At 43.8% G+C, this 72,089-nt stretch overlaps 1 protein-coding gene and 1 pseudogene across 3 annotated transcripts; both read right to left on the bottom strand.

The window, feature by feature from the left end:
• Positions 1 to 1,877: 1,877 nt before the first annotated feature.
• On the bottom strand, positions 1,878 to 40,539 carry Maea (macrophage erythroblast attacher, E3 ubiquitin ligase). 3 transcript variants are annotated; one of them, XM_052736244.1, is made up of 9 exons: positions 40,408 to 40,539; positions 18,554 to 18,736; positions 16,396 to 16,599; positions 13,984 to 14,106; positions 10,092 to 10,168; positions 6,953 to 7,061; positions 4,617 to 4,750; positions 3,417 to 3,612; positions 1,878 to 2,907 (listed from the first exon to the last, which is right to left on the bottom strand). In XM_052736244.1, exons 1-9 carry the CDS (start codon positions 40,474 to 40,476, stop codon positions 2,812 to 2,814), a joined length of 1,191 nt encoding a protein of 396 aa, XP_052592204.1. In that variant the 5' UTR covers positions 40,477 to 40,539; the 3' UTR covers positions 1,878 to 2,811. The 3 variants fall into 3 exon arrangements, with proteins under 3 accessions (XP_052592204.1, XP_052592203.1, XP_052592205.1); XM_052736243.1 differs by having other exon boundaries at positions 6,896 to 7,061; XM_052736245.1 differs by lacking the exon at positions 40,408 to 40,539 and adding an exon at positions 39,261 to 39,307 and having other exon boundaries at positions 6,896 to 7,061.
• A 27,696-nt stretch (positions 40,540 to 68,235) lies between these two features.
• On the bottom strand, positions 68,236 to 68,465 carry LOC128108832 (ubiquitin-like protein 5; annotated as a pseudogene).
• Between the last annotated feature and the right edge of the window lie 3,624 nt (positions 68,466 to 72,089).

Raw genomic sequence — 72,089 nt, forward strand, 5'->3', positions numbered from 1 at the left:
AAAGTACACTTGGCTCCAGTATCCACTAAAGCCCAAATTTTGCTTATTAGTAGGGACCAACAAACATGTAATTCAATGTGGGGCCTTGGACCACCCTGCAGGCAACATTGACCATCATGTTAAGGGTGCAGTTGAGATTTCCGTTTTGTGAGAGCTCCTACCTCCACAGCAGTGGGAATGCACTGGAGGAATGACACCTGAAGTTATTCTCTAGCTTCCATGCATGCACACACACACCTATACACATATAAAACTGTGGTGGTTTCAATGAGAATGGCCCTTACAGGCTCACATTTGAATGCTTAGTCTCTACTTGGAACTGTTCAGGAAGGATCAAGTGTGGCCTTTTTGGAAGAGGTGTGTCCCTGGGGGTGGGTTTTGTTCTAAAAGCCCACACCATCCTTAGTTCTCTGCCTCATGGCTATTATCTCAAGAGGTGACCATTCAGGTACTGCTCCTGCACACCTGCCTGCTGCCATCCATGCCTTCCACCATGATGGTCATGGACCCTAATGCTCTGGAGCTGTGAGCCCTCAAATTAAATGCTTTCTTCTATAGGCTGCCCCAGTCAGTGTCTTATCAAAAGACAGACAAAAACCTTGTATCAGTATCTTTATTTTGTCCTATTATCTATTCCCCCACCAAATCAGAGGCTAGCATGGAAAATGTCACCTGCATGTCCCTTCCCATGTGTCATTCCTCCCTCATGCAATCAAGTTCCCTTAAGGCAGACAGCTCAGCTTCGCCTGTATGACTTATCACCCAAGGCAGGAATCCTGCAACCGCCACTATGGCAGAGGGGCATGCCAACTTATACTACACTGAGAAAGCCAAGGCACCAAGAGACCAGAGAAAGAATTCCATTGAAGCCCTGCTTGATGAACCAATGAGTTTATTCGATTACTTACAGAACATGGGAGACTTGAAGGCAGCTACAGGACCAAGTGGTTCCCCATGTAACTGGTAAGTGGCTAGAACACCCCAACTCCCTTATCTGTTTATCCTGTATAATCCTGGTGAGGGGAGAAGCCTCTGGACCTTGCCTCTTTCCCCAAGAGAATGTTAACATGCTTAATCACATGAAGGTCATTTGCAGATGACTGCAGCTACTCTAAGGATGATAATGGCCATACCAACCCAAAGGACAACTACATTGTAGGAAAGCACAGAAAAGAAGTGCTGACGTCATTCTGCTACCACTTCTCACTGGTGCCACGGTAGAAATGGAAGGCCCCAGACAGGCTGTGGCTCCAGAATGAGGATAGAGGTGTCAACTGGTGCTAAGTCACAGAGACCCCCAAACAGGGCATAAGGTATCTCCAGAGAGTACTGGAAAGCAGTGGGTACCACAGGCAAAGTCTACCCCTGCCAGTCTGAACTGAGTGGCGTGGCCAAGGCAGCTTCCATGCACGAAGAGTCAGGACTGCAGAGTTAAACAGAGAGGAGCAGACAATGTCCTGAGTGGTATGGAGAAGCGAAGAGAACACTCAGACACCTGCTTGCTGGTATCTACAGCTTGAACCCTTGCCCCAAGAGTGGCTCCTAAGATCCCAAGAACAGAGACAACAGGAATCACTATCACGATCCACTTTGGCTCTCCAAAAACCTGCAGTGCTCCAGCTCCAGGTGGGCTCTGGCTAGGCCAGTAGGAGTCAGCTGTTAGCTTAGGCCTCTTGATATTTCTGCCCTCATTCCTCAGAAGAGCCCCTTGGAGGTTAGCAGGCTAAGTTGTGTATAGTGGACCAGGATAGATGTGCTGAGTCCTCTTTACTGTAGTGACAGGACAAACCCAGGACCCATACAGGTGCTGCATGGTCTAATGGTTGGCAGGGTAAGCAGAAGAGATCTGAGGTCTTAGAAACACCTCACACAAAAAATGAGAAATAGAAAGCTATTTTATTAACACGCTTTACATTTACAGTTCATTAGCTAATCAACATCAACATGCAAAAATAAGCGCTAGATACAAACCTCTACAATATGGTTTTGTGTGAATTACAATGGTTCATCTGTTTTGAAAACCCGTCAGTACTTATTTTAGCTCAACTATCAGTTTCTGTAATGAAAAGCATTTACACTCTAGGACTACGGAACCACCTGGCAAGGCCTGTGCAGAAACTCAGTCCAGTGGCTTTCCCGTGAATACATTCTCAAAGCAGGAGATAAGGCGGTGCTGGAAGGTGAGATACTGAACCTGTGCACAGACACAGCCCCAGACATCCTGGCCATGTGGGCGGAGCCTCCTCAAGTAGCAGCCCAGGAGTGTGTGGTGCATGGTGCTTTGGCAGCAGCTAGACAGTGAAGTCAGGAAAGGCCTCGGCACCATGTCACAAGTCACTGCAGCCAACCAGGCTGTGGCCAACACCTTGCCCAGGCTGTGGCCAACAGGAGTTGGCAAAGGACCAGCCTGCTCCTCAAGCTGCCCTGAGTCCCATCACTAGCAAAAGGAAGGAAATGGAGAAACACAGGGAAATAACCGATGAACCAATTCCTACTTCTGAGATGCTCTGGATTTCCTTGGTGTTCAGGTCACACTGTAGAGAAAGTTTCCTTTGAGAGGTGCAAGAACTTGCAGAGGCATCAGTCGACTTATGTTACAAAATCCTACCAATCAAACGCTGTTCTCAAGCACAGACTTATTAAATCTCACTTCCTCTTTTTCTAAGAGTATTTGTTGTTGCTCACTGATCTTTGGTCGCAAGAAACAAATGCCGAGGCAGGCTGGGGTCTGGGGTCAGGGGTCAGGGTAGGAGGTATGGCTCCCACCCACCACAGCCTCTGGCCGGAGGCGTGCACATGGCAACGCAGGGCCTACATGATGTACACTTTCTCAGCCTGGGAGAAGTGGAAGACTTCTTTGGTTCTTGGGCAAACAACTTTATCATCTTGACGGATAGAGAGCAGAGACTGAAAAGCAAGACCAGAGTTATGCATTAAAATGAGAAAATCCCACACAAAGCAAGACTTGAATTAAGGTTCATTCCACAAAATAAGCTACCATAGAATAAACCAGCTAATCTTTTTTTTTAAACAAAATTTTAGACTTATGTGTATGAGTATTTTGCCTGTATGGATGTACATATGCCTGATGCTTTTTGAAAGTAGCAAAGGGTGTCATATCCCATGGAACTTGAGTTACTCATGGAACTGGAGTTATGGATAGTTGTGAGTTACCATGCAGATATTCAGAACCAAACCCAGGTCCTCTACAAGAGCAACAATGCTCTTAACCACTGAGCCATCTCTTCAGCCTCAAGCCATCTAATCCTACAAAGTCACTTGAAGGCATACCTGTCAAAGAAACCTGAAGTTGTTCAAATGTGGTGCTACCCCAACCCTGGGGCCCCCTTACCCTCCACACAGCTGCTCTGCCCAGCCTAGCCTAGCCCACAGCCCTGACCGCCCAGGCCCCTCACATTGTAGCCATAGACGTAGCCGTTAGGCAGCATCATGGGTGGGTTGTTCTCATTCATCACGTCACCAGAGATCTTGCAGACCAGGCGGGAGTTGGCACAGTGAGCCATGGGCAGGGGCTGCGCCAGTTTGTTCAGAGAGCGGCTGCACACAGGGCAGTCAGGGCTCTTGGAGCTGCCATCCTCCTTGTAGCACTGCCTGTAAACACTGTTAAGGAAAGGCTGTACCAACAAGGTAAGCAGCAAGACAGGCATGTTGTGACCATTACTGTCTAGACATAGGGCAATCTTATGGCCACATAGAGACACCATGCAGAAAAAAAATAAGGCTATCTATCTATCATCCAAGGTGAAAAGAATGCTATAGCCATTCAATAACAATGGTCACCAAGACCGGACTCAAAACAAGCAACTAGCATGGCCACCAGTGGTACCTTGCACCCTTGCTGGTATTCTCATGCAAGAGTGAGACAGGGATGTTCTGGGTGACTGTCAGAAGGTGGTGGGCAAACACTTGTTTACTCTCCACTGTCCACCAGAGACAGTGAGAAGATGGGCCCTGAGCCTCAGCTTGGAACACAGCACAACAGGTATCAGCTGTGATCCCAGAACAGCCACTACTTGGTGAGACAGCTGTCACACCCAGAATGGGGCAGAATGGAGTTGGCTACATGTAACAATCAGGCCAGGCACATAAGGGATAGGGTTCAGCCAGAGTGGTAGGGTTTAGCCACACAATAGATACAGGTCATCCACATGAGAGAGAGAGAGTCACTCACATGAGGGGGTGGGGACAGACCTACAAGGGATGAGGTCAACCTGAGTTCTGACTACAGGAACCATACAAGGGATGGGAGTCAAACATATGTGGGAAGGTCAACCACACAAAGGACGAGAATCTACCATGGGGGCAGGGTGTGTGTGTGTCCATCACAGGAAGGAATAGGTCAGCCATGCAAGGGAGAGTCATACCCTTGTCAGAGCCATGACCATTATGAGTCAAGCTGAGAAGTCAAGCTAGCTGGACAGCTAGGGCTTAGGTCTTAAGGACTCCTGTATCCTCAAGTATCAGGTGCATGGCAACATTTGAGATGCAAAAGCCATGAAGAGTACACAGACTAAGGAAAGAAAGACCAAGCTACAGGTCCTGGGCCCTCCCTCTCAACCTTTACCCCAGAGGACAAGGCAGGGCATGGAGGATACGGTGTCTTTATTGCCGAGAGCCCAGCCTGCAGGGTGAGGGTGAAGACGGAGCTGTTTCCTAGCTGGTGCAGTCGGTAGTTGTCATATCGGAACTGCTGGATCAGCATCCGCCACCGGGCTGGGTCCAGAAGGTCCTGAAAGACAACATGCAAGTGCTGGGACCCTCCCCTGGCAGTTACTGGGAGGCCCAGCCAGTACAGATGCCCCAACTGTATTACAAGACCCCTGCTGGCTTAATGTTCCAGAACACTCCCTGGTGTGTATCCTGTGGTCTTGCAACTATAAAACAGAATCACAGACAATAAAAACTGAAAGGGAGGTCACTCCAGAGAAGAAATGCTAGACAGATGCTGCGGGATGTTGTGTATGGCAAATGTGTTGCTCTGATTGGTCAATAAATAAAACACTGATTGGTCAGTGGCTAGGCAGGAAGTATAGGCAGGACTAACAGAGAGGAAAAAAGAAAGAACAGGAAGGCAGAAGGAGTCACTGCCAGCTGTCACCATGACAAGCAGCATGTGAAGATGCCGGTAAGCCACGAGCCACGTGGCAAGGTATAGATTTATGGAAATGGATTAATTTAAGCTGTAAGAATTTAAGTTAGCAAGAAGCCTGCCATGGCCATACAGTTTGTAAGCAATATAAGTCTCTGTGTTTACTTGGTCGGGTCTGAGCGGCTGTGGGACTGGCGGGTGACAAAGATTTGTCCTGACTGTGGGCCAGGCAGGAAAACTCTAGCTACAGACAGACGATAAAAGATGACCGCAGCTCAGAAGAACTATGCCTGGCTAGTGTGTGTGTCTTAGACACAGATAAGGAATGCACATATACAAGAGCAAAGGAGGTAAAACTTCAGCATCATTAGGGTCACAACATACTTCCCTCCCACCCTTTTATAAAAACACTCTTTTCAGTATTACTTCTATAAAGACAGTCTACGGAGCATTATGCCCAGTCTGGGAGGCTCTCACAGAAGGGAGAGCATCAGTCCTCAGGGTCCTTCTCCTGAGGCCAGGACACCACTTTCCTCTGAAGGAAGCTTCCTCTCTGTCTTCCTCACCAGTGCCCTGGCTCTTTCCTCCTTAATTTACAAAAGCCATTCTTCCAGTTCTCTTTTTAGCTTGCTGTACCCTAAATTGCCTGACTGTCCCCAAGACAAAGGTTTCCAGCATGATCTTGGTCTTTCTCTTTCAGGTCACCAAATTTCTGTCACTGACTAATGCTATCCCTTTTACCCTGCTGACCGTGACCCCATGAGTAAGTAGGCGTCTCCCTGTGCTCACTGGTGGGACAGCAGGTATGTCCTACCTCTCTCTGTATTATGAGGCCTCACATTAGATGGTTCATCTTCTAACTCAGATGCCTCAGGCCCAAACCAAACCTTCTCCAATGTAGTGAAGAGAGATTTATGACATCAGTTTAAAAAATGTGTTTAGACATTCTGACACTCTGGCTTCACGGCATTTCAATACATGATGCCTCATACCTCAAAGCTGGGAGCGTTTGCTAGGGCTTAGAGCAAATCCAGCAACTCCAAAACTGGGTCTACTCAGGCATGCTGGCACTGTGGGTGAGGCTGCAGGGCAGACACAAGCCTCTGACAGAGACCAGTCTCAAGGCTCAGGGAACAAAGTATATAACTCTATGAGCAAAGCCTGTACCTAATGCCTTCAGAGGTTGTGGCTTGATGAGGCCATACTTGATGAACAGAGGTAAAAGCCATAGGCTGCTTACTCAGGGTCAGGCACAGATACCCCAATGTGGGGCTGAAGTTTGTACAAAGCTGTCTAAGCAATGGAGCCATGACCACATCTGCTCCCAGAACCTCTCTCACCACAGGCCAGTGATCAGGGGGCTGAAAACAACAGGACGGAACCAGGAAAAAGACCAGGAGCAGACAAGGAAGGCCAAGATCACCACCATGACCAGACTCTAAACTCTGGCCTTACAGAAAAAGCAAGGAGGCCAGGGAGTATAGAGCAGGAGACAGGCTGTGGACATGGCAGGAGGACTACAGGAAGAGAACACCAACGAAGGGTGGCAGGGTGTGGAGACCCAGAGCCTGCCAGGTTGAAGTCTTCTGACCTCTGCCCCAAATTTCACATCAGCTGGATGGGAATAAAGCAAGAAAAGCACAACTGGGTAGGACAAGCCATGAGGTGTGAAGAAGTGACACCTGATGGGCTCTCAGGAGCTGGCCAGTACCCGCTAATCCATCCCAGTGGACCCCTGACTCCAAGGACCAGCAGGAACCTAGATAACAGGGTCATGAACATTACCTTGTATGGGGAGATGTGTGTATCTGGCAGGAAGGCCAACATGCCCATGACCATTACCTTGTATGGGGAGATGTGTGTATCTGGCGGGAAGGCCAACATGCCCATGACCTGGCGGACCTCATCCAGCTGGCTTCCTTCAGCCTGGCTGAAGTGCTTTCTTGCATGTCTGAAAAACAACATTTTGGCACATTTAAGTTTGTAATCCCCGCTTTTCAATAATCACTTAATCAGTTCAGAGGTTAAAAGACAATTTGTGAGAGTTAGATAGTTCCTTCCACCATGTGGATCCCAGGGGTTACACTCAGGTTGCCAGGCTTGGAGGCAAGTACCTTTACACCTGCCCTGAATCTCCAATTTTAAGGGTCTGGACTAACAGGTCCTTCAGAGTCTGGCATAAAGGAATTCCATCCTAGATGTGCTGGGTGGGGCCCGAGGGGTCAAGAGATCAGGAAATGGGTTCAATTAGTGCTAGAATTATTGCCTCAGCTCCCAAGTGATTCCAATTGTTCTGAGTGCTTACCTTTCAGGTCCAGGGACTTCCAGTCCAGCATTTTCAATTCTAAGTTGTTCGGAGCAACTCAGGCCCACAGACAGACTCCAAGGCTTATCTAGCCCATCATGTACAAGCAAACACACACTGTGGTCTTTCACATGTGATACACATGGCTGGTCCAGACCAGGGCCTATTTTACCCAGAAGGGCTGGGCTGCCAGGAGGAGTATGGAACTCTCCTCTGCTGGCCACCAGTCCTAAAGACCTTAGGTTTCCTATCTTCCCACAAGGCCTCATTCAATGTCATATCTTCAACACCCTAAGTCCCTCCTGCAGAACCAATTCCTCTAACCAGTGGCCAATGACACAGCAAAACCCATGGAACCAAGTCTTCACGAAGGTCAGTCCTGTGCTAAGTCAGGAAAAAGAGAGCTAGAAGGTCCTGGGAACGTGAGGCAGCCTTGAGGTGAGTATGAGTATGTATGGTTAGATAGAGAATAAAGTTAGTAGACAATATCACCAAGCAGCCCCTATGGAGTAGCAAGATGGCCACAAAGCCAAAGGAAGTGGGAAGTATGTACAGGTTTAGGATACAACCAATTGGTCTACATAGCTTCCTACTCAACAGAAGCAGTGAGCCAAGACCAGTACCAGGCCTAGGACTCTGACATCCTAATCCCAGGGTAAAAGAACCAATATTGCTTTAATGAACATCACAAACAGTATAAGAAAAACAAAACATAGTTTGGTTCTTCACTGTCTCCCAAGAGCTATGGTTGAAAGCTTGGCTGTCAGTGTATGGCACGATTTGAGGTACCAGAAAGTTTAAAGGTGGAGCCCACTGGAGTAAGTTAGGTCACTTGGGTGTGTTCTTGAAGAGCTAGTGGTACACTGGCCCCTTGCTACTCTGTGCTTCACTATATACTTCTGCCATCATGTTCTTCCTCATCACAGGTGCCACACGATGGCACCCAGTGACAAAATGAGCTTGTTTGCCTTTGAAGCTGTTTGCCTCAGGTATACATACATCACAGTGATGAAACTGGCAACTGGTGTACAGTGACACCAACTTTTTCTTTAAAAACATAAATGTGAGACACCCAGAGCCTGACATACCTGAACTAACCATTAGCTCCCATAGTGTGAGGAGAGTGACAATCCCTTTAACACTGTAGATACACAAGTCAAGTCTCAGGCATCAGGCACAGTGCCCCTTCCAAAACTCTAGTTGTTCAGGAAGCTGAGGAAAGGACTGCTGAAGCTCAGGAGTTTGAACACTGGGCAGCAAAATGTGATCCTATCTTTTTTTGTGAGACAGGATCTTATTATATGTAGCCCTAGATGACCTGGAACTTGCTATGTAGACCAGGCCTTCCCCAACTTCACAGGTATCCACTTTCCTCTACCTTCTAAATACTAGGATTGGAGGAATTATGACCACTCCTGGCATGACCAGGTCTCTTACAAAAGGAAACGAGAAGAATAGAAATGAATGTACTGGTAGGGCACTTGTCTACCATGCTCAAGGCCTGGAAAGAAGGATATCAACAGAGGGTACACACACATGTGTAGGCACTGCATGCTTTCCCTTTACAATGTATGAGGCAAGGTCAAGTGACAGCAGCCAGTTAGGTCTGCAGCCAGCTCAATCATGCCTTGCCCTCGCCCTTCCATGCTCCCAGGGAATAGCAGTCCTGGATTCACTAAAAGCTAAGCCTGGGCTGGGCCTGCAGGACTCTCTGCTCCCCACTCAGGCTTCTCTGGTGGGACACGTCACTGCTGAGTCTCAGTCATCATAGACAGACACCTTCTGGAAGATATATTCCTTCAGTGCCTATGCTAGGAGATGTCACCAGCTCAGCCCATGTCTAGGGAGCAGCAGGTCATGTTTTCACTGGTGTACCACATGGCCCTGGCCACAGTGTTCCTCCCTGCTCATACTCCAGGACTAACTGGGCAGGAGCCTTGGCAAAGCTGGAATTGGAGAACCCCAGCTATAGAAAGAAGTTACTGCTCTAGCTTTGGCATACACTAACCAGACACCTGGTGGACACCAAGAAGGCTTCACAAAGCTGACTGAAAGTAAGCAGTTCAGGAGTGGAAACTGGCACAAGGTACTCTCTGTGACACTCCAGCCAAAAAAGGGTGAGTCTTATGCTTGACTGCTAAAGACCCACAGAGGCCTGCCAAGAAGAGGCCACATGGTTGGTCAGCCACTGTTCCCTGTACCCTTAGGGCAGAGATAGACCTCAGAAGCTCAGATATGCCTGCAGAAAGCCCTAAGGTATTCTTCCTGATGCAAGTATGCTCTCAGATGGCCAGGAAGAAAAAAGACCAAGGAACTTTTAACTGTCCATTGGTCAGCCCCTTGGAGCATACTTGTTACTTAAAGCTGATGATTATTTCCCAAGTGGAAAAGATGAGACCCGGAGCCCTGATCATAGGTTGACATGGGCGGCTGGGATGCCAGTCTAGCTCACTTGACAGCTATGAGGGTCTGAACTGCCACATGAAATTGTCTGTGGAGCAGAGGACTTCAATCCCTGCCTTAGAACACAGGAATGTAGTTGGCATGTAGGATTGAAGCCATCAGACTAGAAGTGCCTCAACATGTGTGTTTCCCTCTCCATCACCCGACCAAGAGGATGCGGAAAGGGGAATATCCTGTCCTAATATAAGAAACCTTGTGTATGGCATATCCTACCTCACAGCATCCAGGCGTTTGTTCTGCCGGACAAGTTCAATGAACTCCTGAATCCTGAGGCTGAATTCCAGGCAGCTCTGAGGGCAAAGACAGACAGGGTTAGAAGGTGCCACCTGTCAGCTGATGCCTGGGAACTAGGATCCATAGGTCCCACAAATTCTACCATCAAAACTCAGGGCCTCTCCATAGACACTGGGAAGCATGCTATGGCCAGAGCCTCTATTCTGATGTGCATCACTCCTCTTCTGGTAGGACCAATGCATTATGCAGATGGTGAGCCCAATATCTGAAGACAGTCATGTGGCACTTGGATGGGCAGCAAACAAAGACTGTCATTAGCTCCCAGAGTACATGGAGTAAGGTTAAGTAACTGTATGAGGAAACCCTGACAACTCCCTGGAGGGTTTTCCAAGGCCCTATAGTCAAGGTCCTATTGTCTATGAATACCATAAAGCAATCTTCCTCTGAATGTGTTTCCTTTAGCTGCGCCACCACCGCCCTGCGAGTGTAGTTAATATCTTGAATGTAATTCATTTCACTGAACTGTGAACTTAAAAATGGTTACAATTGTAAATATTATGTGTGTATGAAATTGAAAACAGAGATGGTGGCACATGCCTTTAATCCCAGCACTCGGGAGGCAGAGCCAGGCGGATCTCTGTGAGTTCGAGGCCAGCCTGGTCTCTAAAGCAAGTTCCAGGAAAGGTGCAAAGCTACACAGAGAAACCCTGTCTCAAAAAACAAACAAACAAAAAGAGGAATTAATTGTCTCAAAAAAAAGTTTTCTCCCTACCACCTCCACCAGGTTTCAACTCAGCACATTTCTTGTCTGTACTGTAAGTCATGCTGCCGGAGATGGTGAATGCTCTGGAAAAATTTCCACAAGCTGTTCATCTACGACTGATACCTGGTGGAAGGAGACAGTGTCTCAAGTGGGTGTGAGGTAGCAAGGAGGTGGCACTTCAAGGTGCTGACAGGGAACACTTGGGCAACAACAAAAGATGGGCAGCTGAAAAGATGAGGAGGGTTCCAGGCAGAAACAGGGATAGTAGAAAGGCCCTGGGACAGAAGGAACAAAATCCCTGGAGCAGTAAGTCCAAGGAAGCTAATGTTCCTGTCAGGACTCTAAGGTCCAGGCTGGTGGGGATCAGGAGATGAAAACGGATGGTCCATGAATGGCAGAAACTCTAAGACTTGCAGTTGTTAAGGGAGATCCGAGATCAGCACTGCAGTGGCTCTTGGGGATGTTGGTAGATGCTTCTACACAGAAGCCTAAAGCTGACTCTGAAACCAGCACTACAATCCAGTACAGACAGCAGTTCCTGTGACTGGCAGGAAGATTAACTGCTACACCTTACACAGAAAGCATCTTTCTATGCAAGTACTAATCTAAAGATTCCCCAGGTACCAGGCAGTAGAGCACTCACCCAGCATGTACAGAGTCACCTGTAAAACCAGCCCCTAGGAGGCTGTGGCAAAGTCTCAGTCAATTTGAGGTTAGCCTGGGCTACACTGCAAGGCAATGTCCCCCTAAAAGCTACTCAAAACTTTCAGCATAGCCTCAGGACACAAAACACTTCCTGCCAGAAACAGGAATGAGGACATGAAAAACTAGTCTAAGACTATTCATCACATGCCACTGACTCCAGATAATCCATATTACAACAGTACAGGCTTCACATGGCAAGTCAATCATTCATGAACATTTAGGACTCAAACTCAATTCTCCAGTGCTGCATCTTTTCCCACCTAGCCTCCCCTGTGTACCCAATTCCCACGGCCCATCTCAATGTAACCCCAGCAAAGCATACTCCAGAGCCAGTTGTCCTGACCCTATCCCACCAACACAATGTAACCAGACCTACATAACTCTGTGTAGGGACAGGAAGATGATAGGGATGCCCACTTCCTCTGATCCCTGCACTGTACCCTCCGTACCCAGGCTGAGGGCCAAACAGGCTGGAAACAGTACATTCCAAGCCAGAGCAGGAGCTGTCCTGACTGAGTGGTGGATCAGGAAAAGACAGGGTACCCCAAGGCTCTCCAGGAGCAGCCTGGCCCCACTGATGATGGAGAGGTGTGTGGGTGCTCTGCTCCCTTTAAAGCCGGAAAGGCAGGAACTGAAGGTGAATCTGCACACTGGAGTCCCATGAAGTTGCAGAGTAACATTGTTCCTTCTGTAGTTGGTGGCTACCAGTGGGATGTTTAAAAGCAGGATGAAGGCACTGTATAGGTACTGAAGGAAAATGAAAACCCCCAAGACGGGGTTTCTCTGTGTTAACAGCTCTAGCTGTCCTGTAGACAGCTTTGTAGACTCACTTTGTAGACCAGGCTGGCCTTGAACTCAAACTCCCAGAGATCCACCTGCCTCTGCCTCCTGAGTGCTAGGATCAAAGGTGTGCACCACCACCTCCCAGTGAAAAGTTTTGTTACATAAAACATATACCTTAAATGTGTTTTTATTATTTAGGAGCAATATTCTTTAACAGTTAACTTTCAAACACCTTACCAATACACAGAAGTGCCTGTTTGCTATGCAAATTAATCCTCCAGAACATACATCTACCAATTCATATAGTGGGATGACTGGCCACCCTGCTCACTGTGCAGCAGCTGGAGACTCTGAATTTACCACTCTGTGTGACTTCTAGACACAAGGCCTCTAGGTTGTTCTTTCAGTGTCCTGTCAAGTCTAGAGACCTAAGCTAATTTACAGAACTTATCTTGGTGCCCTGGTATATGGTATTTCCAACTTAGTGAAACTGGGTCTGAGATGCTTCTCTTCCCATCCAAATTAGTGTGTCTGATCTGTGGGACCTTAGTGCAGTGTGGCTCCTCCACTATTTCTCTGATGGCAGGGGAGAGCATGTGTTCATGTGCACAATTGAGTTATACAGATATTATAATGTGATGTGATGGGCAAGCCTGTCATTAGGCACCTTCACAGTGTTTCTGGACAAATGCTAACATTCCCCTCTACCTCTCTTCTTAGACACTAAGGCAATGCTCATCTACTCAGCATTCAATCAACACCTCAATTTCTCAGGCTCTGCCTACCCAGAGTGTCCATCCCTGGTCCACATGGAGCACTCAGTAAATTCAGCGAGCTTGTAGGCACACTGCCTAAAGAGGTCAAAGCTTGGGAGATCACCTCATGGAAGAGACAAAAGTCTAGTGTTCTTTCTCTGGGAGGTAGTGAAAGTGGGACTGAGTAGGCCAGACTGTTACTTATCAATTCTCACTTTCCTTTTAGAGGTTCCCCACCAAGATCCTCACTGGTGGCTCTATTTTTTTGTTCTATCTTTGCCTCGTGCTCACTTTGGCAGCCCTGAATGGCAGAGTGTCACTCTTGGCTGGTGACTACATGCACCTCAACAATTGCAACCAGATGGATTAAAGCAGCATCAGTTTAGAAAACAGAAAATACAGCTCCTCTGCTACAAAGCCCTAGGATAACAATTTTCAGTGAGCAGATTTAAGTTCTGTGGCCTGTGTTTTACTTTTAAAGAATGCTTTAAAAGTACAAAGTGTATAATCAGTAGAACATCACATCCCAGATTTCTGCAGTCCCTATCTGACTGAATGGGGGAACCAACAGGCTGCCTCAATTCTAAGTGCAGGAGGCGTGAACATGCTGCATGTGTGATGGGACTCCATACTTCACTCTAGAACCAAACCAACCCAATATGCTACTCTTCAGGGTTTTTACCTAGAGGTGAACCCCACCCCAAACCCAACAACTCAATCTTACAAACCAAAACCAACCCAAAAGGCTGCAAGCAAGTGAAGGCATGATGGTCCTGGGTAGGTGGAACAGCTTCCACCCAATGTTGGCCTCTCCTCCAATAGAGATCCATCCCCACCAGAAGCCCAACTGGGAAAGCCCACACACCTTCATTTTCCGGAGTCGGGACTTGTTATCATGGCACCAGGCAAGGCAGGTGGCTGTTTCACGCCTCTCCAAGGACTCCTCCACTTCTTTGGCTGTCAGGAACATCTCGATATTCACAAGGTCCTTAGAGGAAGGGGCAGCTCAGGTCACAACATGCCTGTGGCCTACAAGCAGGGGCAACTGGTTTCTACCCTCTTCACCCCAGCCTCCCACCCAGAGTTTAGGCTCGGCCATAGTGCAGCCCTGCCTCCAGTCCAACCTGTCTCGGGCACTGCTCATAGACAAGTACCCAGGGAATAAGATTCTAGGGAGCAGAAATGGTCCACAATGACTGGGAAGCTTACATATGGCAGATGCCAAATGGTTAGGGGAACCAGTCTACTGGTTAGAGGAACCACAGCCATCCTGTTGTAATTAAAAAAAGGCCAACAAGGATCATAAGCAGTGGACTATACAGACACACTTGGACTGGCTCCCAGCACAGAGTACAGGCACTCTGTGGTTAATCTGGTCAATTTGATGAGATTTAGATCACCATGGAAATTAATCTCTGGGCATATCTGTAAGGCCTTACCTAGATTAGATTAAGTAAATTTTAGAGGTGGGAAAATTCATCTTAAATGTGGGCTGTACTATTCCAAGGGCTGGGGGGTCTCAAGACTAAAAACAGAGTGCAAACTGAGTACCAGCAGTCATCTCTATTTCCTGACTGTGCACACACATAAACAGCTGTCTCCTGCTTCTGCTGCCATGCCTTCTCTGGCATGATGGTCTATCTCCTGCTAAGACAAATGAAACCTTCCTTCGTTAATTGCTTCTGTCAGGCATTTTGTTCCAGCAACAACAAAAGTAACTAACACCCCAACCAAACCCCCAGGAGCACAACCTCCTTCAAGCCCTCAGCACAGGATACAATGCCCCCACAGTGTCTGTGTGTGGGTGTGTGTGGAGGGGGTTGTAATTCAACTCTCTCCAGTGCCTGTGCTCTTTGAAAAGGGCCAAGGACAGAAAATCTGCTGAGCTCTAGAGGACTCATACAAGGTCAGGGCCTCTCTATATTAAAGGGTCCAGCAAGATTAGCAAGAACGAGTGGCTGGGACAATGAGATGTATGCACATTATGAGAAAAGCAGGGAAGCTAACTGAAGAAAACGGAAATTTCTTTAAATTTTAAAAATCACACTGATTTATATATTAGTGGGCAGATATACAGAGGTTGGAAAACGACTTGCGGGAACTGGTTCTCTCTTCCCACCATGTAATTCACAGGAATCAAAATTAGTTAAGTTTTGGCAACAAGTGTCTTTACTTGTTGAACCATCTCCTCAGCCTGAAAACCTAATTTCAAAAGTGAAATTTCTTTCCTATCTGGGATGTACTCCAACAAAATAAATTAATAAAAAACAGTTTCTCAATTAACAAGGAGAATAACAGCACAAAACAACTGATAATTCCTAGGTGAGCCATGTACAGTATGCTCTGGTCAGGATCTACAGGGACCTGATGTTCCTCCTGCCAAGCCCCATGACAATGGTCCTAGTTAGCATCACATCCCAAGCACTGAACACCACACATACAGGACAATGACCAGAGAAGGGAGAAAGGAGTTGAAGTTATGGGAAGCTTCTTCCAGAGATGTGACTGGGCACGGCATGTGCAGCTAGCTACTGAACATGGTGTAGCTTTAAGTAAAAGACACAGCCTTTAAGTAAAAGACACAGCCTTTAAGTAAAAGAAATCATAGTAGGACTCCTACTTTTCGTATTTCAAGATAAACAACTATAAGCAGCAGACTAGAGCTAATACCAATGCAATTAAAACCAATGGCCTGGATGGTGTGAGATAGCACAGCTGGGAAAAGATGCTTGCCACCAAGCCTGACAACCTGAGTTCAATCTCCATGACTCACATGGCAGAAAGAGAAAACTGACCCCCAAAAGTTGCCCTCTAACTTCTACACGTGGCATGACATGCATGTGCATACCCCCCCCCCGAGATAAATTTAATAAAAATTTAAAAATAATAATGGCTTACAAGAAAAAAAATGGGATAACCCAAAAAAAATGGGTTCAGTGATACACTCTGGTGGCCAAGCACAGGCTGGGTATTCAATGTCTAGTGGCAATGGCTATAACCACTGGTCAGGGGCAAGAAGGCAGCAACACCTTTCCCTGGCTATATGGGCATGTCACTGACTCCAAGGAGTTCCTGTCAAGAACACCAATCTTCTGGCCTCCTAAGGCACCACAAGGCCAACAAATTTAAGTTCAGGTCCAAGTTCAAGTTGGCTAAAAGCATGTTAATTATATCCTGTGATCTTCAGTGACTATTGGGGCACCATAACAGGTGGGAACAGGTGGGAATGTGATGGTGCTCACACCTAAGCAGGGGACTAAGAATTCGAAGAGCCCACCTCAATGCCACTCTGGCGAGCCAACTTCACAGCTGTGTTGTAGTAGCCACAGCGCAGCAGATGCTCCACCATCATTCGGTCCATGCGCTTCCGTTTCCACATGCTGGCTGCTGCTGGCTGGTCACTGCTGTGTTCCTTGAGGTGCTCAATCCTACGTTTGCAGAGTTTGGCGCTCTCATCCTCAGCCTGGATGGACTCTACTGCCTAAGTCACAGCAAACACACTTGAGATGATTCGTCCCAGGACCCACCATCAGCCATGAAAACATATGCACAAACCACCTCTTTTGTATGCTCGCAAGAAGACAAGCAAGGAAAGGTAAAAGCTAAGGATGTGTTGGATGATATGATAGAAATAAAAGAAATCAGGTTCTACATTTGTTTGGGGTGAATTTGTGTAAGACAGTAATTCTTGAGAGGGGCATGACACTCTACCCACCACTTCATGTGCTTGCTGAGTGCATTTGAGGCCCTATTTCCCTCAAAAAGGCCTAAAATGCATGTGTATCTTTTTTGGTTTAAGCTACACTGTCAGATGCTTAAAATGTGAAATTTGTTGTATTTTCTTGTCTTATTATTTACTATAAAGTGACTCTAATTATTTTACTTTGAGATAGGGTCCAACTACATAGCCTTAGCTGGCCTACAGCTTGCTATGTAAACCAGGCTGTCCTCAAACTCACAAAAATCCTTCTGGCTCTGCCTCCTGAATGTGGAGATTAAAAGTATGGGTCACCATGTTTGGACTTTTAAATATTTTATATTTTTTTTTGTTAGGTTTTTTCTTTTCTGTCTTTGTTTTTTTGAGACAGGGTTTCTCTATGTAGCCCTGGCTGTCCTGGAACAAGCTCTGTAGACCAGACTAGCCTTGACCTCACAGAGATCCACTTGCCTCTGCCTCCTAAGTGCTGGGATTAAAGGCACGTGCCGCCACCACCCAGCTAAACAGATAGATACATACATACATATATATACCCAATTTTGTTCAAAATTAAATCCTACGTAGCTCAACCTACACTGTCCAACATGGCTGCTACCACCCCGTGTATCACTGGATTACTGGAAGGCCAGTGACACAGAACCACACCTATGTCATTGCGAGTAAATTCTCATAGACATGGAGCTAACAGCTAAAAGTGAGACACCACAAGCCAGCGTCCCACTGGCTTTCTGTCCCTGCTTCCAGGTTGGCTTCTGGGCTACATTCCTGTTGGGAATGGGCTTTTGTTTGGCTCCTGTTAGGGTTGATCTCAGCCAGAGCTCTTCAGTCTCACCATGTGACACATCAGGGAAGTTTATCTTCCAGACCTGTGTCATGCGGGTCTATGAGCCACTGTTATTCTCCCTGTCCTTTCTCTGCCCCTTGTCTGGGCTCTGACCAACCATGACAGAAATCCATGATCTCTCATGTACTTGCCTTTCTGTCTGCACTGTATTCTAGACAATTTCTTTAGAACCACTTTTCCGTCTTGGTACTCTACCACTGAATACTACCAGCAGCCTGTTTATTATTTGTTTGTGACATAGTCTCACTCTATAGCCCTGGCCAGCCTGGAGCTTGATATGTAGACCAGGCTGGCCTTGAACTCAGAGACTTCCTGCCTCTTCTTTCCAAGTGTTGGAATTAAAAGTGTGTGCCACCATGTCCAGTTCTGGTCACTATTTTTAAAATATATTTTCCCTGATTATTTTTAAAACTCTTAATAATTTTTGTATTTTCTGTTCCCTGCAGATTTTCAAGGTTTTTTTTGGCCCACTTTCCCGGACTTCCAAAGTCATCTGTCACATGACCTCTCGTGCTCAGACAATGCTCCTGCAGTTTCAGTCCTTGGCCTTTTCTTCTATGTGACCCCCATCCGTGACTGGGACTGGTGAGTCTCTTCTGCTGATTGAGTTCTCTAACCCCTTTGGGAGGATGCTAAGGACTATTCAAATCTATTCAAATCTTTAAAGGGTCATCCGCAGTGGCTAGGTCATTCTGACAGCCCCAGGAAGTTCTGGGGTGAAACATCAGTCTCTGGAAGCCCTAGCTTCCTCATGGGTGGGGCTTAGGACACTTTCAGTTCTCTTTCCAGCAGCATGAGTGAGGCCTGGACACTCTACCCACAGTTGGCCTCCATCTTCATCTCCCAGCTAGGGCCCATTCCAAGAGGACAAACCTTCCTCTTGAGGACACTCAGCTTCTCCACCACACCATCCAGTAGGCTGACCACAGAGTCCACAGCTGGGCAACTACTCAAGGTTTTCTCAAGCTCAGCAACCACCATGGTGACGTGGCTGGTCTCCCGATCAATGTTTTTCTGGGCAGCTCGGAAGCGTTTATTCAGTGTCTCATAGGGCACCTAGACAAGAAAAGGCAGAAAGAACCTCAGCCCTGACCTTCAATGCACGGATATGTCCCAGGCACAGCACATGGGCCTCCTTTACATCCAGCAAAGGCAGCCTAAGACCTTCAGCTCTCAAAAAAATTCTCACAGCACCCTGGACCAGGACTCACAAAGCATGATGACTAGATATGATTCAGAGCCTGGAAGGGAGAATGACACTAAGACACATGCTGCTCTGGTCTTTGAATAATGCTGAGCCACAATCTTTTCACAAAAAAGAAAAAAAATTAAGTGTATACAGACAAAACAACAAAGTTTTGTTTTTTTTTTAATCTAGAAAAACAAACAGTTAAAAAAGTGACCAAAAATAAGATGAGAGAAAGGGGTTTCCCATTCAGCCAGTGGGGAACTGGAGGTGAGAACCACATTGGGCAGGGCAGTCAGGCTGGGTCCAAAAAGCTTCGTATTGTTCAGGTTAATGTGAAGTCATCATATTTCATGTGGAATTACAAATGCACATTAACATTTCTCCTCCATGAAAAAATAGTTTACCCTAATTGTAAACAACACCAACAACACCCATTTCCTACAGAAAAATTACAAAGTAATTGTCAAGTCACTGTGATTTTCTGCCTTTCCAAAGAATCACCGTCCACTTGTCTCTCATTTCCTGGCCCATAACTGTGGGCATAACACATTAAGCTGTGCCTGAGCACCATGCCCCACCTCTTTGGCAGGCTAAGCTACAGCCACGGCTCATATCTCTACTGTCAAGTACTGCTAGTATTAACTTTGCTGTCACAGCAAACTCACCTGTGAAAACTTTTTTTTTCTTTTTTGAGACAAGGTTTCTGTGTGTACTGGCTGACCTGAAACTCTATGGACCAGGCTGGAACTCACAGAGATCCACCTACTTCTGCCTCCACAGTGCTGGAATTAAAGGTGTGTACCACTACACTCAATACCCAGCTTACCTGTGATCTTAAACCCATTCAGCAACATGGTCAGACTGAAGGAGGCTCTGTACCCCTCAACATGAGGCAGGCATGAACCCTGCATCTGAGCTTATGGTGAGGCCTGATAAAGGCAGGAAGGTAAACAGAGAGACCGAGACATGGCTCACCTTGAAACCTAGGCTTCTTGAGAGTAGGGACTGTAAAGACAATGACAGACATGGGAAAAGGACTAGCTTTACTTCCCACAATCCCAAACCTGCTTTTCTCCAGCACTGTGTTGACCATTCCGGTCTAATCCTAAGGCTTCACTGGCATGAGAGGCAAACTGCCTTAAGACAAGCCATGTTGTTATGAGGAAAGTGCAGCCAAATGGCTGTGAGCTTTTACTTGCCGGTGAGTAAGTAAATCTTGCAGTGTTGGAAATGAAGATGGAGAAATTGTCAGACAGCAGCATGTTCAATACCTCAACAGGGTAATAAGAAACCAAAGACTAGTGTGGCCAATGCAGCTCCTGGGTCAGATGGGGAATAGCACAGGGTGTAGCATCCTCTCTGGAGGCTCTGTGAGAGATACGCTTCCTAAGTGGTCAGCCTGTCACAGTGTGGGTGGCTAAGGCAAGCCTGCATTACCTTGCTCAGCCAACACTGTTTTCATCCAATGGATAAGGATGTATTCAAAACCAGCTTTTGTCCCATGCCTTCCTACTGCAGACTCTTAGGAAGGACCTAATGGGAGAGTAGACAGACATAAGACCCAGTGAGAGACTCTGGTAGTCACAGAGTCCCTGAGCCACCATAGCTGCCTGCCTCTGCCTCCCGAGTGCTGGGATTAAAGACATATGCCACCATGCTCAGTAAGAAAAGGAATCTAAAAACAAACAAACAAACAAACAAACCTGTAAAAGATGCTATTATCACTAGAGTGGAAAAATGCAAATCAAAACCACAATGAAGCATTGCCTCGTATCTATTAGGATGGCTCTTACCAATCAAAATGTAGCCAGGCATGCAGGCTAGTCTCCATGAGTTCAAGGGCAGCCTAGTCTACACAGCAAGTTCCAGGCCAATGGAAGGGACACAGACCGTCTCTAACCAACAACAAAATCACACCAAAACCATAAAATGTATTAGCAAAGTGTCTTGCTAGTGAGGACAGGAATGGTGTTGTTATGGTGAACCATCACAGGATTACTATGAACAAATAACTGTTGCAGTCTCCTCCGAGTTCTGAGTTGAGAATGACTTCTAGGCTGCTAGCTAAGACGGTTCTCACAGAATATCTAGCCAGGAATTCAGATAAGCCTTGCACTTTCCCATTACACAGAGACTGGACAACAAATGTTATAGCTCTCAATTTTCTCAGGGTCCCCTGTGGAAGCTGTTGCCCTCAGACAACAGGAAGCAGTCTAAAGAACACAATGCCCACATTCCCAAGAGGTGGGGTGGGTGGTTTTGCTCATTTGGTGGGTTACAGAGGTTTGTCATCATTTAGTGGGAATACAGGAATATAGGATTAAAAAGACAACTATTCGCAGGGCGGTGGTGGCGCACGCCTTTAATCCCAGCACTCGGGAGGCAGAGCCAGGCGGATCTCTGTGAGTTCGAGGCCAGCCTGGGCTACCAAGTGAGTTCCAGGAGAGGCGCAAAGCTACACAGAGAAACCCTGTCTCGAAAAACCCAAAAAAAAAAAAAAAAAAAAAAGACAACTATTCATCTCAAATATTTTACATTGGTATGGATTTTTGTATACTGATACAAATTTAAGGTTATTTTTTATTATACTATATATATGTTTCTACTCTTGTTTAAGGTAATGTACCTATGCAGCTCATTTAAAAATGTAACATCAAGTTCTAGTCCTTGGAAGCTTTATTACGAACTGTTTAGGATAATTAAAAAATATAGGTTAGTAGTTTAATCAAACATGTAGTTATGTTAGGTATGTTTTCAAAGTAAAACAAATGTATTTTAGATAAGTGATCTTCAAACGCTTTAGAGACCTACAAAATATGGCATTTAAGATGTTTAATAACCTAAGGCTTTTCATGACAGTGAGACATGTCTGCTTTTGGTATCACCAGTCTATTTCATAAAAGGATGATGGGCATCAAAGAACCTCCATATGGAATTCACTTTCATTGTGGCAAAACTAGCCATTTGGGCAAGAAACTGCCCTTGCCTCAACTGCTGACAGTATACTGTACAAACTGGACAAGCAGGACACAAAGGAAAAAGACTGCTGAACTCTGCCAAGACAAGGAGGGGCAGTCCTGAAAAGATAATTTTGGGTTGGTAATACAAATTAGGATAGAAAGTAAATTAAGTACACAACTTTGTACTCACCAAGACAGGATAGATAATGGAGTATTTTCTCTGAATTTGCTCTATGCAAATGAATATTGTAAATGTAATCCTTACTTAATAATTATTCTTATTGTATATAGTCTTACTATGTTAAAGCTAAACCCTTTCTTTTTATGTAGACAAAAAAGAGGAAATGTTGCAGAATATTTGTTTAACTATGCAAAGATGTGTTGTATTTGTTTAACTATGTAAAGATGTGCTGCATTTGTTTAATTATATAAAGATGTGTTGCTGTTTTACCTTGGCTGCCTAAGGCACTTGATTGGTTTAACGAAAAGCTGAGTGGCCAATAGTGAGGGAGGAGGTATAGGAGGAACTTCAGGCAGGGAGAGTAAGTAGGAGGAGGAATTTAGGTTCAGGGGAGAAGAAAGAAAAGGAGACAACAGAGAGACACCAGGAGCCAGCCAGCCAGACACAGAGGAAGCAGGAAAGTAGGACATATAGAACGAAAGAAAAGTAAAAAGCCTTGAGGCAAAATGTAGATGAATAGAGACAGGTTAAATTAAGTTACAAGAGCTAGTGAGACAAGCCTAAGAGAAGGTCGAAGATTCATAATTAATAGTAAAGTCTCCATGTCTTTCTTTGGGAGCTGGTTGACAGTCAAAGAAAATGCCAACTACAGACAACCAGATACAGTAGCAGGCCCACTTCTGGGTGTGCATCTAAAAGAGCAGGATCTCTACAAGGTGTTTGCATACCATATTTATTGCAACATCCCCAACAGCAGCCATCTATGTGTTCACTGACAAATAAATGAAGAAAATGCAGCATTAACAATGGAAAATCCTGCCACATACCAAAATATGGACGAAACCTGAGGACATTATGTTAAGTAAGATGAGCTGATCACAAAATGATAATAAAACTGTCATTGAACAAGACTCCTATAAAGAACAAACTCTCAGAGAACAAAGTAGGATGCACAGTGAATCTCTAATGGCAGAATTTCAGATCTACATGATTGAATGTTCCAGAGACCTGATGCACCATGAGGGCACACACAAGTAACAGCACACACTGTACACTTTACAATTCTATGCTATGCTTTTACTACAAAAATCAATCAATCAAGGCCCAGGCTGGAATGCCTCAGTTGGTGCAGACAGTGCTTGCCCAGCATATATGGAGCCCAGAATTTAATCCCCATTATTGCATAAACGGACTGTACAGTGGTGCTGTACACCTGCTGTACACTAAGGAGGTGGAAGCAGGAGGGTCATAAGTTCAAGATCAGATAGATCCTTTTTGACTACATAATAAATCTGAGGCAAAAGAAACCAACTACAATTTTGATATAATACAAGCAATGGGACATGATGTCAAGATTTAATACTATAGCTTAGCATGGTGGCATATGTCTGTGATCTCAGCACTCAGGAATCCAAGGCAGGAGGACAGTGAATTTGAGTTTGGGCTGCATAAGAAGATTCCCATCTCGCTGGGCAGTGGTGGTGCACGCCTTTTAATCCCAGCACTCGGGAGGTAGAGGCAGGCGGATCTTTGTGAGTTCGAGGCCAGTCTGGTCTACAGAGCGAGATCCAGGAAAGGCACAAAGCTACACAGAGAAACCCTGTCTCCAAAAAAAAAAAAAAAAAAGATCCCATCTCAACACCATCACCCTAGACCAAACCAAACCACAACAAAAAGTAACTATAAACCTTTGTGATCCCTCTTAGGAAGGTGCTGGTCTGAGATTAGATATGGATCAAATGAGAGTGGAGAAACCACAAATAGAGCCCCACACCACCCACATATGTCCAGCCACAAGACCAAGGGAAATAAATGGCCAAAGACTTTGGGTGTCTGTGAGCATGTTTCTAGAGACAGTGACAGTAACAACAGCAGGACTGAAAAGTAGTGAAAACCAAGCCATGCCTATACATCTACCAAGATCACTCTGAAACAGATCACATATCCAAACACAGATGCTAACACTTCCTGTAATCATCTGAGGAAGAAACAAGACATTGTCATGACCTTTAGGAGGAAGCTTTGTGGATGACACAAACTATGAAAGAAAACTCATCATTAACACCAAACCCAAACTTCTGGTCTGCAGACAACCACCTAAAGAAAGAGAACAGGGGGCTGGAGAGATGGCTCAGAGGTTAAGAGCACTGGTTGCTCTTCCAGAGGTCCTGAGTTCAATTCCCAGCAACCACATGGTGGCTCACAACCATCTGTAATGAGATCTGGTGCCTTCTTCTGGCCTGCAGTCATACATGCTGTATACATAATAAATAAATAAATCTTTAAAAAGAAAGAAAAAGAAAGAAAGAAAGAATGAAAGAAAGGAAGGAAGGAAGAAAGAAAGAAAGAGAAAGAAAGAAAACAGAAGCTAGACTGGAAGGAAGCCACTGGATATACATATCTAGCATAACTCCTTCCAGGGAAAATGTGGAATGCCTACAAAAAATTTAAAATGAGGATAGCAACAATCCTCTTCTCAAAACAGGTCAGAGGATCAGCAGATACGTCATCCAAAATGACACATGGAAGATCTATGATGCTGCTTGTCACCAGGAAATATAAATGAGAACTTTAACAGAAAGTGGTTTTTCTTAGGCAGCACCTTGATTTGGCCAGACTTTTGGCCAAAGACTTTGGGTGTCTGTGAGCATGTTTCTAGAGACAGTGAGCCAGTCCTCAGTAAAGCTGATGGCCTCTCTGGTGTGGGTCTTGTCCAAATCTGTTGGAGAACTTAACAGAACACAAGTTTGAGTTTGAGGCCAATCTGGTCTACCAAGCGAGTTCCAGGACAGCCAAGGCTACACAGAAAACCTGTCTTGAAAAAAACCAAACCAAACTAAACCAAATAAACCAGAGTGATCTTTTTGTTGTTGTTTTTGTTTTTCGAGACAGGGTCTCTCTGTCTAGTTTTGGTGCCTGTCCTAGATCTCACTGTGTAGACCAGGTGCTGGGATTAAAGGCGTGCGCCACCACCACCCGGCCAGAGTCATCTTAACTCAGAGCATGTAACATTCCCAGTGTTCCCCAGCTGTGTTAAGTCACAGCTGCCCTGACAGAATGTAATACACATATGTGATGGGCAACTCCTCAGTCTGGGCCTCACATCATGCATGAGCAAGAGCCACAGACGGAGCTGATGTGACATAAGCCACAGCTCATGCCTGGCTTCTTGACCTGGTTATTCTACAGACCTATCCTGAAAACAACTGCTCATGTATGCAGAGCTGTGGACCCTAGCCAACCAAGAGATCAAGTCATGAGGTGCCACCTTCAGTTGTCAGTCAAGCCAACCCTTACAAAAAAAAAAAAAAAGGAGGGGGGGTTGCTATTATTTATATAATTCACAAGACTCTAAGTCTCCCCTTAAAGGGTATCACTTAAGAGGTTTTATAGCAACTACAAGGTTGTGAAACCATTACCACCATCTATTAGAGAGTGTTTTCACAACCACGCCATGGCCATCCCTCAAGACACAAGAATCCAGCCATGACTCTTTGTCAGTTCTTGAAATTTCACACAAATGGAACATAGGTTACAGGAACTTCTGTATGTCTTTTGGCTTAATGCTGTTTCTGAGACTGATCCATGTCGTACAGTATACCAGCGCTCTGCTCTTCCTGGATGATGAGCAATCCTGTGTTAATAATAACTCTGCTTGCCGGGCGGTGGTGGCGCACGCCTTTAATCCCAGCACTCGGGAGGCAGAGCCAGGCGGATCTCTGTGAGTTCGAGGCCAGCCTGGTCTCCAAAGCGAGTTCCAGGAAAGGCGCAAAGCTACACAGAGAAACCCTGTCTCGAAAAAAAAAAAAATAAAAATAATAATAATAATAATAATAATAATAATAATAACTCTGCTTATTCACACACACACTGAGACCACATGTACTTTGGGGCCATTATGAATAAGGCTGTGAAAGTTTTTGTGCCTTGTATGGACAGCAACTACCTAATGCCTAAGGTGTTTCAAAAGGTGGCACCACTGTTTTTCACTCCCATAAACAACATCTGAGGGTTTCTGATTTCTCCACATTTTACACCCCCCACCCCCCACAGCCATTCTACCAGAAGGAAGTAGTATGTCCCAGTGGCTTTGGTTTGCATTTCCTTGATTTCTACAGACACTGAGCATCTTCCTGTGTGCTTACCAGCTATCTGTATCTTTTCTGGAGAAAGTCTTCAAATTGTTTTGGTTTTTAGAAAGCATGTAGGTACACATGTACCAATGTGTGTACAGGCCAGAGGTTGACATTGATGGTGTCTCCTTAATTACTCTCTATTTTATCGGGGCAGGGTCTCTTGCCCAATCTATGGTTTGTCACTTTAGCTAGTCTAGACAGTCAGCTGCTTTGGGATACCCTGTCTCAGCCTCCCACGTGCTAGGATTACAGGTGTAATCATGGCCTTATGTGGGTCCTGGGATCTGAACTCAGGCCCTCAAGCTTGCATAGTGAGAACTTTGCTTTATCCACTATGTTTGCTCATTTTAAAAATTTAAATTATTACTCAACAGTTAAGACTTCATAGACTCTGAATGCTTGCTCTTATCAGAGAGGTGATTTGTAAATGTTTCTTCCTATTTTGTGAGCAACTGTCTTGGTCAGTTCAGCTTACACAATTTTTACTATATAAAGTTAAAAAGGCTGAACGTCTCGGAGCAAGGTCCTGGCAGAGCTGGGTCTGGCAAAAATCCTCTTACTTGTTATGGGTTCACATTTTCTTTTATTATACACGCCGAGTTCTTTAGTCATCTATCTTCTTATCAAAACATTAGGGGGCAGGAAGATGGCTCAGTGGGCAAAAGGACTTGTGTAGCTAGAGTTTTCCTGCCTGGCCCACAGTCAGGACAAATCTCTCTCACCTGCCAGTCCCACAGCCGCTCAGACCCAACCAAGTAAACACAGAGACTTATATTGGTTACAAACTGTATGGCCGTAGCAGGCTTCTTGCTAACTGTTCTTACAGCTTAAATTAATCCATTTCTATAATCTATACCTTGCCACGTGGCTCGTGGCTTACCGGCATCTTCACATGCTGTTTGTCATTGAGGCGGCTGGCAGTGTCTCTTTCTGCCTTCCTGTTCTTTCTTTTCTCCTCTCTGTTAGTCCTGCCTATACTTCCTGCCTAGCCACTGGCCAATCAGTGTTTTATTTATTGACCAATCAGAGCAACACATTTGCCATACAGAACATCCCACAGCAGACTTGCTCCCAAGCCTGCTGATCTGAGTTCAAGGCCTGGAACCTATGTTATAAAAGGAGAGAACTGACTCTCGAAAGCTGTTCTGATCTCTAATCACGCATGCCCACACATGTACACACAAAATAAATAATGTCAACAACAACAAAAAAAAAAACACATTAATCCAGGCTGGGATTAGTGACACTCACACTGCTTTTGTATTCTGCAACAATGATGAACTAACTTATTAAGTCTAATAGTTGTTTGTTGATGTGCATTCCTTAGGCTGGCATGATCATGTCATCTGCAAATAGTCTTACTTCTTCCCTTCCAGTCTTAAAGACTTGGCTTTTTGTCTGTCTGCCCTGACTACAATTTCCAGGCCAAGGTTACATGAAGTGGTAAGGAATGATATGTGTCCTATCTAGTTGCTGATCTTAGGGGCTGCTTCAGTCTTTGAGCACTAGGTATGTTTTTTTTTTTTTAAGCCTTTTATTGGGTTGAGGAAGTTGGTATTTTTAATCTTGAAAAGATGTTACTTTGTCAAGTGCTTTTTCTGTATTTATTTAGATGATCATGTGGCTTCTGTCCTTTATTCCATTAATATATCCATTATACTGATTTCCACAAGGTGAACTAACTTTGCATTTCTGGGATAACTCATTTGGTCATGGTATGTGTGATTATATTGGTTTGAGGAGTGTCAGTCCAGACTGACCACAGGCTCTTCTCGATCTCCTGATTTTCCTGCTTCCACTTCCCAAGTGTTGGGACTGCTGGCTGAGCTTAGATTTAGATAGTGCTGAGTGTCTTAGCATGTAGTTATTCATAAGAAACGCTGGTCTATAGCTTTCATAAGCTACTTTCTGTTTTTGCTATGTGTAATACTGGGCTCACAAAAAAATGAGCTTAAAAAGTGGCCCCTCTTCTTTGTTTCCTGGAAGAGTTTGTAGAAAGCTGATATAAATTCCTTTTTAAAATGTCTAATGGAGTTCACCAATAAAGCTATCCTTTACTGGGTTTTTTCACAACTAGGAAGTTTTTTTTTAAAACAACTGTCTTTGCACGTTACAGGGTCATTGCAGTTATTATCTTTTTGTTTGTTTTGCTTTTCGAGGTTTTTTTTTTTTTTTTTTTTTTTTGGTTTTTCGAGACAGGGTTTCTCTGTGTAGCTTTGCGCCTTTCCTGGAACTCGCTTTGGAGACCAGGCTGGCCTCGAACTCACAGAGATCCGCCTGGCTCTGCCTCCCGAGTGCTGGGATTAAAGGCGTGCGCCACCACCGCCCGGCTTTTGTTTTTTTTTTTTTTTTTTTTTTTGGTTGCTTTTCGAGGTTTTGAGACAGGTTTCTCTATATAGTCCTGGCTGTCTGGAACTCGCTTTGTAGACCAGACTTGCCTCAAACTCACAGAGATTTGCCTGCTTCTGCTTCCTGAGTGTTGGGATTAAAAGCATGTGCCACCATTGTCCAGCTCTTTAACCTTTAAAGATACACTTTGTGTAGCTCAACATTTCCCCCTTCCACACATTTTGTTTGTGCCCCTACCCAGCTCTCTACAGAAAGAAAAGGTCTAACTCTTTCTTGTGCATCTGAATCACCTCTCCTTAGTTTATATTTGGAGGATTTTTTTAGAAGTCTCTATTTGATTTTCAATTTATATCTTGTGCTAAATATTAAAATGTCTACCTAACGGATCTACTTAATGTATAGATTTCTCAATGTGTCCTGCCAGCAGCAGGAGTCAGTGGTAATTCTTAAAAAAAAAAAAAAGGATTTAACTGGTAGTGGTTCAGGCCTTTAATCCCAGCACTCTGGAGGCAGAGGCAAACAGATCTCTGAGTTTGAGGCCAGCCTGGTCTACAGAGTGAGTTCCAGGACAGCCAGAGCTACACAGAGAAACTGTTTCAAAAAAAATGAAAAGCAACCAAACAAAAGATTTATTTATGTGCATTAGTATTTTGCCTGCATATATGTACCCACACCACAGGCATGCCTACTGAGGGTTGAGAGCCACCATGTGGACTCTGGAAATTGAACTCAGGTCCTCTGTAATAACTCCTAAGCCATCTCTCCAGTCTCCATGGGACAGTTCTTGGAGTCAGACTCTCTCTAGTCAGCTGTTGTTGGGTTATGTTTCCTTCTGTGCGTCTTTCCCCATCAGTGACTCCCCCATAATACTTGTCTCATCACTGACCTCAGTCTGGTGCCCATGTTTGCTGAGACCTGAAAGAAACACCTGCTCCCCCACCTGCCATGCAGCACCCTCCCATACAGTGTCATCTACTGCAGGACCTCTCCTCCTCAAGCTTTCTCTCAGACTTGCTATGAGTTTTCTGACAGTATTTGCTGACATCCCACCCCCCAAAAAAAGGGTGCTTTAGTTTGTCATTGTGTTTCTAGCTATTTCCACCAGTATAGAAGGAAAGATTTTCCTGATGGCACGAGGCATTTACTGTTCACAATTAAGAAGCCTTAGACAGGGCAGGGGTATAAAAAAAAAGAGAGAGAGAGAGAAAGAAAAAGAAAAGCCTCAGAGGGGCTGGAAAGATGGCTCAGTGGTTAAAAGCACTGACGACTCTTTCAGAGACCCTGAATTCAGTTCCCTACACCCATTTGGTGGCTCACAACCATCTCTAACTCCAGTTCCAGGGGATCCCATGCCCATTTCTAACCTCCACAGGCATAGACATGCATACAGGCAAACATTCACATAAAATAAATAAATCTTTTTAAAAAAAGCAAAAAAAAAAAAAAAAAAAAAAGGCCTCAGAGTAAGTATCTAAGTTTTTGCTAAGAAGCCACTCACACCTTTGCAGAGTGGGGCTGTGCCCCAAGTCACGAAGGCTCTATGCTACCCAGAGCTTATGCCCCAGATATGGCCATACGAAGGAGAATACAAAAGACAACAGTCTAGATTCCCTACTTTAAAAAATAAATTCTATGCTTCTGGTCAACTTCTAGGAAGCTATAATAAAATGTGGCTGACAAAGACCAAAATGGAAGGGGAGCCATCAGCATCAACACTATTCCCTAGGTCCACCATCATATCCTCATTAACTCACTGGTCACATGCAAGCAGTCCATTAGAGAAAAACCAAGCAAAACAACCCAAGGACAGTACACAAACAACATGACTCCCTCTGCTAAAGCTGCCATGGCATGACACCAAAAGGTAAAACAGCCAGTCTCACGTGGTCAAGTCTGCATCTTTGACACAGAGATCAGTGACCCGACCCAACCCAAAATGCACTAGCACATACTTCAAGTGATGCTCATTCTGTAGTTAACACAGAACCCACCAGCATTCAGAGTACCTGGACTTGGGGTCAGTAGGGTCCTGCCCTTCTTGGTGCTCCCCATGTTCTAAGTAAAAAGCACTGTGCAATGAACAAAATGTACCAGGCATCATTACCATCTACATCCAAAAGCAAGGCCCTCACACTAATGCCTGTCTTCTGCCAGCTGTGCCTTTCTTAGCTCCTTCAGTGTCAACACTGCCAGCCAAGGTTCTCCCTGGCCATCTCTCCCCATTGGTAGGTTGTCATGGACAGACATCTCTTCATGATATGATATAACTGGCCATTGATGGTACAGAGGGCAGTTGCTAAGCTCACTCAGTGTCTATTGCATGGCCAGCTGTCCACTAAACTTTAAAAAAAAAAGATTAAAAAATGTGTATGGGTGTTCTGCCTGTCTGTAAGTCTGTATACCACATTTGTGCCTGGTACTTGCCCTTGGAGGTCAGAAGAGAGCATCAGAACTCCTGGAACTGGAGTTACAGATAGATGGATTTTAGCTGCCACGTGAGTGCTGAGAATCGAATCCAGGCTTCTGCAAGAGTAAGTACCTATTAAACCATCTCTCCAGCTCCCCACTAAACTTTCTTAACAGTGTACTTAAACTTCCACTTCATATTATTTTGCCTTCATTTAGTTTTTCTAACAACTTTACTGAGTTATTATTCAAGCTTCAAAGTTCACCCATCTAAAGAATATGGTTTTTTCACGTGTTAACAGATTACTGCATTCATTATCATAATCTCTTAAAACACGTTCTTAATCTCAAAAACATACTTCTATAATTCTATTTCCTCTAGTCTGGGCAATAGCCACTAATGTACTAATTTCTGTCTTTGTATCTACTGCTTGTTTCTCTCATATGCAACAAAGGTCTGGAAAGCCTGACAACTTAGGAGGACTTGGAAGATCAGACCTTTCATTGGAGGCCCTGGCCCTGTAAATGAGACTTGATTCCAAGTCACAGTACATTGGTCAGAACCTGCCATATGGTCCTGCCCAGCTATGAATCAAGGACATGTATCTTCTGTCTGGGGAGAGGAGGAGTGGAAATTTTTTTTTTTTTTTTTTTTTTTTTTTTTGGTTTTTAGAGACAGGGTTTCTCTGTGTAGCCCCAGCCGTCCTGGAACTCGCTCTGTAGACCAGGCTGGCCTTGAACTCAAGAGATCCACCTGCCTCTGCTGGGATTAAAGGTGTGAGCCACCACCAGCACTACCACCACCTGGTGAAGACTGGAAATATTACTGAGCATTTGCATGCCTGAGGTAAGAGCTTCCTCTATAAAATGTAGGAACTCAGCATGGCACCCACTGAAGGTCCTTCACAGCTGTCTACCTCACTGGCTTTCGTGCCTTCTCCTCTTCTCCTGCTTCTTATTCCACTCATATTGAACATTTTTAGACAGATCATATGCACTCACCCTTCAGCTTCTGACCCTTAGTCTGCCGGACATACTCTAAAAATTATCCTTATATGTATACATGAAATATGATCATATTCACCTTTCATTTCCCACTTCAAATCCCTCCAAACACATCTCTCCCAATTTCATTATTTTTCCTTCATTTTCTCCTTCAAAACCCAGTAAGTTCAATTAGTGTTGCCCATATGTGCACGGGTGTGGAGCCATACAATGAATGGAGCATGGGTACTTACCAGTGGCCACTCCTACAAAGAATGATTCTACTTCCCCCAGCAGCTATCAACTTCAACAGCTCCTCATTAAGGAGTTGGGATCTTATGAGTTCCTCCCCTATCCACTCTGCAAGATCCTGTTTCAGAAAACAAAGAGACTGAAACGTTCAGCTTTAACCTTGCTAAGCACCTTACAGAGTTCAAGGGCATGCTTTTTGGGCTCCTGGAGTAGAGGTCTAGGTATATCAACAGTGTAGACAGAGGATCCTTTAAGTTCACAAGACTCATGTGATCACCAAGATCCCAATGACCAGGGTCAAGCTTAAGTGCTGTTCCAGTATTCTGCAGCTAGTTCAATAAAGCATGAGTCAGTTGTAGGCCTGGGAAAGATAGCCAGGTGGCTACTGTGAAAGCCAAACAGGACTGTGCCTCAAGACTATGGAGGAGTCACTAGCTTTGAGAAGTCAAGATGAACAACAGGATACCTGTTGGCAGGTTGCTATGGATGGACATAAGGTCATAGGGTCTGAGCACTATAAAGCTGCCCAATGGCCCTGACTACAGCATGACCATGGGAAATGTGGGCAGAAGCAGAGGCGAAGCTACTCCAGAGATGGTAAACAAGGTAAGCTCAAAGAGAATGTGACACTTTGCTCACTGGATAACTAGAAGGCAGCCATTATTTGCACATCTTTTAATTGTGAGGGATAAAGATGGGCCGGGACAAGGGACAGACAGATGCCTTATGTCCAGTCACCAGAACAAGACAATGAGCATAAGCAGGCAGGTCACAAATGGAAATCAAGCCATGAGCACAGCCTGTGGGGTGTGGCACAAGCATAGGAGTTTAAGGTGAAAGTACATGAAACAACACTGTGTGCAAGGGACCCTCCAAGTGAGGCAACTGCTGAGTCAATGAGGAATCCACACAGATGGCTGCCTCGAGGCTAAAACTGAGCAGTAAGAAGGCTGGACATCTATGGGCAGGAGGTCGATGGTGCAATTCCAGAGCACTAGTAGGTTAGAGGACAGATGCAAAAGGAAACAAGGGATGTATGTGCCTGCCTAGAAAAGCACTCTGGAATTCAAAGAAGTGAACAAAAGTGACACAAAGTTTTAAGGAATTTTCCAACCAGACAGTGGAGAAATTCATTTGGCCAATGGCTGTTTATAGTGACTCTGTGCCAGGTACTCTTGGATATGCTAGGAATATGGCAGTGACCAAAACATAGTCTAAAGGAGATGTCTGACAGAAAGAAAAGGAAAAGAAAAAAGGCGTAAGTTTAGATAATTCTGTAGAATTGTGACTAATACTATAAAGGAACCAAAATGGGGGGGGGGGCTAGAGATGGCTCAGGGATTAAGAGCACTTGCTGCTCCCTCCAGAGGACTGGAGGCTTCATTCCAGCACCCCTGCTAGGCAGCTGGAAAGTGTAGCTGCAGCTCTAGGAGATCTGACACTTTTGGCCTTCTCAGGGGACCTGCACTCACATGTGCATACCAACATGCAGACACATAAACACCTAACATAATTAACAATAAAATTAAGCTGGTTATGGTGGTTCACACCTTTAATCCCAGTACTAAGGAGGCAGAGGAAGGCAGATCATTGAGTTTCAGGCCAGCCTGGTCTACACAGTAACTTCCAGGATAGCTAGAACTACATAGAAACTATCTCAAAACACCAAAAACCAAAACAAAAAGGAATAAGAAAGGAAAGAAGGAAGGAAGGAAGGAAGGAAAGAAGGAAGGAAAACGGTAAGAAACAACCACAAAACCTCTATTTATGCTAGGCGGTGGTGGTGCATGCCTTATATCCCAGTACTAGTCAGGCAGAGGCATGCAGATCTCTGTAGTGGCTACTACATTAGTGAGAGCTCAAGAAGCCTAGCTGGAGGCAGAAGCCTGAGATACAAGCACTAAGGCCACTTCTCAAGGTTAACTGGTGACACCAAAGAGCAAGCAAAAAGATTCAAGATTGAAGAAACAGTAAAGGTACCTACAGACTGCCCAGAAAGGAATGATGAAAACCTGGAGAACTGTGTGGTTAAACAGTATGAAAGAGGAAGAAGCTGAGAAGGCAGAGAGAGCAGTAATAGCTGTTGTCTACATACTGACAGACCAACCCAGCAAGGGGAGAGCTGGGCAAGTGCAATAGGAAAGCAGAACCAGTAGATGCCCTAAAGACTTAAAATGGGGCATGTGGGACCCAAAACTGTTATGATAGGCATGGGCAACTGAGCTGGAAAAGGTCTGAGAAGACAGATGGATAAAAGAGTATCTAAAAGAACAGGAGGAAGAGGCTAGATGGTGGTGGTGCATACCTTTAATCCCACCACTTTGGAGGCAGAGGCAGATAGATTTCTTGAGTTGGAGGCCAGCCTGGTCTACATAGCAACTTGCAGGACAGCCAGGACTACAGAGACCCTGCCTCAGAACTGACAGATGGATGGATGGATGGATGGATGGATGGATGGATGGATGGATGGATGATAGGACAGGAGGGAGGATAACCTGGGATAGAGGCAGGTAATGAGCAGCACCAGAGGGTCACAGTCAGGAAAGTAAAGCCAGGCCCAGGTCTTTAACAAACAACAAACAAACAAACAAATCAGTTTTTTCCATTCACACATTCTGCCAAATAGTTACAACAACAGTGAATAATTCTTTTGAAGCTCTCAAATGGTTCTCATGTCTAAAGATTCTACAACAGTGCACACCATCACTGGCGAGCCTGAACTCTGTGACACAGTCCCATGAGACTGGTGATAGTCATGGGACTTCCACAGATGGACACATACACTGACGACTATACATGCCGGTCAGGCTCCTTTCTTCCTTTGCCTGCCGGCCTCTGAGGCAATGTCAGCCAAGACCTTATACACTCCACATAGCTTCACAGCACCGGCTATTATTTCTATGATCACTGGCTCAGGCTGTCAGTCACAGAAGCCCAGTCCCCTCCCACTACTCAACTTCATTTTGGCTTCATTGGTATCTTTAAAAATAGAAAGAAAAAAAAAAGTTAATGCCAAGGAGTAGTGGCACAAGCCTTTAATTCCAGCACTTAAGAGGCAGAGGTAGGCAGATCTCTGAGTTCAAGGCCAATCTGGTCTACAGAGTGTTCCAGGATAGCCAGGACTCCACAGAGAAACCTTGTCTCAAAACAAACAAACAAAAACTAAAACAAAAAGTTTATTTTTTTATGTCTGTACGTGTGTGGGAGCATGAGTATCATACAGTGTATTAGGAGGTCACAGTACAACTTTTGGGGATCAGGTTTCTTCTTCTACCACATGGATTTCAGGAATCAAAATCAGGTCACTGGGTTTGGCAGCAGGTGTTTACCTGCTGAGCCACATTACCTGTCCTGGTTATCTTTGACAGATCAATATAGTAAACATCCTTTGGCAGGGTATGAATTCCAAGAGGACATGCGGAGTGCTTTATCACAACGCCTGAGGGTCCTCATGGTGCCTAACAGGAAATTCATCAACAGCTGCTATCACAGCAGCCAAGGGCCAAGGTGTTGGCTCTAAGGCCTGGGCTGCGCCAACAGTAGTGCAGCCTCCTGGATATGCTCTGCTCATATCCTTTGCCACTAGGTATTACAAAGGACTTTGTTTCCCTAATTCAAAATCTGTTTAAGATAATTTAAACAGGGGCTGGAGAGATGGCTCAGCAGTTAAGAGCAGTAGCTGCTCTTCCAGAGGTCTAAGTTCAATTCCCAGAACCCAGCTGTCTCCAACTCCAGTTCCAGGTGATCTGATACCTTCATATCAATGCACATAAAATGAAGTTGAATAAATTATTTTTTTAAAAAGATAATTTAAACAGAACAAGACAAAACCCAGAAGCTATCATGGAATTCAAGTCTGCACTTTTTTTTTTTTTTTTTTGGTTTTTTTGAGACAGAGTTTCTCTATGTAGCTTTGGAGCCTGTCCTGGAACTCACTCTGTAGCCCAGGCTGGCCTTGAACTCACAGAGATCCGTCTGCCTCTGCCTCCCGAGTACTGGGATTAAAGGCGTGCGCCACCACCGCCCAGCATGTCTGCACTTTTCTAATCTAAGTAGGCACCCACCTTTCAGAAAGACAGAGATACACCAATGGAACACACACCTGAAACTGCTTCATTCATTCAAATGTCCAACAAATGAAAGACAAGGTAAGTGAGAGGTTGGAGGACATGAGCACCAGGCAGAGTTCTTAAAGAACAAAAGGAATTCAGGTGGGCTCCACCAATGAATGGCAAGTTCTAAATGGAGAAAGAAAAGGAGGCTGCTTTAGACTAGAAGAGACAGCATGCTGAAGATCTGGCAGGATTTGGTTCATAAAGGAATAAGATCACAATTTACTAAGTACCCAAGAGGGCAAAAAACAGACCAAGTATTCTTATTCTATAGCCTGCCCACTAAGAAAAGTGGCTCAAATTTGCATATCAAAAGATCTAGACTATTGCAGGATACTGCTATACCTACTACCTAGCACAGTGTGTGCCTGTCTCAAGTCAAATTTTTATGGTTATCAGCATGTCTCATACTTGATGATCCTCCCAATCCATCTCAAATCAAGTTTGCAAAACTGCTCTAGAAGTTACAGTACAGAGCATATATCACATGTTCTGTGTGATAATTCAAGCTGTCCATTTCCAAGGCAGTAACTGGTTCACCAGTCTGTTATCAAATGCAAGACAGAAAATTTAAGTATTCCTGTAAAAATTGCAAGAATGCATGAGTTTATGCTTAAAAACACTGCTCCTAGACTTCTGTAAAGCATAGAATAGCATCAGCAGCTGATGTGTGTCTGTGTGTTTAAGAGAACTGCAGGAGCTGGGAACCTGACTAGGCTCCAAAAGAGGATCAAGGTACACTAGGTGAGATGTAGGAAGGAGTTGGGGTCCAGAGCCGGCTATCCCAGTGTCTTCAGCTCCTGACACTCAACAGTTGCTTCCTGATTTAGGTAGTAAGCAGAGAAGGTTGGCATAACACTAGGCTACAGCTATGGGGGGGGGGGGGGCGGCAGAAATGTTAATGGAATGATGTCTTCAGCAGAATAATTTGAAGGAAGAAAAATCTCCTTTAACTAAAGAAGCTTAAAAATTAATTCAAACAAGGGATCTAAGCTTAAGATGTTAGGCCACAAATCCCAGTTCCTCCTTGCTTCAAAGGGCTGTCATTTACAAACTAGCATCAGAATAGACTTCAACAGAAAAGACTGCAGTCAGAATATAAGACGATATCTCATGAACCACATTTCCAGAGCCTTTGAAGAACACAGAAACAAGTCCCCTAAAATTCAGTCCAGAGGTCCTCTGCTGGTGACTTTGTGCCCAGGGCAACCTGGCAATGTCTGGAGGTATTCTGAGGATACTCCTACACCTGGTGGGCAGAGGTTAGGAAAACTACGAAGCATCCTGAAATTCCTGGCCCCAGAAACATAGATAATGAAGCCGAAAGGTTCTATAAAGAAGCCCGTGCCAGTCCACCACTATGGAGGAAATATAGGAACAGAAAAGAGCCACGACCAGGATCAGGGCATGTCAGCAATAGCACCTCACAGGAAAATGAAGAGAAAGGAAAAAAAGAAAAAGAAGTACTTGTCAGGTGCCTGAGACTGCAAAATAGACATCTTAGTCCACTGCTTAAGCCCACCTACAGTTCTCAAGCCTGGACATCTGAGGAGGCCTTGCTTGGCAGGTGAAGAATCTGTCAATGACCAAAAAATGTAAATTTCAAATTTTTCAGTGAATAAAAAAATATAAAGGTCTGTCCAGTATACTCCAGCTTCCACTGTTTTTCAGGAGCTCTCCAGCCTCCAGTCCTCACTTCCTGTGAAGCCCAATCCACCATGTCATACCTGCACCTAGACCTTCCTAAGTACTGCTCACAAATACATCTCTCCTAGTGTCCTGATGGATTCTGTGTCAACACACACTTCTGAATCAAAGCTATAAAGCTTTCCAGTACCCACCATTAATTACTCATGAAATTTACAGGAAATGAAGCTAAGTATGTAGCTCAGTTGGCAGAGTGTTTGCCAATCATGCATAAAGTCCTAGATTTGATATCCATCACTGCATAAAGTGGGCGTGGTAACACATGCCTGAAATCCCAGCACTTAGAAGATGGAGGCAGGAGGAGCAGAAATTCAAGGTCATCCTTTGCTAACCAGTGAACTGCAGGCCAGCCAAGACTATATGAGAGTCCATCTCAAACGACAAAGAACAAAACCAAACAAACAAGCAATAATAACTTACAGGAAAAACATTAGCAAAGCTAAAACACACTGTCCACAGAACAGAAATTATATGCTAGGATCTAAAGGACTTGGAAGGCAGTGCTGCTTTTTCCTGGAGGAAGTAGCATGTCTACCCACAAAAACTTTGCTTACTGTCAATCTTCAAAAAAGAAAGAGATGGCAATCTTGTTTAATAACACCACCACCTCTCTGTACCTGCATGAGGATCCACATAATCATTTTAGTCAGAAGCTGTGCAATAGCTTTGGAATGCAAAGTGCATTCATGATCACCGGGCAGACTGGAGAAATGCTTTCCTGTCTATCCATCCATTTCACTGCCTAATGCATTCAGTAAGCCAGGGAGGGAGCTCTGGAAACCTTTTCTGTCTGTGGGTCCCAAATTCACCAGCCAAACCAAAAAACCACATTCTCCCACAGCAACTTCCTTGCAACAGGCCTGGAGGCCCTGACTAGGCCCCAAAGTCAGTGGTTACAAGTTCACTGACAGCAGTCCCCAGGTATAGACCACTATGAGCTGTAGGGTTTCCATCTGTCAATCAACAGAAATCCAACAATGCCAGAAAACTATTGGTAACTGCTACTATTACTGGTAGTACATCAGTAATCCCAGCACTCCGGAGGAAGTAGAAAGAGATGAGAGTTCACAACCAACAGAAGCCTGTTTAAAAAAAAAAAAAACAAACAAGGCCTGAGGGTATAGCTCAGTAGCAGAGCATTTGCCTAGTATGCACAAGACATAGGTTTGTCACGAGTACCTCCCCCCAAAAACCCTTCGTTCTGAAGGTGTAGCAAACAGACTGGTGATGCCAGCATTGTTTGCTCCCTTCCTTGGTCAAATAAAGCACGGGATACAAAACAGCAATTAAATATGGCTGCTCACCTACTACTGAAGAGGAGCAGCAGGGCCTTGCTTCTGCCCTCCTGTGAAGACCAATTACACCAGAGCAGTCAGATGTCACAGGGACAATGACAGCAGATAACTCCAGTGAATGCCAAGACGTCCATGTGCAATATGTGATCACTCACTTCACCCTAGGGGGGAAACAAATGCTCCCTAGGGCTTACATCAGATGAGAGAACACCAGCAATCAGGTGCCTCCCATACACACTCTGGGTCTCCCTAAGCACAAGAAGGCAGCCTCGCTTAGAACCCGTGCTCTTCAATCTTGGCTAAACTACCCACCCACCACCAAGCCACATAGCAACTGCTCAGTCACCACAGAGATAGACACGGTGCCAAGCGCTCCAGAAGAAAAGCTGCCCAGCCCTCAGTAGGAATGTAAAACCCCAAGGCTCAGCCGGCCTTCCTTAAAAACTACCGAATTTGTTCTCTGAAGGATTTCTTCCCTGGTGCTTCACCGCAGTGCATCCGGCACCATTAAACCCTCTTTTAACAGAAGAGCCACTACCAGTCTTCCGTCAGGGAAGAACATTTGTCCTAAAGGAACGCACTGGCGCAGCGACCACCCAAGGTCACACCCCGGAAACCAAGGGCAGGAGCTGCGCTTGAGTTATGGGGACGCCCAGAGGGGCAGGGTGCCACCGGGTCGCCAATGCTCCCCACTGGTCCCCTAATTAACGCCAGAGGCTTGTCCGCCACGCCCCAGGTCGAGCTTCCGGAAGGACGCCGGGTGCCGCCGCGACCCACGCCCGCGACCAGGGCCCCCAATTCTCCAGCGCCCGCAGCCTGGGCCGTAGCCTCGCTGGCCGCACTCGGACGGCCTGTAGCCTCTAGGCTCCGAGGGATGGGCGGAAGGCGGGGCTCAGGCACCGTCGCCCGGACTTCGGAGGCCCTCAGACCCCGCCGCCCCGCGCCATCGGGACCCAGTACGCCGAGAGCTCCCGGGGACCCCACCGAGAGGCCCTGGCCCAAGCCCGACGCCCTGAAGAGCCACAGCCCCACCGCCCCCGACCCCGCCCCCGGCCGTGCAGCCCCTTCAGAAGCGGCTCCGGCCTCGCCCCAGCCCCTGCGCCTCTACGACCCTTCCGAAGGTGCGGTGGCGGCTCGAGCCGCGCCCAGAACGCACCTTGAGGGTCGGGTACTCCTGCACCTTCAGGGTCATGGACAGCTGGGCCGCCGACTCCTGCACCGCCATCTTGGGCCGGCCGAGCGGAGGAGGCGGGTACGCGGCACGCCGGGTAGTGACGTGCGACGCGCGGGGGGCAGGCGGAGCGGCTGTGCGTCTGCACCAATCGTGTCCCCGGACCGCCCGAGCGGAAGAAGTCCCGGGCCAATCACCGTCCGCGGGCTCCACCAATCGTTGACAGCTCTAGAGAGCGGCTTCCTCATTGAATTGTCCGCCGGCCTAGGCCGCAGATGCCGACCCAAGAGTAGAGCTTAGACACCTACGCCGTATGCATCTTGGCGGTTGGGACTGGGGCAGCGCGCGTTGGGTGGCTCGCTTGTAAATGCACGCCCCCCCCGCCCCACCGGCCACTTCTGGTAGTGGTCGTAGATCCTACCTCAGTGCTCGGTGGCCGTCATCTCTTGGTGGTCACTAGGGGGTGCGGTTTTTTGCCATCCGGGAACTACTTTGCTTCGTCTCCATTTTTACAGATTAGCAGCGCTGGAATCCTGACACGGGCTTCCTAATGGAAGATAAAAATGAATGTTTACAATAGAGTGGGACGGGGCCTGCGAGCAGCTGGGCTTTCTCGCAGGTAATACCATAAGGAACACTTGGCAACTGCTTTTGCTAAAAAATGTTGACTCCTTGAATTGAGTACAAAAGGCACCTGGAGTGTCCAGTAGCTGTGCTACACTTGTAGTCAAATTGGATTCCTGGAGCAATGACATCCTTCTAACAAGGAACTGGAACTAAGCAATGTTGACCTTCCAGGGCCCCCAAGTGAGGGCAATTATCTGTGATGTAGGCTGCACCCTAAAGCACAAGTAATGATGACCCGAGAATGAGCTTGTCCCCTCAAGCAATAAGGAGTTCTTTGAATCACCTCACAGAAACAACTGAAAATATGATCAACCAGACCACAACTTGACTAAGATTGTTTAGTTATACCTCTTACCTCTGCTCTAGTTCTTCCTCTATTTTAAACTGAAGTTGGCAGTTGGTGGCCAGACAATAGACCTGGGATGCCACATTAAATTCCTTTCTCTGCATTTCACCATTTTTTGTTGAATTGAAAGTTTGCATGGTGCCTGCAGAAGCCAGAAGAGAACATTAGATCAGTTCCAGATAGTTGTGAGTCAAGAACATGGGTGCTGGGAACTGAATATGGGTCCTCTACAAGACCAGCAAGTGCTCTTAAGCCGTGAGCCATCTCTCCAGCCCCCTCACCTGCTTTTAAAATTAAAAATGAAATTAGGTTTCATTTATTAGGAAATAACTTCTACAGTAAAAATAGTCTTTTGTGGTGGGTTTTTTTGTTTTGTTTTTGTTTTGTTTTTGTTGTTGTTTTGGGGTTTTTTGGGGGTTTTTTTTGTGTGTGTGTGGTTTTTTGAGACAGGGTTTCTCTGTGTAGTTTTTGTGCCTGTCCTGGATTTCGCTCTGTAGACCAGGCTGGCCTCAAACTCACAGAGATCCACCTGGCTTTGCCTCCTGAGTGCTGGGTTTAAAGGCGTGTGCCACCACCACTTGGCTGTCTTTTGTATTTTATAGAACTCAATTTTAGTTGTTTTGTTTTTATTCTTTGAGACATGGTTTATATATAGTCCTGGCTATTTTGGAACTCACTATGGAGATCAGGCTGGCCTCAAACTCACTGATATCCGCCTGCCTCTGCTTCCTGCGTGCTGGTATGAAAGATGTGTGCCGCCACCACCCGTCAGAACTCAATTCTTCAATGTTTAAACATTAAGGGCAGTGCTAGAAAAGAAAGTACTTATGGTGGTATAGTTCAGGACAGAAAGAACCTGCTGGCAGATGCATGAGAACTTCAGTCACAACCTGCCAGAGCTGGGAGGAAAGAAGCATGACCTAGAAGAGCTTCCCATTTGACCAGGGGATTGGGAGCTTAGGAGATCTTTAGTCCCCAGTGTGTGGGTGCAGACTGCACTCATCCAGGTACTTTTGAATATTTGAGACATAGCTTTGAATAAAGTGCTCACATCTCAACTCGGCAGCTTACTGAACTTTTGCCTCCCACAAACTGATCAGAAGCTAGGGCCATTTTCAATTCTAGAGAAGGTTCCGTGTCCCCTCAGGTCCCATGCCTTTTCCCCCGACCCAGTCCCCACCACTCCCCCATCCCTGGCCCCCATAGTCTTTAGTCTTAGATTTAGTCCTATCTGGCCTGAGATGATGGAGAAATCAGTGACCCTGAGGCACAGAAGTGCACAGCCCTCCAGTCCATTTTTGCACGGGTGGTATTACACATTCTCTTCTGCAGTCACCCTGTCTGACTCTATCATGGTCACATTTATGTTCAGTGCTATGATATTTGCTGCACCATTGCCCCTTAGAGGCCAATTTTATGGTTTCATGGCTTCAAAACTAACCCACAGAGAGAAACGAATTTCTTCTCTGATGCTGTCAGGATGAGGTGTCTAGAGTTGTAGGAACGAATTCTTTTTTTTTTTTTGGTTTTTCGAAACAGGTTTTCTCTGTGTAGCTTTGTGCCTTTTCTGGATCTCGCTCTGTAGACCAGGCTGGCCTCGAACTCACAGAGATCCGCCTGCCTCTGCCTCCCGAGTGCTGGGATTAAAGGCGTGCACAACGACCGCCCGAGGAACAAATTCTTATTCTGTTGATTTAAAGACTAAAAAGGCAAGAAAAGCAAGGTCTCAGCACTCAACCAAATTTGTTGAAAACAGAAGCATGTACACAGACACAGGGCAAACCACACAAAGACGTTCTCTGCAGCAGGAAGGGAACCAAAAGATGGCACCAGAGTCTACTGGGGGGGGGGGTAGGAGGTTTTATATTTGGGAATGGGGTGAGTCCCCTTTCTCCTTTGACTGGTTTGAGCTCTGGCAGGGGATTGTATGAACCAAATACAGGGAAGCCAATTCGTTCCCACCACAGGAGCTCTCCAGTAGGAGGTTTGAAAGTGTAACCCAGCAGTTCCCTCTATGAGAGTCAGGGGAAAGCCCATCAAGTCTTTGTCTTAAAGAGGAAGAACCAGGAAGTCACCCATCTTAAATATTTAAGTGAAAAATACACTGATCTACTCAGAGCTTCTTTCACCTGCTTTGTCTTCCTACCAGGGATCTGTCTGGTTCCTGGTTCCTCATCTCCGTACCAAGCAATCATGTTTTAGTGCCATTGAACTTAATCAGGACTGTTCAGCAATATAAAGTAACCTTTCGCACATTGAAGCTATAGACCTTACACGATCTGATTGCATCCTTCACTCTAGATCAGTGGTTCTCAACCTTCCTAATGTTGTGGCCCTTCAATACAGTTCCTCGTGTTATGGTGACCCCCAACCATAAAATTATTTTGTTGCTACTTCACAACTGTAATTTTGATACTGTTATGAACTGTAAATATCTGATATGCAGGATATCTGACATAAGACTTCCAAAGGGGTAGTGACCCACAGGTTGATAACTGCTGCTCTAGAGTTTTTTGTATTTGAAGATGAAACTGCACTGGAACTATTTTTCTCTGGGTAACAAAATGTTTGAGGGAGAAAAACCTTAAGTTTCAGTCTATAGGCACCTGGCTCCTATGCCTCTGGGCCTTGTGTGGTGAGGCAGAGCATCATGCCAGGAATATGTGGTGAAGCAAAATGTCTCCTCATGGCTGTCCAGAGGCTCAAAGACTGAGAAACAAGACCCTTAATTGTAATACATTCAAGAGACTAGAGAAAGCTGAGCAGTTTTTGTTTTTTGATTCTGCAGAAATGGTGGACATCAACTTAGAGAAAAGGCAAAAAATGGCTGGCACCCTACTTTGACAGGAGATAGTGATTTTCAAAGTCCCTGGTCATGAAAGCTTCCTGCCTTCTTTTTCCCATAGGCTGGTACTTCAGAGAGGTACAATCTTTGCATTTGTCTAGAATAGCCCCCTTCCCAAATCCCCATTCTATTGATTCAGAACACAAGTGTTAATATTCTGACCTGTCCCTAGAAATCCTACCCTTGGTACTGCCTCACATCCTGATGTAAGCCTCATTCTAAGGAAAAGCTCCTCCCCTTCCCCTCTCTCTCTTCTGCTTTTCCCTTCCCCTCTCTCTCTTCTGCTTTTCCTCCCAGCCAGTGTGCACCCTCAACCTCTCTCTCTCTCTCTCTCTCTCTCTCTCTCTCTCTCTCTCTCTCTCCTCCCTCCCTCCCTCCCTCTCTCTCTCCTTCTCTCTCTCTCTGTCTCTCTTTCCTATCATCTCTTTCCTTCACCTCTCTATTATAATAAACTCTCCATGTGGATGCAGCGTCTGGGTTGTGAATTACTGGCCGCCACCACCCCTGCCATGCTCAAATGGCATGTATCTGTCCAGCCCGCTGCTGCATCTGCCCAGCATGTTTCCCTGTACAAGGATGCCCTTGGGGGTCCTCCTGCGCAATAATTCATAGCATTGAATTATTATTCAGTGACACCCCCCAATGTCACCAGGCAATCCCGTTGCTTTCTCTGCCTGCCAGCAGTCTAAGGAACTCTGGGATCCTGTACCACCCGCCATTTTTCAGGCTGGAGCACCACTGGACACTCTTCACCCTATCAGATCGGTAAGATTCCTCCCTTCCCTTCTGGCCATTTTTCCACAAGTGAGGATTTTTCTTGTTTTGCTCACTGGTACCATGTGTCTTTCGGGCTCTAAGCCTCTTCCCGCGCCCCCATCCCTATGCAACAGCATATGGAAATGGCTTGTGCACACTCAATTCCACAGTCCATAGCCATTGGCTATCTTGTGCTGTTCATTAGTCCTCACTGACTCTCTGGGACGCTGGAGGTCAGATTCATCTCTTTTTGCTTTCTGGTACCACGTGTCTTTTGGGCTCATAGCCCTTTGGCCCCCATCCCTATGCAACGGCATATGGAGATGGCCTGTAACCTTTGTGATGACAGTCCATTGGCTATCTTGTGCCATTATTGTTGGCCCACACTCATCCCCTGGGACACCGGAGGTCAGCCTGCTGAGCCTTATACCTCATTGTGGAAAAATGAGCCTACGGCCCCCTGCCCCCACCACTGCCACCGACCCATGGCTTGGGTTCCTTCCCCTGCAGCTGCTCACACCATGCTGTAGCCTGGGGGGTTGGAGGGGTCCCTCTCTCCCACCTGGCTGCACTGCTACTTCTCCGTCTTTCTTTCACAAAGTCTATTTCCTATGTGCAAATGGAAATGTATGATTAATATGGCCATCTATATTTCTTTGTATGATTGATATGGCCATCTATATTTCTTTCTGACTGATTTTAAATGGTTCAATTTATCTGTTCCTTATCTGCTCAGTTTATTTTGGGGGAAAAAAACCTCACATGAACAGGTAGGTGGTCAGGTGCTATATTTGATAGGAGTGATCATGTGATCAGGCAGCTCCATCTTTTTTTTTTTTTTTTTTGGTTTTTCGAGACAGGGTTTCTCTGTGTAGTTTTGGTGCCTGCCCTGGATCTTGCTCTGTAGACCAGGCTGGCCTCGAACTCACAGAGATCCGCCTGGCTCTGCCTCCCGAGTGCTGGGATTAAAGGTGTGCACCACCACCACCCGGCCAGCTCTATCTTAAATAAGGGCAATCACATGATCAAGGCACCATCCTAAATAAGGGCACCATGTGGTCTAGCCGCCATCTTGGCTAAGGTTAAAATGGGCAGATCATATGACCTCACTCCCATCTTTACTAAGGGCAGCATGGGCTGGGCACCAGGCGTACAGACCGTTGGTATGGAAGGAGGTTAGGAAATTGCCTCCCACTTCCCCTTGTTTCACCATTGTTTTATAGGCTGAAGAAAAGTCCTCTGGCCTTGGCCTGGCATTCACCAGCTGCCTCTCTCAGGCTCCAGCCATCTGAGAGGGCAAAAGTCCAGTCATGGCCTGTAGTTCATTCCTCTGCAGCTGCTCATGTGGGTAGGGCCTGGAGAGGTATGCACTCCCCTCCAGGGCACCAGTGGAACCACATGCAGGTGGTATCATTATATTAAGATTTTAAAATTTCAGATCTTAACATTAATACAATTCTGATACACTTTAGGTCACAATCTCAGGATTTTAGATTTTCCTTGGCTACTCATTACCTGCTTTTCCACGATTTGGATTTCAGTACTGATTGATATACTAATTTATCTAAAACTTTTATTTTTTCTTCACTTGTTTATTCCTAAGGATGGTATTTTTTCTCTCTCCTGGTCTTGGGATTCCTGCTCTTACCAATTATTAAGACCATGGGCCAAAAGTTTCCAAATAAATTCATAATTTTTTGTTTTTGTTTTTGTTTTGTTTGTTTTGTTTTTTCGAGACAGGGTTTCTCTGTGTAGCTTTGCGCCTTTCCTGGAACTCGCTTTGGAGACCAGGCTGGCCTCGAACTCACAGAGATCTGCCTGGTTCTGTCTCCTGAGTGCTGGGATTAAAGGCGTTCACCACCACCGCCCGGCATAAATTCATAAATTTTAACTCTTTTCTCTAGTCTATGTTTCAGCAGGCTGGCAGAAATATTGAAGCAACAGTTGTGGACCACAACCTGCAGCACTTTCCCTGCTATGGATGCCAGGAGAGATTCTTGTCTATGTGATGTGGACCAGCCTAGCTAAATAATTATTTCCTTTCTCTACAACTAAGCCAGAGTTCCGACCACCTACACCCTATTTCAGCTTGAAGCAGCTATGGAGAATATATCGTCCTGTGCTCCCTATTCCCAGGATAGGCTGGAGGGCTAGCTTAGGAATGGAAACCCTGGCATAGAGTCCATCAAGAGGGTCTTTTTCTTTTTTCAGAGGGTCCTTTTCTCTGAGTTGGGCTGCACCCTGACTCACAAGCCCCTATTCTCCTGTTCTCATTTGGCCTTGGGATCTTTTCCCTGTCACTCTTCTTTGCCTTCTTAGGAGACAGCAAGTCCTAGACTTATGGAAGCTGCTAAGATATGGGAGACTTAGGGATACTAGGTAGTAGTCAGCCATTCATACCTAATAGACAGGCAGTCCTCAAATGCTCAGAGATCTGCAGAATATGGCACTTAAAATGTTAATCAAGAAAGCTTATTATAGCCAGGTGGTGGTGGTACATGCCTTTAATCCCAGCACTTGGGAGGCAAAGCCAGGCGGATCTCTATGAGTTCAAGGCCAGTCTGGTCTACAGAGTGAGATCCAGGACAGGCACCAAAGCTACACAGAGAAGCCTGTCTCGAAAAAACAGCAACAACAACAACAACAAACCCTTATTATATCAGACAGAGATTCCCAGATCCTAACAGTGACCCAAGGTCTCCAAAGATGTCTCCATCTGGACGATGATAACACTGACCTCTAGGCAAGTTGCCCAAATGTGACACCTGCTGCCGGGACCCAGCCCAAACTGTGGACAAACAGCAGGATATCGGGGAATTGATTGTACCCCTTTTGCTTAGACAAATTAAAACCAATCTTCCCTATGTCCCTCTTCCACGGGAAAAGCTCCCACCTCATGGTCCTGATGGGTCAAAGATTGATGCTGTTCTGATACTTCTGCCAACAATGTGGAGATGTGGGTATGGCTAACTGGGCATGCACTGGTTTCTGTCATTTTTAACAAATTTGAAAGATGCTTGATCTGCATTCAGATATGATTTAGACTTCTCAGATCTCTGATTCCATTTGATGACCAGGCTTTGCTTCAGCTGCTTTCTCAGTTCTCTATATAAAACTCACAGGTCCCCCTCTCAGTTCTTCTTAAATTTATCCTTCTCAGATCTGACAGTGTTTGATGACCCAAGACTACAAGCACCTTGATAGCTCATTAATAAATTTCCTGTTCAAAATCTATTCCAGCTGTCTTATAGATACCTACAGGTTCCAGGGAAAAGTTCTGCCACTGTATTAAGAAATCTGGTCTGATGAAAACTAACACTCTCCAGAGCCTATTTTTGACCCCACCTATTTTTCAAGCATATTTTGCAGATTTGCTGTTCCCACCTGACCTCCAGAGAAACAGCAGATGCCATGGTTTCTGTACTCCTGATTTAGCATGCCACTTCCCCCCCAAGCTCCTGGAATACCACTGTTGCAACCTGCCTCCTCAGCTCCCTCAAGGAACAGATGCCTGAGATCTCCTGCCGCGATGTGTGACTCCCGGCTTCCCCCTCCCCACTTCGCCCCTTGTCAGCTTGAAGTAGCTTCCAGAATTCAGTGCCCTTGTTCCCTGACTTGCTCCCATAAGTCACCTTTTTTATAATAATCAAGACAGAGGAATGTTAATATTCTGACCTCTAGAAATCCCACCCCTTGGTGCCACCCTGCATTCTAATGGAAAAGCCTCATTCTAAGGAAAACTCCTCCCCTTCCTCTCTCTCTTCCACTTTTCCTCCCACAAGGTGCACACCCTTGACCTCTCTTTTCTCTCTTTCTCTCTGTCTCTCTCTTTCCTATCTTTCTCTTCATCTCTCTATTATAATAAACTCTCCACGTGGATGCAGCATCTGGGTTGTATTACTGGCTGCCACCGCCATGCCTACATGGCTTAGTGCCCTAAGCTTATCATCGTATGATTCTTTGATGAGCTCTAAGTGCACCTGATACTAAAAATGGATTATAATGAATTATTTCCTACAGAGACCAAGAGAGGAAAAAAAGGTCCAGGGATAAGGTATGTTCTTTAAAAGCATACCCTGAATGCCCTCCTTCCTTAACTAAACTCCTAATTACCCATTCAGGGCTTATGTTTAACATCCTCAGAATCCAATCATTTCTCAATAGTGCCACCACCTAGAACAGTGGTTCTCAAACTGTGAGTTGAAACCCCTTTGCGGGTGGGGGATGGGAGGTGGGGGGGTGGGTGGAACAAAACCCTTTCACAGGGGTCACCTAAGACCGTCAGAAAACACAGATATTTACATTACAATTCATAACAGTAGCAACGTTACAGTTATGAAGTAGCAATGAAAATAATTTTATGGTTGGGAGTCACCCCAACTTGAGGAACTGTATTAAAGGGTCAGAAACAGTAGAAAGGTTGAGAACCATAGAACTAGAATCAGATCTGAATACATGAGCCTTTAGGGTGGGGTGGGGTACTTCATATGCATATCATAGAATTTTCCCTTGGCTCCTGAAGACTTACATCCATTTCACAGTGCATTTGATCTACCTCCAGAAGTATCCCAAATGGTTCCAACACTGCCTAAAAGTCCAAGACCAAAGTCTTCTGTAAGAGTCAAAGCAAACTGAGCTATGACTTCCTGCGTAAAATCAAACAGAAAGTTGCATACTTTCTGTTAAGTTTCAAATCCAGGGGAAAAAAGGCTGAGGTGCCTATTTAACATATCAAAGCTGGACCTGGTTTTCAGGTTTTCCCAGAATCCCTCAGTCCTTACCTGTTACAGGGCAGGGCTCACATAACCTGTCCTCTACCCTGAATTCTCCAGCCCAGGGGCTGGGATGCCCTTCTCCCAGAGACTCTTCCCTATATAATCCAGACATTTTTGGTTATCTGTCCTTTTTGTAGCTTTGGCCTCCTGGCTGCTGCACCTGGTTCTCCTCTTCCCCCTCTCCCTTCCCCTTTCCCTCTCCCACATGGTCCAGCTCAGTCTGGTCATATCCACTCTGGACTCTCCGAGATATCCCTGCCTCTGACTATGCTCTCCCACATGTCTACACTAAATTTTCTCCTCCATCATACCTAAGAGCACCCATGTCCTTTCCTTTCCTTCCTCTTTCTTTCTTTCTTTCTTTCTTTCTTTCTTTCTTTTCTTTCTTTCTTTCTTTCTTTCTTCCTTTCTTTCTTTCTTTCTTTCCTTCCTTCCCTCCTTCCTTCCTCCCTTCCTTCCTTCCTTCCTTCCTTCCTTCCTTCCTTCCTTCCTTCCTTCTTTCTTTCTTTCTTTCTTTCTTTCTTTCTTTCTTTCTTTCTTTCTTTCCTCTTTTCCTTATTCATCTGGTGCTGAAACACTGGGAGTGGCTTAGTGAGTTCTCTCTCCAAGGAAATGGCCACTCTGAACCAAGCTGCTGATCTGACTGTCCTAAGGGATGGATGGATCATTGGGTTCTGCTGGCTTTTGCCACCCACAGGTTTGATTCTAGAGTCTACCTCTTCAACCATTTCTTCTCTTCACCTTAACTAACCATCCATCTCTTCTCACCTACTCAGTAAGTGTCCTATCTCCCTCCTGTGCCCTTTGGGGACTGCCCACCATGTGGGCATACTTCCTTTGGTGTGGCTGTATTCTTGCTGAGCTACTCTTGGCCTGGCTCCAGAGAGTAGCACCTAGCCCTAATCCATCCTTTGTTTTACTGACACCTTTTGTTTCTCTTATTGCTCTAGTGAATCTTGTATGAGAATCTCCCAAGGATCAAAGGCCTATGCCCAGGCTGGCCTCGAACTCGTGATCCTCCTGCCTCCGCCTCCTTCAGCAAATCCTACCGGCGTGCGCCACCACAACCAGTCAGGCGGTGGTGGCACACGCCTTTAATCCCAGCACTCGGGAGGCAGAGCCAGGTGGATCTCTGTGAGTTCGAGGCCAGCCTGGGCTACCAAGTGAGTTCCAGGAAAGGCGCAAAGCTACACAGAGAAAACCTGTCTCGAAAAACAAAAACAAAAAAACAAACAAAAAAAAGGCCTATGCCAAACTTGGTTCAGGAAACCTGGAAAATCGTGGTACCTGAGGAATCAAGGAATTTGCACTTGGCATTTTATCTTTGGGAGCTCCTTTCAGGTTGCTTTGAAGATAAGGAAATTAACTGATTAAACTGTAAATAGAGAGAAAATAAAAAAGCCCTAGGTGAAGGGAAAGTCCTTCAGTCCTTCGAGGCTAGACACCCCCTGCAGCCATGAAAGGCTAGATTCATTCTTAAGATGCTTCTGAGTCTTCTTTCCACATACACCTGTGCTGCGACACACAGCAACACTTTGGTGTTGTTTTATTCTAGATTTATATCTTAGGATTTTATCATTAAAGACTCAGAGTCAGAGGCTGGGGGGTAAAAAAACTTGCTAGCTCAGAGATACTGAGGAGCAACTAGCTGACCTTCCTGGGTAGCTGACATCTTAGAAAGAGAACTCCATTCCAAACCAAAGAGACTGCCAAACTCAAAGTCCCTCCCTTCTACTTCCTGTCAACTAGTTGCTGGCTCTGCCTCTTGACCTAAGGTAAATTTTATTTAATTAACGCAATCCTGGGATTCACAGTGTGATCAAATATCCCACAACACTTCGGGGCCCTACCACATGGGCAATTTTACTTACTAAGACACTTGCACCGCTCCAGCTGTTTTCTCCTCTACCTGTTTTACCATTTGTCTCTCCCCTTCTACTGGGTAAGTGGCACACAGAGCCCCCTGATTTGCCTTCTTTTACTATAGGAGCCACACCAGTGTTTCAGAAAACTTCCCCTCGTCCTACCGGGCCCCCATGATGTGGAAAGGGATGCCTCTCCTCTGTGATTTGGGACATTTCTCTCTGACAAGTCTCCCAGTCCACTTGGGGATGCCTGGATTGAAATTCTTTTTACCACGACACTTACCCCCTCTGCTCCCTCATGGATCCTCAGTCCCTTCTGGGACCTCCTCTCCTCCCCCTAGGAGCTACCTACATGCTCCAGGTTCTGTGACATTTCCTTGACCCCTTTCCCTCTGAGCTATCTGCTGTTCTTCTAAGGCTTGTATCTTATCAATAGTAAATCGTTCTAAGGTTTGTATCTTATCAATCAAATCATCACATTTAGCATAGTTATCAAACACTTTTTTTAACGTTTTATAAAATCTTTATTGACAAATAATTCACATAGTATACAATTTGCCTGTTTGCACAATTTGACAGACTTTAGTCCAGCATCCTCATAGGCCCATGACATCATCACCACTTTCTATTTTAGAACATCGCTGTCTTCAATTTCATACACACATATAATGTATGGTGATTACATTCTACCTTATTTTTTTAAATAAACATAATATTTGCAATTGTAATCATTTTTAAGTTCCCAATTCAGTGGCATGAATTACATTCAAGGAGCTGGAGAGATGGCTCAGAGGTTAAGAACACTGGCTGTTCTTCCAGAGGTCCTGAATTCAATTCCCAGCACCCATATGGTGGCTCACAACCATCTGTAGTGAGGTCTGGCTCCCTCTTCTGGCATGCAGGGATACATGCAAACAGAACACTGTATACATAATAAATGAATAAATCTTAAAAAGAGCAGTAGACTCTTAAAAAAAAAAGAATTACATTCAAGATATTAATCACATTCATAATATTCATTAATTACACTCATGATATTAATTACATTTGTGGTATTCATTGATTACATTCGCAGTATTCATTTAATAACTATGATATTCATTAATTACATTAATTGTATTGATTTATTACATTCATGACATTATGTCCTGATACTACTGTCCATTTGTGGGGCTTTTCTATCACACAAAACAGAAACTCTGTACTTAGGAAATCATTGCTCTATATTTCTTTCTTCTCCATCTTGAGATAATGTCTAATTTTTCTGTCTCTATGAGTCTGTATATTCTGTATATTTCATGTAATACAATTCTATAGTATTTGTCCTTTTTTTGAATGTAGAAACATTTTATGTATAACTGCAGGAGAAATAATACACAGATAGCTTGAACATAAAAGCAGGTTATAATTCAAGAATCCAGGGTTATTTGAAACTGGAAAATATTTTCTCTGTAGAAAATAGTAAAAATGATAACATTTCCCAATAAGCCCTTTTAAGCCAAATAATAGCTGGATTATACATATAAATATTGATTAGATTCTGGGATACAGAAGAAACCTATCTTCATCTGTTCAGAGAGCTATGTTTTACTTAAGTTGTGTGAGATTCTTATTCATCTTCCCCTTCACTGTTTGATTTACGGCAGACATTTTTCTATAGGCTAATCCATAATCTAATAAGATTTTAGCCTCCCCTCCTGAAAGTACAGCCAGCATATTCTTTCATCAGCTTGATACGGTACAAATGCTTTTTTTTTTTTTAAGATTTATTTATTTATTATGTGTACAGCATGTATGATTGCAGGCCAGAAGAGGGCACCAAATCTCATTACAGATGGTTGTGAGCCACCATGTGGTTGCTGGGAATTGAACTCAGGACTTCTGGAAGAGCAGTCAGTGCTCTTAACCTCTGAGCCATTTCTCCAGCCCCACGGTACAAATTCTTATCACTAAAGCTTGCCCAGTGATTGGGCAAAGTGAAAACTTATTATAAGCCACAGTCATCCTAGGGTCCTCCCTGTTAGGTAGCCTCCCTGGAATCTGTGGGTTGCAGTCTGTTTGTCCTTTGCTTTATATCTAGTATCCACTTATGAGTACATACCATGTTTGTCCTTCTGAGTCTGGGTTACCTCACTCAGGATGATATTTTCTAGTTCCATTCATTTGCCTGCAAATTTCATGATGTCATTGTTTTTCTCTGCTTAGTAGTACTCCATTGTGTATATGTACCACATTTTCTTAATCCATTCTTCAGTTGACAGGCATCTACGTTGTTTCCAGGTTCTGGCTATTACCAATAATGCTGCTATGAACATAGTTGAGCATGTATCTTTGTGGTATGATTGAGCATTTCTTGGGTATATGCCCAAGAGTGGTATGGCTGAGTCTTGAGGTAGATCGATACCCAATTTTCTGAGAAACCACCATACTGATTTCCACAGTGGTTGTACAAGTTTGCACTCCCACCAACAGTGGAGGAGTGTTCGTTCCCCTTGCTCCGCATAGACTGTCATTAGTGTTTTTGATCATAGCCATTCTGACAGGTGTAAGGTGGTATCTCAGAGTCGTTTTGATTTGCATTTCTCTGATGACTAAGGATGTTTAGCATTTTCTTAAATGTCTTTCAGCCATTTGAGATTCTCCTTTTGAGAATTCTCTGTTTAGCTCTGTAGCCCATTTTTTAAGTGGATTGTTCAGTATTTTGATGTCTAGTTTCTTGAGTTCTTTATATACTTTGGAGATCAGTTCTCTGTCAGATGTGGGGTTGGTGAAGATCTTTTCCCATTCTGTAGGCTGGTTTTTTTTTCTTTTTTTTTTGTCTTATTGACTGTATCTTTTGCCCTACAAAAGCTTCTCAGTTCCAAGAGGCTCCATTTATTAATTGTTGCTCTCTGTGTCTGTGCTGTTGGTATTATATTTAGGAAGTGATCTCCTGTGCCAATGTGTTCAAGAGTATTTCCTACTTTCTCATTTATCAAGTTCAATGTAACTGGATTTATGTTGAGGTCTTTGATCCAGTTGGACTTCATGGTTTTGTGCATGGTAACAGATACGGATCTATTTGCAATCTTTTACATGTTGACATCCAGTTATGCCAGCTCCATTTGTTGAAGATACTTTCTTTTTTCCATTGTATAGTTTTGGCTTCTTTGTCAAAAATCAGGTGTTCATATGTGTGTGGATTAATGTCAGGGTCTTCAATTCCATTCCATTGGTCCATATGTCGGTTTTTATATGGCGTATCTTTTAAACAGCTTTATGTTATTACCTTTTCTATGATTGTTCTGGGGAACATTCCCAGGGCATGAGCAGGGTATCCCAATGCTCTTCATTCCAATAGTTTGGCATCCATTGCAACAGCTGCCAAGGAAGGAACTGAAGGAACTTCTCTCTGTCTCTTTCTCCCTTCCTCCTTCTTCCTCCCTCACCATCCACCACACACACACACACACACACACACACACACACACACACACACACACACACATACAATGTAGTCCTGGCTGGCCTGGAACTCACTGTGTATGTAGACCAGGCTAGCCTCAAACTCATAGTGATGCCTCTGCCTCTTGAGATAATGGTATAGAACAGGGGAATGCATCAACCTGCACAGATACCACCCCAGCAGTGCCCATGGGGCTGCTACCTTGTGTCTTAGCTAGGTTTCTATTGCTGTGATAAAACATCATGATTAAAAGCAACTCGGGGAAGAAAGGGGTAATTTCATCATACACCTGTAGTCTATCATCCAGGGAAGTCAGGGCAGGAACATGGAGGCAGGAGCTGATGCAGAGGCCTTGGAGGAGTGGTGCTTACTGACTTGCTCCTCATGGCTTGTGCAGCCTGACCTTTTATAGCACCCAGGACCACCAGCTCAATGTGGAGCCCCCACATTGAGCTGGACCCTTCCACATCAATCAAGAAAAATGCACTACAGGCTTACCCATGGCACAATCTAGTGGGGGCACTTTCTCAACTGAGTTTCCCTCTTCCAAAATGACTTTAGTTTGTGTCAGGTTGACATTAAGCTAGTCAGTACACCTTATCACAAACTGGCCTTGCAGGTTCTAGAGTTTACATACTGATTTACAGGTTTGATATGACCCCAGACACCTGCAAGATCTGCTTTATGAGTGGCATCTTTGGCTGGGACTCTTCCAAGTCCCCTGATGTCACATCACACCTGAGTCAGACGTTGTAGATCAGCTGCTGACCCTAACTCCCAGAGGGATGGGCTCCATCCCAAAGCCTTTGAGCTGCTCTCTGAAGCTGCCTCCAACACTATGGCTGGGACTAATGACCAGTTATGACAGAGATCTGTACCATATTGGATGCTATCTTTTAAATAAATAAATAAATAAATAAATAAATAAATAAATAAATAAATAAATAAATAAATCTGCTCCTGCCAAGGTGCTTCACCAGCTTTAACTTTCTTCTCACAGAGGCTGGATACCTGCTGACCTAGCACCTCAGCCTTAACAACCTGGAGATTCTCTCACAAGGGGATTAGAACAAGGTTCCTGAACTTCAGCAAAGCACATGCCTGGAAGGTGTGTCCTCTTCCCTGTAAGCATCACAAACCTATAGGGGAAATTCGGTGTGATGTTATTCTGTGATAATCTACACAAAACATCCATATGTCATTTGGGGGAAGATGAGATGTGGGTTAGGATCATCTGAAAATAAGGAATCTGGGGGAAGACTTGTAAGGGAAGTGCATGTGATCTTCCAATGTCAAGAATAAAAATATAGAGTCAGAGAGATGGTTTCTCATTAAGAACACTTGCTGTTCTTGCATCGGTCTCAAGTTTGGTTACCAAACCCACAATCTCCTGTAACTCCAGCTCCAAAGGATCTGATGATCTCTTCTGGTCTTCTCTCAGGCACATGCATAAACCCACAGTTACACACACACACATAATTAAGAACTGAAATAAAGTAAATCCTTTCTTAAAAAAAATAAAAATGGCCGGGCGGTGGTGGCGCACGCCTTTAATCCCAGCACTCGGGAGGCAGAGCCAGGTGGATCTCTGTGAGTTTGAGGCCAGCCTGGACTACCAAGTGAGTTCCAGGAAAGGCGCAAAGCTACACAGAGAAACCCTGTCTCAAAAAACCAAAAAATAAATAAATAAATAAATAAATAAATAAATAAATAAAAATAAAAATGAAGTTAGGGATGTGGTTCAGTGGTAGATCACTTGTTTAGCATGTGTGAGATACTGGGTTCAATCCCAGAACTGTTAAATTAACACACACTTACCAGGAAATGGGAACTCACCATCCCAGCCTTGAACTCATCAGCCCAAGTCCAAGAGTCCACATGAAAGCTTCTGTTTCAGTACTCCTCTGGGACCAGTTTGTGAGCACAGCTCAGACTTTAGTAATATAGATGCCTTTGAGTGATTTCTTTCCCTGTAAGTAACTTCATTAAAACTCCCAGGTTCACCAAGTTGTACTTCAGTAGTATCCTTACTTTTGATCTGTCATTGTAGTGAGTAGATGTTCATTCATGTCTTCCCAGGAATAGTGTCACACGGCACTCCAGGTAGAGTGACCAAAGTTCTTACAACCCTGTAGCATGAATCTTAAAAGGTCTTATTAATAAAAAACAAACCCAGGTATTGGGGTAAATTCTGAAAGATCACAGAAACAGAACAAGCCACAGCCACCTCACCTTGCCAATTCCTCAGCTGATCCTGTTTCCTCAGACTGGAAACCTCTGTGTCTTCATCCGAATGGATCTCAGCTGAACTGCTGCTAAAAGCCTAAAAGCTTAACCAGCTCTAGTTCCTGGTTTTCATGCCTTATATACCTTTCTGCTTTCTACCATCACTTCCTGGGATTAAAGGTGTGAGTCATCATGCCTGGCTGTTTCCAGTGTGGCTTTGAACTCACAGAGATCCACATGGATCTCTGCCTCCCAAGTGATAGGACTAAAGGCATGTGTGCCACCATTTTCTGGCCTCTATGCCTATCTAGTGGCTGTTTTGTCCTCTGACCCCAGATAAGTTTATTAGGATGCACAATATATTGGGGGACATAATATATCACCTCGTGACCCCTAATCAGGTCAGCATTTCTGGAAAACACTTTACCTGTGCTTGCAGGTATGCTACTAAGGCAAATCTGGGGAAGAGTTGTGTGCATAGTTTAGAGTCTTCAAGTATCTTAGGGTTACTATTGCTGTGATGAAACACAATGACCAAAAGCAACTTGGTGAGGACAGGGTTTATTTAGCTCATACTTCCATGTCAAAAGCAATGGAGGCAGGAACTGAAGCAAGACAGGAACCTGGAGGCAGGAGCCTATGCAGAGGCCATGGAGGGATGCTGCTTATTGACTTGTTCCTCATGGCTTGCTTAGCCTGCCTTCTTATAGAACCTAGCCTGGGGGACCAAACACAATGGGTTGGGCCTCATTAATAACCAGTTTAAAAAAACTCCCTAGAGGCTTGTCTGCAGCCAGATCTTATGGAGGCATTTTCTTATTTAAGGTTCCATTGTCTCAGATGACTTTAGCTTGTGTAAAGCTAATATAAAATTATCCAGTACAATTGACCCCTTGTCAACTTAACACACAAACACATCACTGTAACCCACAACTTTTCCTTTCTTGTTCATCCCCAAGATCACACATTAATATAAACATAACAACATAAAACATTTTGCAAGGGCAGTGGTGGTGCATGCCTCTCTGAGTTTGAGGCCAGTCTGGCCCACAGAGCAAGTTCCAGGACAGCCAGGGCTACACAGAGAAACCCTGTCTCAAAAAAAAAATTTTTTTTTTTTTACAAACTTAAAAAGTCTCACAGTTAGGGCTAGAGAGGTGGCTCCATGGTTAAGAGCTCTGGCCATTCTTCCAGAGTAACTGGGTTCAATTTCCTGCACCTATATGGCAGCTCACAACTTTAACTCCAGCTCCAGTTGATCCAATATCTTCACACAGACAAACATTCTGGAAAAACATTGATTCATACAAAAATTTAAAAAAAATCATTAAAAAAATTCCCACAGTCGTACAAATTCAAGAACTGTAAAAATATAGTTTCAGGCTAGAGAGATGGCCCAGAAGTTAAGAGCATTGGCTGATCTTCCATAGGTCCTGAGTTCCATTCCCAGCAACCACATGGTGGCTCACAACCACCTATAGTGGGACCTGATGCCCTCTTCTTGCATAAAGGTATACATGCAGAGAGAGCACTCATATACGTAAAATAAATTAACTAATTAAAAAAATACAGTCTCTAGCTGGGTGGTGGTGGTGCATGCCTTTAATCCCAGCACTCGGGAGGCAGAGGCAGTGAATCTCTGTGAGTTCAAGACCAGCCTGGTCTACAGAACGAGTTCCAGGACAGCCAGGACACAGAGAAACCCTGTCTCAAAACAAACAAAATCCAAAGTCTTTTTTAGAATTGTCTCTCAACTGTGGACTCCTGTAAAATAAAAAATAAGCTACACTATTTCAAGAGGGAAAAACCAGGGCACAGTCACAGTCATATCAAAGTAAAACCAAACTCCAACAGTATAAATCACTCAATGTCCAATATCTGGGATTCACTCGCATCTTCTGGGTTCCTCCAAAGGGCCCGAGTCACTTCTCCAGCTTCTAGCTCTGCAGCACACTCAGATTATCTTCCAGGCTCAGGCTAGCTTCACTCCAAGCTGCTGCTGTTCTTTTCTTTTCGAGACAGGGTTTCTCTGTAGCTTTGGAGCCTGCCCTGGACTAGCTCTGTAGACCAGGCTGGCCTTGAACTCACAGAGATCCACCTGCCTCTGCCTCCCGAGTGCTGGGATTACAGGCGTGCGCCACCACTGTTCTTGGTGGTCGTCCCATGGTACTGGCATCTCTAAAATCCTGGGGTCTTCTGCTGCAGCTGGGCTGCACTTTCACCAATAGCCTCTCCTGGGCTCTCTTCATAGAACCAAACCTCAACTTCTCTCTATGAATCCTTTAATCCTGGGGCTTCAACTGCTACTGAGCCTGTATCGTCTTCAATGGCCTCCTCCAGTGCCAAAACTCAGTTGCTTTTCATGACCCTTTCTTGCTTTCAAAACCAGTATCACTTGGGTGACTCTTACACATGACCAAGTTCAGCCAACAGTGTGAGGTACAACCTTGGCCACCTTTGGAACACAGCTGGAACTGACGAGGATGGGTTTGTATCTTAGTGAGTACAGAGCCAAAATAAGTCACAATATGAAAGAGCAGGGAAGGATTTAACACCCGCAGCAGACAAGGAGAGCACAGGGTCATTTCCAAAGCAATGCTCTTCCTCAGCAAAGGAAACATGGGATTTTATTTAGGGAGTCTAGACATACTCATATGGTGGTTGGACTACTCCTAATCAATCTCAGGTTAAGAAGCTCATCCCTAAGCATGCTCAGTCAAGGAGCACGTGTCTAAGGGATTCAGGAGAAGTTGGAGGAGGGGAATGGGGAATGGATACAGTGAAACACATTGTATACATGTATGGAATTCTCAAAGAGCACATAAAGATATATTCCAAAAAAGATGTAAGGTTGTTGGGTGGTAATGGCACACACCTTTAATCCCAGCACTCTCGAGGCAGAAGCAGGTGGATCTCTATGAGTTCCAGGTCAGCCTTGTCTACAAATCTAGTTCCAGGACAGCCAGAACTGTTACACAGAGAAACCCTGTTTCAGGAAAAAAAAATGTAAGGGGCTGGAGAGAGAGCTCAGCCGTTAAGAGCACTGGCTGCTCTTTCTGAGGACCAAGGTTCAGTTTCCAGTACCCTCATGGCAGCTCATAACTGTTACTCCAGTCCCGGGGGATCTGATGCCTGTTGTGAAATATTTGTTTAACTAGGCAAAGATGTGTTACATATGTTTATGCTGCACTAGTTTAACTATGTAAAGATGTGTTGTATTTGCATTAATTAAATAAAATTAACTTGGCTCAGAGAGGCAGAGTTAGCAACTAGTTGACAGAAAGTAGCAGGGAGGAGTGTAGCATGAGCTTTTTAAGTTGGGGCAGTGTGAAAGAGAAGCTTCCAGGGACGCCAGCAAAGAGAGAAAGTTAGCCATTTGCTGCTCTAACTCTCTGAGCTCGCAGGTTTTCATCGTAGCCTTTGAATCTCGAGTTTTATTAGAACAATAGAGATTTAGTTAGAAGTACCTCATTGTCTGGGGAAACAGAATTCCCCCAGCCTACAGCCTGAGTGGCAGAGCCACTAGTAATTTGTGGGAGGCCGGCTCCCACCTTTTCAAGGATTCTTATGAGGAGGAGAGAGGAATAAGAAAATATTAGATAGAAAGAAAGCAAAGAGGAGAAAGACAGACACACAGGATAGCTTTGGGAGGACCTGGGTCAATACCCAATGGCCTTTTCCATTTATTCAAAAGGGCTTTTTTTTTTTTTGGTTTTTCGAGACAGGATTTCTCTTGTGTAGCTTTGCGCCTTTTCCTGGAACTCACTTGGTAGCCCAGGCTGGCCTCGAACTCACAGAGATCCGCCTGGCTCTGCCTCCCGAGTGCTGGGATTAAAGGCGTGCGCCACCACCGCCCGGCTCAAAAGGGCTTTTTTAACAATGCCAAAAGGGCAGGGCAAAAGACCTCCCTTTTGGTAGATCAAAGCACACTGCACAGCCAAGTGTAGACCCTTCTAAACACCTGGTAACCACGCCTGTCGTCAAATCATCCCCTTATGCAGTCCTGCTGGGTAAAGCAAGCTCAGATTCTTGGACCCTGACTAAGTTCTCACTAAGAAACCTCTGTGGGTCTCCAAGTAGTTTAAAGCTCAGCCACTGTGATGAAGGTAAACAGCATTTGGTCCTCCAGTGAGTGGCATGTCTATACCGATGGAGGGGTCACACCAGCCGGCTCTGCTGCAGTTGCCCTCTGGTCCTCTCTGCACAAGCATTCACAGCAGCTGGCTGCTGCTTGCAAGGACTCTGAAAAGTAGGCTTGCATTTGTTAAGTGTGGGAGGGGCTTGACTTTTCCACCAACACAGTGGACAGGAGAAGTTAGCAGACTTGAGATACCTGGGAAATCCTTCAGGAGAGGTTTTTCCCACATTAAGAATGGGAAACATCACAATGCAGGGTGCTAGCACACTGTATAATGCTACTATGGATAGTTTGATGGAAAATGTAAATGAGGGGATAAATGACCTAGCTGGGATTGATATAATGTCAATTGTAATTACTATCAGTTTGGTAATTAATATTTTCTCCCTTAAAAAGTGGTTTGATAATTGTGCCAAATATGGTAATTTGATAAGATAGAAGCTTTAGAGAGACTTACTACTGATAAGATAAAAGCCTTAGAAAGAGCTACAAATGAAAATAAGAAAAATATTCACATACAGACAGAGGAATTCAGAGCAGAACCTACTGCACTATTCCATTATAAAACTGAAGAGGAGCAGCCTAAGGTTAGAAAACAAATCTTAATTTATCCAGTTACCATACGAGAATGACCACCAGATGATAGACACACCCAAGGCTATTCAGAAGTTAACTGGAATCCTGTAGAAATGTTATATTTGAGAAGATTTAAGGAAGCAGTCATTTAATATGGTATGCATTCACCCTTTGTGAAGCAGATGTTACCTTTATGAGCAACTAGGAACAGAATTATTCCTCAAGACTGGAATCATTTAGTTACAGCAATATTGGAAGCTGGTCCTCAGTTACAATGGAAAACATGGTGGAGAGAGGAAGAGAATGAGGTCATAGAACAACAAACTAGGGCTAGAGGTAATAAAATTTCCCAAGACCAGCTTCTTGGTGAGGGCCAGTTTTCTGATTTGCAAAGATAGTATATATTAGATGATAACATCTTGGTTCTATGCTGTATAGCAGCTTTGGATGCTTGGGACAACATTGAAGAATCAGGAAAGAGGACTGAGTCATTTACTAAAATTATATGAGGCCCAAAGAAGACTTCACTGATTTTTTACGAAGACTGATTTCAGCTGTTAGTAGAATTCTATCAGATCCAGAAGTTAGACAAATATTAATTAAATCTTTCACTTTTGAAAATGCTAATTCGGAATATAAAAGTGTGATTAGCCCTTTAAGGCAAGATCAGAACCCATAGAAGAATGAATCTGAAATACAATTGATATTGGACCCCATACTTCTAATGATATTTGGATAGCAGCACTACTTTCTAAAAATATCAAGAAAAATAAAAATGTTAGATGTTTTAATTGTGGTAGACAAGGTCATCTGAAAAGGGACGTTAGGCAAGGTGATTCCAGAAACAATGTTTATTCTAGAAATAACAAACAGAAGGCCCCAACATTCTGGAATATGCAGAAGGTGTGGAAAAGGTGGCATTGGACTAATGAACAAGGGACAGGCAAGGTAACTCTTTGCCATTAGGAAACAACCTAAGGGGCCTCCTGCAGGTCCCAATATCAAATTTAGTTCAATCATTTCCCACCAGCATTGGGAAAATCCCTCCACAGAGCAATTAAAAGATTTAATGCCTGTTATTAAAAACCACACTGCTCTGGATGCCAGAACAGCATCAGTAGATAAAACAGATTTTCAGGAGAAACCATAAAGCAAGTATTTTGGTAAACTTCTATAAATGATCAAAGACCAAAGCATCCAAAAAGTATCAATAAATGGCATAGAAATTGAGAGTTTGATATACACAGGTACCGATGTAACAATAATTTCACCAAAATCTTGGCATCCAGGTTGGCCTCTTCAGTAGGTAAATGTTCAACTTCTAGGGATTGGAACTTTATTTTCAAACAAAGTGTAGGATTGGTCAAGTGAATAGGGCCAGAAGGACAGATAGGAAATTAAAACCATATGTAGTTAACATAGCAATGAATTTACGGGGACGTGATTTGTTGCAACAACGGAAAACACAGATTAACATCCCCCCAGTCTCAGAAACAAACTATGAAATAAGGAATGCTTCTGAAAAGGTATAATCAAGGATGGTCACAGACTGTTCAAGTTGGACATAAGCAGGGTATAACCGCTGTTGGTCTTTCAAGGGTGCCAACAGCCCTACCTTTAAAATGGTAACTGACTAACCTGTGTGGGTGGAACAATGGCCTTTGGCATCAGAAAAACCACAGGCACTAGAACAGCTAGTTCAGGAACAGTTAATGCTCAACATATTGAAATACCAGATAATCCTTGGAATTCTGTATTTTTCATTAAAATAAATCTGGAAAATGGAGAATGCTAACAGATTTAAGAGACATAAATAAGGTGATTCAGCCAATGGACTCCTTATAGCTTGGAATTCCCTTGATTTCTTTATTACCTAAGGGATGGTCTATTATAGCAATTGTTTTAAAAGACTGCCTTTTTACTATACCTTCACAAGAACAGGATAGAGAAAAATGTGCTTTCACAGTGCCTACTTATAATAATTCCCAACCTGTTAAAAGATACCATTGGAAGATTCTTCCACAAAGAATTAAACAACCCCACCTTAAGCCAATATTTTGTATGACAGTCACTAGAACTAATTCATAAACAGTTTCCTCAATCTAATTTACCTTTATATGAACGATATCTTATTGGCTGATTCAGACACAGATACATTAGAAAAAATGTTTGATGAAGTAAAGAGGATTTTGCCTTGCTAGGGATTACAAATTGCTCCTGAAAAAAACACCAAGAGGAGATTCTATTGATTATTTAGGATATAAAATAGGTTTACAGAAAATTCAACTACAGAAAGTACGAACCAGGAAAGATCAATTACGAACTCTTAATGATTTTTGAAACTTGCTGGGAGATATTAACTGGCTATAGTCTACAAATGGATTAAAAACTTAAAAACTAAGTAATGTATTTCAAACCCTACAAGGTGATAAGGATTTAAATAGTTCAAGAAAATTATCAGCTGAGGCTGAGAGGGAATTGGCTCTAGGAGAAAAGAAATTACAGGAAGCACATGTGGATCACTTGGGTCCAAAGCTTGATTGTATTTTAGTCACTTTGCCTTCTACTCCTTTTTCCACAGGAATCCTTATGCAAAGCAAAGACAGTATCTTAGAATGGATATTTTTTACCACACAAACAGAGTAAAAAAAATTAAAGACCTATGTAGAAAAGCTTTCTGAATTGATTCTGAAGGGAAAATTCAGACTTTGTCAGTTAACAAGAACAGACCCAGCAGAAATTGTGATGTGTATTAAGTAGTCCTCTGTCCCACCAGCCAGCTCCCATCATGACATGGAGACTTATTATCAATTATGAAAGCTCAGCCAATAGCTTAGGTTTGTTTCTAACTAGCTCTTATAACTTAAATTAACCCATTTCTATTAATCTACTTTCTGTCTCATGGCTTTAGTACCTCAGCTCCAAATTGCCCATCCTGATTGCTCTGTGTCTTTTGGCATATCCCCCTTCTTCCCAGAATCCTCTCTGCCCCCCAAATCCGGCCTAGCTATTGGCTTTTCAGCTTTTTATTAAGCCAATCCAAGTGACACATCTTCACAGTGTACAAAAATATTATTCCACCACAGTGGTAACTTTTTCTAGTGCTGAAACTGCCTCACTATGGGCAGAACATGAAAACTGGCAAAGAGCTTGTAGCTATTTTCTGAGAGAGATTTTAGTAACAAATGCCCTAAAAGCAAGAGACTTCAGTTTATATTTCTTTTTATATTCTCTTTCATATAATAAAAGGTACCCCAATTTCTGGAGCCCCTACATTCTATTCTGATGCAAATAGACCAGGAAAGGCAGGTTATAAGCCAGGAAAAATAAGTAACATGGCTCGAAGCCTTTATGATTCAGTTCATAAATCAGAATTATATTCTATCTCATGGTATTATTAGAATTTTCAAAACCTCTTAATACAGTTTCTCTCAATATGCAGAAAGAGTTGTTTTACATATTGAAACTGATAAATTTATTCCAGATGATTCAGAATTAACTTTGTTATTTATTCAACTACAACAAATAACCAAATAGAAATCGTCCCTTGTATACAGCACATACCAAATCTCATATGAGTCTACCAGGCTCTCTAGTACAAGGTAATGATGAAGTCCATTAGATATTGGTAGGAAATGTGCTAGAAACCTCAGAATTTCATAAGAAACACCACGTTAATAGCAAACATTTGAAGAAAGATTTTTCTATCACTTGGCAACAAGCCAAAGTAATTACAAGGAAATATCCTACTTGTTCTTTGTATAATCAAATCTCACCACCTGCAGGAACTAACCCAAAAGGTACTCAAAGAAATGAAATTTGGCAAATGGATGTGTTTCATTTTGCAGAGTTTGGAAAATTAAAATATGTGCACTATACCATAAATACATATTCAGGATTTCAATGGGCCACTGCTTTAAGTTCTGAAAAGGCTGATTCTGTAATTACACATTTATTAGAAGTCATTAAGACTAATAATGCTCCAGCATATGTCTCCGGTAAAATGAAACAGGCTTTTTTTTTTTTTGCATATTACAACATAAAGCATATTACGGGTATACCACACAATCCTATAGGACAAACAGTTATAGAAATATCTAATCACACTTTAAAAAGATATGCTTAATAAACAGAAAGGGGTAATAAAGACCCCCAGATATAGATTGCATAATGCCTTATTAACTTTAAATTTTCTAAATACTAATGAAACAGAAACAATGGCTGCAGAGAGATGTTGGATAATAGAAAAAAAAACCTGCTGAATTAAATCAGCCTATATATTTTGAAGATGTGTTGACCTCAGAATGGAAACCAGCATATGCCTTATGTTGGGGAAGAAGTTTTGCTTTTGTTTCCAAAAGAGAAGAAAAGCTATGTATACCATCAAGATTGATAAAGACTAGATTCAATCATGAGAGACCTCTTGAATAGGAGAGGCAATAGTTTATCAAACAGCTTAGTCATTCTTATATAACTTATAAGACTAACAAATGCCTTCCATTTAGTATGACAAAATTTTTATTAGTAAAAGATAATGCTTTTTCTGTTGCCACAAAACATTTTGTCTTAACAAAGATATAATCTGACAGAAAAGGAACTTCCCAAAGCTAGGGTGGGGGCAGGGTTTTCTTTTTGTCTTACCAAGAAAATGAAAGCATTCAATTAAGGAATCTGAAGACCACTGGACAAATGAGACATCTGAAGAGGATGAATTACCCTGACAAAATTGTCTCAAGAAAAAGAGTAAAATTGGCCTAATGATATTGCACATTTCCAACAGAATAAAATTTCATAATTCCCAAATTGTTGTTTCTGTTTCTCTTTACAAATATAAAAGGCAAATGGTCTTTTTGTGGTCCCAATTCAATTAAAAATCAAAGTTGACTTTGGAGTTGGAGTGTACTTGTTAAAAGAAAATCCAAAATCTCTGTCTCATGTCAGAAGAGCCACCTGGTATGGGACAGAAGAAAACCAAAATTAAGGACTATTCTATTGCCACTAATCTCTAAGTTATAAATTTTATCTCTAAAATTATAAGAATATATATATTTAAACTTCCTATTGTGATATTAATGGCCATACTAACTAATTCTAGGAATAGACTTCATCTAGTTTCTTGTACATTATTTTGGACTTGAGTTTGAAGCAGGTAATTAGGAATTAAATTTGTGCACCTTGGATATACTTAATAGATTGTGGTCTTTTAACCTCTATGAGATCTGCTACATGTGACATATTTACAATGTTTGAGTTTTCTGCACTGAATGGTAACCATTTCTAACAGTGACCTTTGAAGTCTCTGAAAGGATGATAGGGCCCCTCAACAACCACTCTACTTGGATTGTGGTAATACCATTAAACTGACAAATACCACCCAAAGACCAGTTTTGGACTACAAACTGTTCAGGACAAATTTAAAGCTGCTAGCTGAGAGAGTCCAGCCTTATAAACTACTCTAGCTAGGAACTTCAGATAAGCTTTGCATTTTCCCATTATATAGAGACTGGACAACAAATGTTATGGCTAGTTTTCCCAGGACTTGACCATTATTCCAATTTTCTCAGGTTTTCCCTAAAAATACCGTCACCCCCAGACAACAGGAAGGAATTTTAAAAACACGATGCCAACATTCCCAAGAGGTGGAGTGGGTGGTTTGTCATTTGGTGGGTTATGGACATTTACTATCATTTAGGGGTGTTGGTTACAAATTGTAATTGGTCATGGTAAGAGGAGAAACTAAGCAAGGGAGGTTAGATTTGAGGATCTTTTTCTGAAAAAAAATAGGGGGATATAGGAATGATAGGGTAAAAGTGTAGATTAATGAATCTACTTTAAAAAGCTGTTAATCTCAAATATTTTACATTAGTATGAATTTTTGTATATTGATGCAAATTTAAGGTTATTATTTGGTTATAAAATACTGTATGTTGTTTATACTCTTGTTTAAGGAATTTTTGTATATTGATACAAATTTAATATTATTTTTGTTATAACATACTGTATATATGTCTCTACTCTTGTTTAGGGATTTTCATATATTTATACAAATATAAGTTTATTTTTGTTACAACATACTGTATATATGTTTCTACTCTTTTTTTTTCATCTTTGAAGTTTTTATTCATGTGAATCATTAAAAATGGTCATCTATACCAGTGTCAAACAAGGGTGGGAGAGGAAGGCAGGGTAGATGAGAAGAAGGAATTCCCGTCTATTAGTAATAAAGCTCCAGGTTCATCCCATCATGGTTTTCATAATCTCCCAGAGATACGTGGTCCTTAAAAATTGTGGACCAATTTTTTAAGAACGATCTTATTCCAACAGGTGCCAGTTTGGGCTGCTACCAGTTTCTTCAAATCCCTGATGGTGTCAAATGGTGTCATCGGTGTTGCACTTGATGTGGACTTTCTTTCCTAGACGATCATTGCAAACCACCTCAATCATTGTGGCTGGAGCTCTAATCCCCTCGAACTTATTGACGACACAATTCTCATGTTTCTACTCTTGTTTAAGGTATTGTGCCTATGCAGTCCACTTGAAAATGTAAGGTAAAGTTCTAGTCCTTGAAAACTATTATTATAAACCTTTAAGATAATTAATAAATGCAGGTTAGTAGTCATCTCTAACAATCAAACTTGTAGTTATGTCAGGTATGTTTTCAAGATCATACAGAAATATATTTTAGATAGATAGATAAATGGTCCTTAAACACTTCAAATACCTACAGAATATGGCATTTAAAATGTTTTGTTAACATAGGGCTTTTCATGACAGAGTTCTTCAAAATTCCTGCTTCATAGAAAAATCTGTCAGATACTCTAGGCCTGTAGGCTAAAGATGGATGTGCCATTGTTGCAGAGGAACCTTAATGACTGTCCAGACAGCAGATGTCTCTCTCATTTCTATAGTTTTGGAAGTTGATTTCTCTGCACTTCCTGTTTACTCAGGTAATATTATATACTTTGGGGGTCTTTGATGGAGTTGAACACTAGTTAGTTATAGTTATAATTTTTCTTAGTTATGAGAGAAGGTAAATTAGGTACAGAGCTTTGGACTCATCAAGATAGGATAGATAATAGAGTAATTTTTCTGAATTTGCCAAATGCAATGAACTAGATATTGTAAACAGTTACTTGATAACTTTTTTTTTTTTTTTTGGTTTTTTGAGACAGGGTTTCTCTGTGTAGCTTTGGAGCCTGTCCTGGAACTCACTCTGTAGACCAGGCTGGCCTCGAACTTACAGAGATCCGCCTGCCTCTGCCTCCTGAGTGCTGGGATTAAAGGCATGCACCACCACCGCCCGGCAATAACTGTTCTTATTTTATATAGTTTTACTACGTTAAAGTTAAAACCTTTCTTTTTATTTACACTAAAAGGGGGAAATGTGAAATATTTGTTTAAAGAGGCAAAGATGTGTCACATTTTTTCATGCTGCATTTGTTTAACTACGTAAAGATGTGTTTCATTTCATACAAATGTGTTTCATTCATACAAATTTAAGTTTATTTTTGTTATAACATACTGTATATATGTCTACTCTTGTTTGTTTAAGGGATTTTTGTATTTTAAGGGATTTTTGTATATTCATACAGATTTAAGGTTATTTTTGTTACTAGTTGGCAGGAAGTAGCAGGGAGGAGCTTAACATGGGCTTTTTTAGTTGGGGTGGTGTAGAAGGGAGGCTTCCGGGAACGCCAGCAAAGAGAGAAAGTTAGCCATTTGCTGTTCTAACTCTCTGAGCTCACAGGCTTTCCCTCTAGCCTTTGAATCTCGAGTTTGATTAGAACAATAGAGATTTAGTTAAAACTACCTTTAGCTGCAGCAACAGAGCCGTTGTCTGGGGGAATAGAATTCTCCCCAGGCTACAGCCTGACTGGCAGAGCCACTGGTAGTTTAAAGCTCAGCTACTATAACAAAGGTAAAACAGCAGACACCTTCTTCTGTAATAGGGTCCTTTGGTGCCAGTCCCTAAGGCCCCTTTCAGGGTTCAGAAAAGACGCTACAACAAGTGAGGGAAACCTAAGAATTTGAGGGTGAAAAAATCAGTCCACACAGTTCTTTGCATGTCTTTTTATTGTTTTGTCTTAGTTCTAATTCTCTTATCTTAATTGTCTATAATTTCTTAGCTCTAATTCTCTGTTCCTATTATAATCCTAATTCCTAGCTGCATCTCCATCTAACCTAAAAATTCTTCTTCTTTAGGAGGCTTGAAGCAATAGAAAAAATTACAAGAGTCACCTCTCATTGGTCAAAAGCACGCTCCTAGGGTAAACAATAAGGGCAGAACCATTTACCAGGTTAACACAAAGTTCCAAGGCCTCAGAACCAGAGGGAGGGGGTGCAGTGCCCAGTGCGACAAACTCTGAGTCATAGGTCTTTATCAGCAGACTTGGCAAGCAAAGAACTGGCATGCTTTTCTTAGGGTGCTTTGTGTAGATAACCTTGCAACTGTAAGTTGGACACCTGCAACTCTGACCTTGTGCATAATTGTAAAGTTTTAAACTTATGATCCATTCACAAAGCCCTTTTGTCTAGTTTGAATTTGCTCTGAGGTAAAAATGAGCTAACTGTGTATAGTTAGTCTGAACAAAAGAAGACTTTTAAGGGTTTACAGTCTTTGTGGAGCAATAGATCTAGTTATGAAGCATCTCCTACTATATTTTCTATATATCAAAATTGTACAGCTTAAAGAGAGGTCATCTTCCTGACCATCCACAGATATATGTGTGCCCATAAGATTGAGATGCAATCATGAGATTACATATACACATTTCATGAAAATGTATGGTAATGGGAGATATCATAGCTATTATTGTACAAGAAATTACCAATGGAAGCAACAGTATTCAGAGTCAGTGGCCTGCAAGCCTTGTTTGACAGGATATCCCATCTGAGACTCATTCCTCTGGTGGGTTGACATCTGAATTATCAATTGCTGTAAGCTGTATTTGTGTCCTGGCCCACAATAGCTTGTGATAATGGCTCCTGACAATTCTGTTTCAAAACAAAATAAAATAAAACAAAGAAGCAAAACAAACCAAAACAAAAACAAAAAACGAAACAAAAACCCACCCAAGAGATCTATAAAACAAAATGCCTCTAACTTGTAAGCCCTACTTTCCCAAAGACAGATAACTTCCCCAAATTCTGGGAGCTGCTCTTGTAATTGCCTAGTTTTGTAAAAGTTTAATGAAACTGTTCATGTGAGATAACAAACTGTGAGTGTTAGCTTTTGTATGTTTTTTGTTTGTTTTGTTTTTCAAGACAGGGTTTCTCTGTGTAGCTTTGCGCCTTTCCTGGAACTTGCTTTGGAGACCAGGCTGGCCTAGAACTCACAGAGATCCGCCTGCCTCTGCCTCCTTGGTGCTGGGATTAAAGGCATGTGCCACCACTGCCCGGCTATGTGTTAGCTTCTGTAAACAAGCTTGCTTGCCCCTGATTGCATGTAGACAGAAAGTGTGCTTGATTACATGTAGGCAAGAAGTACATCAGGATGTATGCTTGCCCCTGATTGTACGAAGGCAGGAAGTATGTAGCCTTGTGAATTTTGCCTTTATAAGCCCCTGACTAATGTAATTCAATGATACACCCTGGGAATCCCAAATCTGGTGCCAGTACCTGTATAAAGTCTCTTCTTTGTTTGAAATTTACTCATGATGAAACTCCGAATGACCTCAGACCCATAACAAGCTCAAAGCCAGCCTGGTCTATATAGTTAATTCCTGGACAGCCACAGATACATAGTGAAACCCTGTCTCAAAAAATATTTTTTTGGGGACAAGAATGTCTCTGGGCATGCTGAGTTCACACTATACTATTTTAGCTCAAAATAAAGGCATTGTGAAGGGGCATTGATAGAGCAGTCTGCCTTGTTTAGCAGCTAACAGGATTTTTTCTTTTGCTATTATGTGGGGAGTGTATGATGTGTGCATTGAGGAGAGCACAGTATGCATGTGGAGATCAGAAGATAACTTTTTGGATTTGGTTTTCTCCTCCCACCTTTATGTGGGTTCTGGGGATCGAACTCAAGTTACCAGGCTTGTTTGGCAGGTGCCTTTATCCAGTGAG

The sequence above is a fragment of the Peromyscus californicus genome, unplaced genomic scaffold (assembly GCF_007827085.1).
Source record: "Peromyscus californicus insignis strain IS unplaced genomic scaffold, ASM782708v3 Scaffold_13__1_contigs__length_99412109, whole genome shotgun sequence".
NCBI classification, from domain to species: domain Eukaryota; kingdom Metazoa; phylum Chordata; class Mammalia; order Rodentia; family Cricetidae; genus Peromyscus; species Peromyscus californicus.

Coding starts and splice junctions, on each gene's coding strand:
- Maea (XM_052736243.1), bottom strand. CDS start 40,476: ATGGCGGTGCAGGAGTCGGCGGCCCAGCTGTCCATGACCCTGAAGGTG. Junction 16,600..18,553: donor TGAGTGTCCTCAAGAGGAAG/GTTTGTCCTCTT, acceptor GCTGTGACTTAG/GCAGTAGAGTCCATCCAGGC. Junction 4,751..6,895: donor CACACATCTCCCCATACAAG/GTAATGTTCATG, acceptor GTTGTCTTTCAG/GACCTTCTGGACCCAGCCCG.